This window comes from Aplidium turbinatum, chromosome 4, assembly GCF_918807975.1.
Source record: "Aplidium turbinatum chromosome 4, kaAplTurb1.1, whole genome shotgun sequence".
NCBI lineage: Eukaryota > Metazoa > Chordata > Ascidiacea > Aplousobranchia > Polyclinidae > Aplidium > Aplidium turbinatum.
This window is the reverse complement of record NC_137475.1, coordinates 29,607,189-29,679,277: the sequence shown is the minus strand read 5'-3', so window position 1 is coordinate 29,679,277 and position 72,089 is coordinate 29,607,189. Positions and strand designations below refer to the sequence as shown.

The window sequence follows — 72,089 nt, the reverse complement described above, 5'->3', positions numbered from 1 at the left end:
CACGTCTATTTTAACTTGAAAATTACTGTATTCGTGACTAGAATTACTCGCAACGCTTGTGAGTAGTCTAAGTCCTCACCAAACCGCATGTCTTGCCTATAAATGCCAATTGACGCAAACGCTTCTGTCAGAAACAATCACTGAGGCTCCAGGTAAGCAACTATCAAACTTGCTTTCCCAGATTCAAAAATGTCAAAAAACGCCTTCATTTTAACCAATCCTCACCCGTTTTGCAAAACGTCACCAGCTGCTTAGCCAATCAGATGTGTTATGGTTATGGTAGGTTAGTTGTGCTTTCCCAGTGACGTCAATGCGTACATTCGCTAGAGCGACTAGACTAACTCGTCAGAATGGTATCTCGTCACGGTAAACGCACAGCATCATAATGCCAAAAAGCTTGTTGCTGTTTTTTGATGTCTCTTCGCCATGTACTTTAGCCTACTGTACTAGCTTTCATAGTCATGCCTTTGCCCTTTTTACAGCGTTGATATAACGTTACTTCGCCAATGAACGTTCAGGTGCGGATGCAATATTTAGTTTGTTAAGCTTCTATACGCAGGAGGCAAACTTATCCAGCTTTTTGTACAAATTGCTTGCGGTTGTAATGTTTAGGCCTAAGTGTTAGTTTTTGTAGTGTAAGCTTAACAGCTTTAACTGAATATCTGAGAATGAACATTCATGACGAATTAAACATTTAGACAACTATTACTCCATGTCTAACACAGGATTTTGGTCCTGCAACGTTAAAATTAAGATTGTTCATGACTTCTAAACATTAAATGGATGTATGATCACGACATAGGCGAAGCACAATTTGACAGATTTTTATTTTTGATTTGTTTTGGAAATGCTCTCAGAGCGCACCAAATTGGAAGTGTTTTTCTAAAATTTCTGGGGGAGGCCCCCCAGACCCCCCGCTGGAAGAGCAATCTTCGTGCACCGACAACACCGCAGCAATTACAGCAACATATGATTTATTGTTCAGGCCTGCCAGCACTTCACTTAGGCCTGTGCCTTGAACACTGAACAGTTCAATAGCGTATAGCCTACTCGCGTCAACAAGTCAAGTGAATAAGTCAAGTGAATTCCTGAAAGTGGAACGGTTACACAAGTTATATGGTTTCAGAAATACGGATGTGGTGAACTAAATTCCGTGTGAGTGGCATTTGTTAACCGGAAGCGTGACGTGACCTATAAATTTCGTAAGAGCAGAATTTAGTTTTTGAATTTTCACAGTTGAAGTGCGTTTGCAAATTGTAATTCTCATAGGTCTGTGCCATATGTTCTCATAATTTAAGATTGTTAATTAGAAGCATGTGGCATACATGTTACAGACCTACTCTACTGTAGGTAGGCTACATATCTGTGGTACCGTACAAAGCGAACTCTAATAACTAATAACATCTATACTAAAGCTTTATTTGAATCTAGTCAAACAGGTAACGCAGCTGCTGGCAGTAAGGGATTCAGGGGGACGCACTTCATGTGACACTGACAGCTGACACAGAGGCAGGGTTTTTTTTAAGGTTTGGTTTGGGTGACCGCTAAGTAGTTTTAAGAAACCGCAAGTGTTTCATTTAAATACCAAAAAATAGCCATAACTACATACAATCAACGCAACATAAAATGAATTATTCGACAAGGCACAGCTTAAATGATTGTGACAGCGACCAAACAGCCTGCCCAACACGGCCGCCAAACAAGTTTGCTGCACAATCAAACAACGTGTGCTTGTTGGTAGGCACTTTAACAAGCAGATTTCTAATAATCCACGCGCGTATCCAATCCAACCACGAACCAATGAGATGCTACGTTATCTGCTATTGTGACCAGCATTCATTCCAGCATTCAGCCAGAGAATTAATAATTACTTTGAACTTTGTTTGGTAATTACAGAAGAAAAAAGAGCTATAGCAGAGGTGGGAATCAAACCCACGTCATTGTAATGACTACTACCGCCCTAACCCAATGCGCCAAGCCAACCGATGGCAAAGCGATGATTTAATTTAGCTAGAATTTGCGTTTTTCCTTTATTCTTCCTAAACGCAATCTTGATGACGTCATGAAAAGCGTAGCTTCTGATTGGTTCGTGCTGGATTGGATATCTGCATGTTAAAGTGCCTACCGTGCTTGTTGGCTTCTGCTTGTCATGTTTCCACACGTAAAAACTGATCATTATGCGCCATAAATCAGAAATAAACATTGACGAGTATCGAAGGTGCACTTCTTTTGTGAATAACTCTTTGATTCAGCTGTTAGCTGTACCTCCACTTATTATTTTTTCCGGACGTGAACTATTGATCGTAGGCTATATTCGTATTATCGACAAGACATAGCGAGAAACAACCATTACTTTTCTACTGTAGTTGCAAGTCCAAATTTTGGGAAACCGCTGGAGAAATTTGGGGGACCGTTTCGGTCCCCCAAAACACCTTAAAAAAAACACTGCACAGAGGTGTTTGATTTGTTTTTTAAGTTTTCAATTAAAATATATATCAAATAGGCTACTGCAGTGCTGGATTAAGGGGGGGCAGACTGGGCTGAAGCCCAGGGCCCCAACTTTTGGGGGCCCCCACCTCAAAGAAAAAATCTACTAATTGTTTTAGTTGCACAGCTGGAGATTACTGCTTTAATTCGTATCTCAAACAAGCAAGGGCGGCTCACCCATATGTGCTGCGGTGCTGCAGCACCCCTGCCCAACCCCAGTTATTCAATTTTTCTTCGTTTTTTTAACAAAAAACATATTTATTTGATACTTTCATATCCGAAAATGGTACGGATTACGGGTCAAAGTTATGATAATGCTGCCAATATGAGTGGCAAGTATAACGGTCTTCAAGCTCTTCTGCGCAAGAAATGTAGTGTAGCTCATTACGTCCCTTGCACAGCACATTCACTTAATTTAATCGTTAGCCTAAATGTTTTGTAGAAACATGCCGTTCTGCCGCTGAGCTTTTTGAATTGTTGCAAAGCCTTTATTCATGGCTCGTCTCGTCAACTCATCGTTGGCAAGTCCATCGAAAATTCCTAGATGGTTTGCCTGTTTTGAAGACATTATCTGATAAGCTTACAAGATGGTCAGTTAGATACAGAGGTGGGCAGTAACTAGTTACAAAAGTAACTAGTTACTGTAACTAGTTACTTTTTGAGTAACTGTAACGGTAACTTCGTTACTATTTTCCAAAAGTAACGAAACGCGGTAACTAGTTCCTATTTTAGCACTTTTTCAACAGTTACAGTTACAAGTTACTTTTGTATTGAAATTTCAATTTGTAATTGCCGTTTATTTCTCTGCACGTGTTTGTGTCTTGCTTAGTGCGTGTTTGCTGCGTTTTGCGCAACAATGCATTTTTCTCGCAAATGTATCGGCGCAGCACTGCGTATGCGCGGTTCTACTTTTGTTTTTTGGTCTGGTGGAGAAGAGTTGCCATATTGGCGAATTTATCGCCAAAGTCCAGAAATCTGGCGATATTTTAAGACGTTTAGCTTCATATTTATGATTTGGCTTTTTTTTGGCGATTTTTGATAACTGATTTGGCTAAATTAATTGTTTTTGGCGATTAATCAATATGTACCAAAGACAGGCAAGACACAACAATACAACAGGGTTGAGCATTATAATAATATATTTTACATATTTACAAATGAGTTTAACAGTCAAACGTTTTCGGTTTAACTTAAGCCCTCATCAGGAACCTGAAAATATTTATAAAAATACAGTAAATTTCAACTTCTTGAAGGTAACTAACTAACTGACTATAAGCATCAAGAAACACGCAGCGATTAAAAGCAATTTGTTGATGCTTATAGTCAGTTAGTTGGTTACCTTCAAGAAGTTGAAATTTATTGCATTTAGTGTAACGCTTGCAATGCCTCTAAAAAGATTGTCTGACATTAAAACCAGCAACAGCATTGCTGTTTGCTTGCCGTTGGTGAACGTTCTTGTGGAAGCAATACAAAACAGATTTAGTCATTGGTTCGAGGACAGCGACTTTCAGCTTGCGACTGCATTCCACCCACAATTTAGACTTATCTGTGTTTAATGCCTGATCATTAAGCGACACTGCTGAATTGAAGACCAAAATAACACAGAACATGCTTCAAGCAATTGAAGAAGCAAACTGCTCTGCTGAAGAGGGGAGTAGCAGCGACACTGAAGTGGATGGTGGTAGGTAGAGCCACGGAGGACTTTTTGCACCACTTTACGCAAAAACCAAGAAAAGAAAGCAATGCGCGTTGAATCTGTTACAGGAGTATTTGGAAGCGGACCCTGAGGAATGTTAAGCGGATCCAGATTCACAATTGGACCGATGAAAAAACTGTTTTAAAAACATAACACTCCCATTCCGTCAAGTGCTGCAGTAGAAATATTCTTTTCATTGCAGCACTTGTTCATCACCAGACTTTATTCGTTCATCCCCGACGCCGACACACGCTCCATCGACCTGACACTACCAAGACAGGCATGGATGCGCCTCAACGTCTCCATGCGGGCGTCGGGCTTTTCCGCTCAACCATGCACCAATGGGAAATGGCCTCTTCCTCCTCCTGTAAATGTGGTGCTGAGGAACAGACCGCAGACCACATCATTGATTGATTGATTGATTAAATCTTTATCCTCGGACTGGGAAAGCTTCTTGCAGAAGTTAATCCTGGCAGTTTCGCATACTTGTAGACTAAAGGCTTTAAATCACTGACGCAAGCCCGGTCACCGAGATTGACAAAGTGAAGTTTCCGATTGTTGAAGTCTCGTTGCCGGGAAATCATTCCATCTATTAGATGCCGCTAAATGGAGAGCAGTCCTTAACGTGCGTTGCTCAAGCGCATGCCCTGAGATTCGAATCAGTGCCGCTTGATCTTGAAGCTTCTTCGTTCCAGAAGTGAGGCGCTAACCAACTGAACTATCGGGGCGGACATCATCAATGACTGTAACATCTTCAAGCCACCTAACGGAGTGGAAGGTCTGAGTGTCATGAATGATGAAACCAAAGACTGGCTGCTCTCTAGTAGCCTTCCAGTGTAGTCCGGGAACATCGTGAATCTGGGGCGGTAAAAGAATAGACTCTCGGCCCCAGAGGCTCACACGACGACGACGATTGGGCAAGGACATTTTAAAGCCCAAAAGGGCAGGCCTGAGTGACGAGCACTTTGAAATGCTCGTATTTCTCAAAAGAAATAAACATATAAGCCACTGAGTATTTTTTTAAAATAAAACCTTGTTGGTTTTGTACTTGTGCTGTTATGTTAGCATGGATGGCTCTAACACTATATATCAAATATTGCGGTTAAACTGGACGTGCATGCAGAGCTGGCCAGGTGCAGAATTTTATGTTCAGAATTGTGAGTAACTGAAAGTAACTAGTAACTGTAACTAGTAACGGTAACTAGTTACTTTTTAAATTCGGTAACTGTAACGGTAACTCAGTTACTATTTTGGCCAAGTAACTGTAACTGTAACTCAGTTACTTTTGAAAGTAACTTTGCCCACCTATGGTTAGATATGATGCAGTTCTTCTTCTATCGATTCTTCTAAAGTTCGTTGATACACCACAGATTGACACATTCCTCCGCAACGGAGTTATACACTGACAGGTCCCACCTACTGCACCGGGTGGCAAGCCGAGGGCAAACAAGAAGGTGATCCGCTGCATAGGCGTAGCCAGGGGGGGCGAAAGGGGCAATGCCCCCCCCCTATTTTCCAAATTTGGATTCCAAAGTTGAGCCCTTTGTTGAAAATATAATAAAGTTTGTAGAAATTTATATCGTTTTCCAAGACATCTGGCTATTAACACCCCCAAGGACTTGTTTTAGACACACAGAAAGACACCAATAAATTTTGCAAATCGTAAATCGCGCAAAATTTACGCGATTTACGTTTCTTTGAACTAATTTATGGAAGCAATTTCAGAATGGCTTACTCTGTTGGGTTTTTGTGTAACTGAGTTTTTAGTGTTCTCTAATTTTAGCCGCAGTTTTTGCCCGTTTGTGTGTGCTATCTTTAATAAATTAATAGCTGTTTATCTGCTAACAAATTTCATACAAACATTATCCTAAAAGTGTTTTCAGAAAGCGCTATAATCCATTATTTGGGTGTAATTTTTCAAAAATTTTCCGGGGGAGCATGCTCCCGGACCCCCCTAGAATACGCGTGTTTTCAGCACGCTCTAACCCCACTACCACTTTTATTGCTTCAACCCACCAGGATACGCCACTGCACATCAAGTGGCGATGGCTTTAAATCAAACACTTTGTTGTTCTCTTCAATTCATCAAATATTTGGCCCCCAAAAATTTGTTTCTGGCTACGCCACTGGTCCGCTGTTTGGGGTTCAGTGCCACAGACAGGCCCGCAACCAGGGGGGGGCATTGGGGGCATTTGCCCCCCCCGAAATTTTTTGAAAAAACTTTAAGCGTTCTATGCAGTATGAAATGTACTATGAATAGACGTACGTCGTACACGTAAAGCCATACTATCGAAACCGAAAGTAGGCTACGCTGGTTAGAAGCCATGCTAACGATTTTGTTCGATAAACTAGGCTGGCATCCTCATTATCTGTTACTCAAATTCCAAGCGCGGAATTGGTGTTAAACGAACTTGCCAAATCAAGTAGAAAGTTAGACATTATGCTCTAAATTAAAATGTCATTTTGCATTTGCAAAATCAACTTCTTTGGGCCTACAAACATAAAAGCTTGTTGAGCCAACAAAATGTTTCAGGATTGTAATTTGTAATTATCGTGTTGAGTTTATTCATATGTATCTGTTTGTTTATGTTGATGTAAATATATGTTATTGATTAATTTATGACTCCAGTCGTGCCAATGCAGTTCGTAGCCTACAGATGTTGTGTTTTATTTGTAATCGACTGAACACATTACTGTAATATCGTAATTTTCTTCCTCGGGTAGTCATAGCTAAATGAGAAAAGGTTACAAAGGCTAGTTTCCTTTAATGCTGTACTAAACAAAAACGTGATTGACATAAGTTATGACCATTGAACCGTAACATGGTAGTGTCACACATAGGCGTAACCGGGGGGGGGGGGGGGCGAAAAGGGCCATGGTTGTTGAACCCTTTATTGAAAATATAATATAATTTGTAGAAATTTATATCGTTTTTCAAGACATCTGGCTATTAACACCCCCCAGGACTTGTTTTAGGCACACAGAAAGACACTAATAAATTTTGCAAATCGTAAATCGCGCAAAATTTACGCGATTTACGCTTCTTTTAACTGATCTGTTGAAGCAATTTCAGAATCGCTTAGCTACACAAAAACCCAACAGAGTAGCCTGAGTTTTTTGTGTGCTCTAATTTTAGCCGCAGTTTTTGCCCGTTCGTGTGTAATAGCTACCTTTAATAAATTAATAGCTGTTTATCTGCTAATAAATTTGATACAAATATTACCCTGAAAGTGTTTCCAGAAAGCGCTATAATCCATTATTTGAGTGTAATTTTGCAAAATTTGTCCGGGGGAGTATGCCCCCGGACCCCCTAGAATACGCGTGCCTTCGGCACGCTCTAAACTCCCACCAGCTTTATTGCTTCCCTTGCCCCACCAGGATACATCACTGCACATCAGGTGGCAATGTTTTAAATCAAACACTTTGTTGTTCTCTTCAATTCATCAAATATTTGGCCCCCCCAATTTTTGTTTGTGGCAACGCCACTGGTGTCACACACTCTTGTCCCTTATCAATCGGCGTGGACATTAACATAAAAATGTCACAATGCATCATTTTAATGTTTGTTCTTTGATAAAAATTAAATGCCCCCCCCGAAAATATTTGCTGGTTGCGGGCCTGGCCACAGATACATGCAACTGGGCCCGTGTCGTAGCCCCACTCCACCATTAATTTTTAGCGAAAAATGTTACTTGATCCTGAAAGGCCCCCCCCTTTCAGCTCAGCCCAGGGCCTCATAAACCCTTAAGCCGGCCCTGGGCTACTGTTTAAATTAGTCTATAAAACAACATTGTTACAGTGATTGCTTTGACAGAGCAATGCAAAACATATTAAATGCCTTAATCTACGTCGTTAACTACTAAACCATTTTTAAGGGGGGGGGGGCATGGCCCAATGGCCTCTCCTCCCCCCTGCGTACGCCACTGGCCACAGCCATATTTTACAACTTAATTAAGTTACCGTACATCAAACTATTCCAATTTGTAATCAAGAACATAACTGTGGTAAAAGAATGATAAACGTAAAATCAAGAAAATGAAATATCTTCTGATGTGAAATTATGTTTTGTCGATTTATTTTCTCTGGGTATATTACTTCCAAACACAAGCGTCGCATCGCAAGACGAGGTGGCCGAGTGGTTAAGGCGATGGACTGCTAATCCATTGTGCTCTGCACGCGTGGGTTCGAATCCCATCCTCGTCGTTGGGGATGTAGCTCAGTGGTAGAGCGCACGCTTCGCATGTGTGAGGCCCCGGGTTCAATCCCCGGCATCTCCAGCTTTTTTTTTCCATCAGCAAAGAAACAGAAAGTAAAAGTGAATCAGTAGAGACATTTTTATTTTAACCTAAAAAAACATTTTTGGACTTCATTTTTATCAAATTTTAACCTAACAAAATTGCTTATTTGAAGAGTGCACAGTTGTTCCTTGAATTGATAGGTGTCCTACTCCTACCAGTTACCCAAACATAATCTTTTGCCGATTTCAGACCCAAATGTAATATTTCAAAAACGCTTACTCAACATTCAATAGAATTCACAGGTGCGAAAACATGGAACGAATTTCCTTCTTCAATTAGAAAGACTGATACAAAGTCACTTTTTATTCACAAACTAAAACAACATTTAAGCAAAACGGACACGCAATAGAAAGACAACGTAGAAAGGCTTTCTTGCATTCTTGTGAAGATTTTAGTAGAAATCCGAAATTATTTACAAAAGATTAGGCTTACCTAACAATAATATCGATTGCTTGTGCTGTACTTTTATGTTTGTAGATATTAACAGCAAACGCAATACTCCATAATCAACACGACACGTCGCAAAAGGGGATGAGAGCTTCATCAACACCATCAGAACATCATCAATTCATCATCTACCAGCTCATCCATGCCATCACCCACCAGGACAAGAAACAATAACTTGAACTGGATATCAAACCTCAATCGTCTTAGGCTACTGTGTGATGTGCAGTCCAACCATAGAAAGAGCTTAACACCTGCTCTCCTGGGCCACATTGAAACGGGCTTTTGCCTGAGGATGGGTTTCTTTTATGTCCGGTTTTCTTTCTCCATTCTATTATTATTATTATGACTGTTCATCCACATCAATATTGGAACTGGCAAATTCAATCCACAACACTTTTCATTAGGCTGTCATTCATTACTACATGTGTGCTTCTCTCTGTTTTTGTTTTATTTTTTGCTATTTGTTTTTTTTTGGGGTTTTGTGGCCGTGCTAACTACTGATATATAGCCTACTACATATAATTTTTCGTTCAGGCACGTTTTAAACCTTTCAAGGTTTTGCCATCTTTTCCCGTTCGTTAACGTGCTGGTAGGTTTATATCGATTTTTGTAGTTAGTATCTTTTTCGTCCCGGACGCGTTAATGACGAAAAATAAAATGATTGATTGATTGAAGTTATTTTAATCTCGATTTTTTTCAGTAGCACCGGTATGCCGAAGCAACAATGTTTTATTAGAACAGTAGACGGAAGCAGCACATATTTGCAATAACATGATTTAGGCTACTTCCTTCGTTCATGGTGTCCAGCTAAAAAACTGCTTGTCACTTAGTCGGTTCTGGGAATTTACCACCTGGAGTCCTGGACATCATATTACCACTCTCATCTTTCCCACCCGGACTCTTAACCTATCCCTAACAACCAAAAATGTGCAGGTGGTAAATGTCCAGTAACGAATTATTCATCGATTAACTAATTCATTTATGTGTTTAGTTCATTTTTCCTTGATGCGCTAACTTGTTCAACTCTCTATATAGCCTAATATAGGCTGGGCTATCTTTTTTCCCCCCTGTCAGTAACGTCTTCACAGTCATTTGAGACTGATGAAAAACTTTAGGATACTAGGCTTATTTATGATACTGACTCAGTCTGACTGTGCACGCTATACATGTTGTATACACACTAAACAGCCTAGCTTGCTCTATTATTATGACACCATACCGTAATACCGGGTAGGTTAGCATAGGCTGTAACTAACTTTTCTAAACCGGTAGGATAGCCTACCATTAGCCTAAGCTTATCATACCTAACTGTACGTCGAAGCTCAGTGAACTTTGTCATTGCTACTCAAGTTCAACCGTAAATCAACGGATTACCTAATTTTAACTAAAAGAATTGAGAACTAACTCACTCACTGCACTCACGCCCAATTCCCAAAATGGCGAGAATAGAAATCAAGCGACGGAAAGGCGAGAATGAGAAAGAGAGTAAGAGGGGTTCCGGATGGCGAGTGGCGACGGAAACCAGCTGATCAACGTTGTTCGAGTCGTTTTTATAACTTTTCAAAGGGAATATTAATGAAATTTTCTTTAAAATTGCTAAAAATAACAATTCCCTTTTTAAGACCAAATTTCCTTGTAAAATTGTTAAAAATCCCTAAAAAATCCTTCCGATCTTCATTTCCTTTTTTTATCCTTTGCAGCGTTGAAAAATCCCGATTTCGGGATAAAATCCTTCAAAATGGAAGCACTGTCTTCGAAAAGACTTCGTGAGCCCCTATGCCAGTAGCGTAGCCAGGAATTTTGAAAGGGGGGGTTTTGACAACCCAGCGGCGGGGGATCTGGGGGGCCTCCCCCAGAAAATTTTGAAAAATTACTTTGAATTTGGTGCATTCTGAGAGCATTTTCAACAAAAGTGTGGTTACGAATATTCCTGTAAAATGGTGGTGTCTGGTGGCATAGCAAAAAGATAAGATCATGTTTTTTTCGGCATTTTTCGGAAATAAATCTAAGTCTCTATGTTTTCTTGTTGCTAATTCCTGGCTAAGGTGTTTGGTAGGCTATTGGCAAAACTTGCTCTTTTAATGCAATTTGTTTAAAATTAGGCAAGTTTTTTTAGACTAAAAGCATCATTCTCAATATCGTGACGTCACACGCGTGCCAAAGGGTGGTTGTAACCCCCAAACCCCCCCCCCCCCCCCTTGGCTACGCCACTGCCCTGTGCAGTGCTGTATTCGAGGGTATACGGCGGTAGGCATACGTAGTCAGTAACGGTGATGAACTGTTTTATTTTGGTCAACAACGCACGAGTACAAAATAATTGACACGGCGAGAAGAACACAATAAACATAGCCAGGTCAGAGACTTTAAAGAACCGGCCTGCCACGCCCCGCGGAAGCGGGGAGCGCAGAGGGGAGGATAAAGAGGGATGGCCCCCTTTAATGATCAGGTAAAAAAAAATACAAATTTTGCAAAAAAAAGTTACAACTGCTTCCAATGAGCGATGTTTCACATTTTAACAGTCGTCCAAATTGTTACGTAAAAACTACACAACATATTTCATGTTTTCTGAACTGAGCTGGTCTGAGCTCTCGCCAAATGCGAACAAACCATTTTATTGTCTGCTGCCTTTTTCTTATTTACCTCGAGAGCAGGTTGCATGGAAAATTACAGAATCTTTAGGAAATCATATGTAGGTTAAACTGGTTCACTATAGTTAAAGAAAGGAAAACTTATTTGACGCTATAGTGGATCGCTACAGAGCCCCCCAAATTTGGGCTAAATTGGAGTCAAGGTGTAGTCTGCGAAGTTTAGTTAAAATTTAAGGAGTTAAAAAAAAACGGTAAGGAATAGCCTACAATCGTAACACACAGGGGCGTTGACAGGGAGGTCTAGGTGGTACTTTTGGACCCGGGCCCGAAATATTTAAGGGGCCCGGATTTAAAAAATTCCCGCGACTTCAAACATTATCAAGATCTTAATATAATCAGATCTAAAGGAATTACCATCAAAGGTTAAAACAGCCCTTTCAGCCGTCAGATGGTAAATATAATGGGCCCACTTCTGGGTACCGGGCCAACTTCAGCTTTCTGGTGGTAAAATAGCCACTTCTGCCACCAAACAGTAAATAAGAATTTAGTCTAATACAGTGATTTCCCTAACCACGAATATTACCCGAAATACGAATTTCAAAATAAACAGGCTAATATTTCTTCAAACTCAAAAACTAAAATGGCACAGGTAAGAAGATTACTATCTCTATTTCTGCACTAAAAATTAGACCAAAACCGCTTTTCCGATTGCAGCAATCAGCAAATGTATGACCTGGGCCCAAACACCTTTCCGAAATCAAATTGCAAACTTTCTGACTGTCTGCAGCGCTTTAAATTCTCTTCTGGTGAGCCCAGAATTACCAGTGACACATCAATGGAATCAGGAAATAATACTATAGCGCCATGTGACAAATAAAAATTTAAAAAAGCAACCGCTAGGTAGAGATAGTAAGTTTTGTGGTTCAAGAAATTTTAAGATTGCACAAGATTAGTTAAATGACCATGCTTAAACGACATCAATAAAAGTTAGTACACATTAAACACAACCTATATATTCATAACTTTGGCGATGAAAGGGGCCCGAAAAAAAATTGGTACCGGGCCCGAGAAATCCTGTCAACGGCCCTGGTAACACATGTTGGATAAAATCGTTATGTTGAGTCACTTGAGTGTGATTATAATGTAGTGTTGTATTTGTGGCATCGTGTCGCGAAGTGATTCTGCGTAGTTTCACCTCCTTCCGAAAAGAAATCTCTGAGTTTGTGCCGTGTAGGGCTGTAGGCTATATGAGTCCGCTGCATGAAAAGGTTCATTGCTTTATGGGCGCCGTTGCAATCTCTAGGGGGCATTCATTGTTTGTCTGACTCGTTTCTTTAATGAACAGATTATGCCCAGTGGCCTGATCATGGTGTACCGTAGCTGTCATGCTTTTTCGCGCAAGGATTTGTCGAACGATGTTGTTTGGCGTCATCACAGCAAGGCAGTTTCTGTATTTGTTGTATGGCGCTAGAGAGACGGTGCAGCATTGACTCTGACAGTTATCGAACAACTCGGCATGCGACAACTCAGCAAGTAGCCTACCTTTCAAAATCAACTATAGGTAGGCCCATGGCCACCTAAAGATACGGCCTGATTTGTCACATTTTGCAGAAATTTCCAGGTTTTTCCAACTTTACGCGAACAATTAAATAATTTTTTCTAAAAATTAGATTTTTACGCTTTCTTTATTCTTTTCCCCAGATGACACAATAGGTTTTAACATCCTCACATGTTGAAAAACAAAGAAAATTGGATTTCGAAGATTTAGTCAGACTGTTAATTTTCAATAACAGTCTGATTTTGCGTTTTTCAACTTACTTTTTCTTATTTGCTACTGCTTCCCCAAGGCAACAAAAAAGTTTTATGTCATTACGAAACCGCAAAAAGTAAAAACATCTCAAAAAATATCAGTCAAGCACTAGCAATAGCTGTAATCAAAATCTGCAAAATGTGACAAATCAGGCCGCATCTCCAGGTGGCCATAGTAGGCCTACTGTCCAAGTTACTAGTTAGCAAATTAGATTTTCAGCTAGCATCGGGCGTGCTTGTTTAACTGGATTTGTTGACTTGTGATCATACCAAGTTTCGGCTTGCTCACCTATCATCATTTGCCAACTTTAGCCACTTGTTGAAATGTTGCTAACTCAGTTGTCACTTGCTCAACTGCCCATACAGCAAAATCTGCTGTTTTTATAATGTAACTGGGTGCCATTTGCTGTTGACTTGCAGGAGAATCTTTTTGGACAACTCTCCATTCAGCGGCGCCTAATGGATGGAATAATCTGAAAGCAGTTCAGTTGTTCAGTTCAGTTGTTTTTTTATTTCTGACCATCATATCAAAACAATACACATCAACATAGCAAAGGTCAAGAAAAAGGTAGAAGCGACAAAACGCGAACGTTAAAACGTGCTTGTGATCGAAGTAAGTTATTGAGTTGAAAAAAATTTGGCACGGCAAGCAATAGGCTACGTCGAGAGTATAGCTACTTGTAACAACTTTTGTAAAAGCTTGTAAAGCATGAACCAATCAGAGCATGTTCAATTGTACCGTATGTAAGTATGGCGAGGTAAGTATGCTCACACCGACTGGCGGACAGAGTATTACTATTAAGAAGGCTTGGCATCCACCAAGTAGAAGAGGTCGTACGGTGGAGGAGACTCCGTTGGTATGGCCACGTAAGGCAAACCGGGGCGTGTTGTCACAGGTTTGGGGTTTTTCGATTTGTGCTTTTGCTATATACAATGCAAGTGATTTGGTTATTATCATTCGTACACTGTCCACTTACACTTCCTTTTGCCACTAGTTAAACTTTTTAATCGCAAAAGGATTTCAGAAAAATAAAATTTTTGTAAAAAAAAATGGTGACAACACGCCCCTGCACGGGGCGTGTTGTCACAAAGCATGGGGCGTGTTGTCACAAGATTGCAACTGTTCTTTTGCATGTTTGCAGTAACTTAAAACCTGCTAACCAGTGCTGCATCAAGTCCATGTGGGGTCCCCGCCCAAATTCTAGTAAAAAGGGCCCTCTAAAAATTGTGTTAATAATATTTATAGTTTGAAATCCTAAGATGTACATTTTAGCACTTTGGCGTTACGTTTTCACTAAAGTTAATAGAAAAATCCGTAAATTAAACAAGGCTTGTGTTGATGGGGGTGAAGTCCCCAGTTTTTGAAATTGTTTGGAATGTTTCAATGAAATTTATTAATATTCTTGTATTAAACTTGTACGTCGGGGCGTGTTGTCTCAGCTGTGACAACTCGCCCCGACGTATGCAGTCAGACAAAAGTTTTAATGGTGGCTAGAAAAGGCACGCTATTAACTTCTAAAGTGTCAGCTAAACTCCTACCTTAATAAGCTATAAAACTGATTTCATACTTGCGGTCAGATTGCTCTTACGAAAACGTCACACAATTTTGAAAAGTTAGTGAAATTTACATCGATGACCAAATTTTTGATAATAATTTAATTTAAGCTAAACCTGCTGTCTTTTCTTGACTTTGCTAACCTCAAAATAACGAAGCTCGTGCTACAAATATAGACTCGAAGCAGTCAGTGCAAGTACAAAAAAATTGCTGTGACAACACGCCCCGGTTTGCCTTACAACGAAGAGGACTGCTGGTCTACGAAGGTTCAGTCGATGGGAGTAGGAGCGTAATCTACGTGAACGACCAAAGAAGAGGTGGTGCGATAACGTGCCGAGCGACCTCCGAAAGGGGAACCTTGTCACGGTCAATGCTTGAAATAGGAGTAAGCTACGTGTACAGCCGCTATAAAGCCGAAACGAAATTTACTGACGTCCAACCCTCGCAATAGAGAGAACAAAGGGCGTAAAACCGCGCACTAACTAACTAATTAACTTGCAGTAACAACGAAATATTAAAAAATCAAAACACAACATGAAAATGACAGCTTTAAACACCTTTTAATGAAAAAAAATTGTATATTAGATGCATGGTTCAAACAAGTAAAACACGCAAAAGCGCTGTTTTAAATAACACGTTTCGTATATTTATACAACGATAGTAGCAATAAATCCTTCAAACAATATAGCCTAATCACAATGAACTCATGGATGATAAGATACTGTAGTATATAACGATCTAAGGGGTAAACTATGAACGATAGATGCTTTGAGAGACCTGCTTTTGCGGTATTATCAAAAACGAATATTGAGACGACAGTGACAAATCTCAGATGAAAACATTTTGATAAATTTGACTTTGATTTGCACTCTGATTAATACGACACGTCGCAAAAGGGGATGAGAGCTTCACCAACACCATCAGGATATTATCACCTATCAGCTCATCCATTCCATCACCCACCAGGACAAGAAACAATAACTTAAACTGGATACCAAACCTCAATCTTCTTAGGCTACTGTGTGATGTGCAGTCTGACCATAGAAAGAGCTAACAGTCAACACCTGCTCTCCTGGGCCACACCGCAACGGGCTTTTGCCTGAGGAAGAGGATGAGTTTCTTTTATGTCCGGTTTTCTTTTTCCATCCTATTATTATTATGACTGCTCATTAGGGTTGTTCAAACAAAACACTTTTTTGTCAAATTTCAGTGGGGACCCCCTGGAATTGTTAGGTTGCGTCTAAAAACCCCACAAACCAAATCTGAGCACGTTTGGTTCAGTATTAACCGTGCAACGTCAATTTGAAAATTTAGATTTTGGTTAAAATTTCCGAAAATTTTTTTATCCCCCCCCCTTGAAAAAATATTTTTTTTAACTTTTTTTGCATTGCTTGCAATGGAATAGCTGTAAATAAACCTGTTCACAGTTTAAAAGCGAGTAGTCATGGTAGCCTATAAATGTCACATTTTAACAATAGTTGTGAGGTTGTTTTATGCGAAAAATGGCTTTTTTGCATGTTTTCATGAACTTCGGATAAGTTGTTGAATGTTGATACAATGTGTGAATCATAGGCGCCGACTTTTATTTTTGCACGGGGTGGCAGACAGTGCAGGATTAAGGTGGATGCTATTGATGCTGCAGCATTAGGCCCATTCCTGAAATAGGCCCAGACGAAAACAGACGTGAATTTTCCGGACGCTGAACAGTTTTCCTTTGCTTAATTAACCCACAAATAATTCTTATTATAAAATTTGTAGTCCGACTTTCGCACGCCTAGGCACAGTGTTACGCCTAGGCACGTAAGATAAAGCAAGATTTTGACATAGACTACTTATTTAAGATGAAAAATTATAACACTTTTCGAGCTGTTTCAGGGCCCTTCATTACTTCAGCCGCAGATAAGATGCACGGCTTTATTAACTCTTCCCCAATCGTGTATGCTTTTTTTGGTTTTAACTATTCGTAGAGAAACTAGATAGGATTCATGAAGAAAGGATTTTTCGGTAGTCGCCATCTTTTCATTTGCTTTTTTTAATCGTTCATATCAGAGAATATTCGTCCAAAATATTCAAGTGGCTTGCCTTCAAGATTGTTGTGCTTTGAATGAAAGTGACGAACAACTTTAGAAGGTTTCATAACGTCATTTGGCAGAATTTGGGAGCACACCAAACATTAGGGCCGTGACGATTGTTCACTACCCGGAACTATTGTAAAACCAAGCTCCAAGTATTTTTATTGTATTGCCTGACAAATTCCCCTTTTCGTTTCTTACTTCCCTCTGTGACACTCAACTTATCTGCATATGCCCTTTTCGTAGTTTACATTTGCACCTACTGATACTTGGTTCATTTCCATTTTGAGAATTATTTGTTTCAGAAGTCTTAGTTTTTTTCCTTCTTGTTAAAATACACTTGTTGGTTCGTTGATTCCATATTAATCCTTCTGTAGTTTAACAGGACAAGCTATTGCAGCATCTGAAAAGTGAAGAATGACCTTGTATTACAAAACTTTTTGAAAGCTAGACGCAGTTTATGACGAAACAATCATAAACGGCACAAAATCTAGGTCATCGGAAGGTTAACCTTTATTATTAAACAGTTCTGCTGTATCAACGAAGGAGAGATAAGCTATGCCAGTTTTAGCCTACTGCTGTGAATCGGCCAAGCGTAAAATGAGTTTTACAGGAAGTATCAACTTTGCAATGCTTATGATTCCAGATTAAAATTAGCTTGGCAGAAAGTAAGATACGGTACTTCGCGGACCGGCGGTTGAGAACCACTGAGTTAGGCTAAGCCTTAGGAATAGATTAGGTTAAGGCAGTAAGATTAGTACTCATTATGGTTGGGAAAAGAGTTAGCAATCATTATTGTTGAGTTCAATGTTGTTTCATTGCCGGTTCACAAGCTAACACCGTGCAAACAACTGCCGGTTCACAACAAAAAATGATGGAAACCAGTGTCAGTTTATAACAAAAAATGATGGAAAGCATTGGGGTTCACTTGGACGCTAGCGACTGCCTTAATTCTAAGACAATTGCTAATGTTTTTTTTTTTGCACTGTGACGTAGGCTAAATATCCGGCGTTGTGTTTATTGTAACAGAAGATTTCAAGTTAATGCGATAAATTTTACGGTTCCACAATTTACAAATTTAGCTGCGTTTTGTGCACGCTTGCTATGGCGTCTCAACTCAGTGGATTGGATAAAGCAAAAAAGAAAAGGAAAGAAGCAGCAGAACAAGAAAAGCTTCTGGCGAAAATTCCAAAACTGAGTTCATACTTTGGAATGCGAGCAGCTTCGTCTCAATTGCCTGCGTCGGATGCGATTGCAAATTCGAGCGCTCCTGAAGACCAGGCCAAGCAAGATGAACCTGATGAGGAAAGAGAGGATAAAGAGCGGGAAAGTTCAGCGGAGAGAGCAGAGGTGAAAGGAGACGCTATCACTGGCGAAGCACTGGCGCAAACGCTGGAGGATATCACCAATGATTTAGGACAGTGGGGTAAAATCAACGCTGACACTCGAGAATATTGGGCCAAGAAAGGTTCAAAACACTGCCAACACACTGAATCGATGTTTGAAGAGAGCGCCAGACAATACCTAGGTGAATCATTCCAACGTCGATGCACTAAGACCTTCTTCGTGCGTACGCATCCGCTCAATGGTGAAAAATCCTATACACAATGGTTGTGCTACTCGCCTTCGACCGGGAAGGTGTTCTGCTTTGCATGCAAGTTGTTCGGTGGTAATGCTGTTCAAGCAACCAAGTTCGTATCCGGCGGTTTCGACAATTGGAGGTCAGGCGAATCCAGAATAAAAATGCATGAAAGCAGCGATGGTCATCGCAAGGCTATGTTGTCTTTTGGGAGCCGACAGAGGGAGGCCGGTCGTGTTGACTACCTAGCCGCTAAACAGGTCGAGGAAGAGCGGTGTTACTGGCGCCAGATTGTAAAGCGGCTCATCGACGTTCTGATATTCCTAGCTAAGCGTGGCCTTGCTATAAGGGGCGCGGATGAGATCATAGGTTCCCCTCATAATGGTAACTACCTTGGCATCATTGAGTTGTTGGCGGAGTACGATACTCTGCTGGCTAGCCATATTAGAAAATATGCGAACCGCGGGAAAGGTCACATTTCTTATTTGTCATCCACAATTTGCGAGGAGCTGGTGCAGCTCATGGGACAAAAGGTGCAGGACACCATCCTGAAAGAAGCCAAGAAGGCGAAGTATTTCTCTGTCTCGATTGACTCTACACCTGACGTATCACACCTCGACCAGCTAACGATTGTTATTCGATATGTTCTGCCGTTGGGTCCAGTTGAACGGTTCCTGACATTCTTGCCTATGATGAGACACACCGCTACGCACATGGCTAGCATACTTCTGAACTTTCTGAAGGAAAATGGCTTGGATGTTACTAACTGCAGAGGCCAGTCGTATGACAATGCGTCAAACATGTCAGGACGGTACAACGGTGTCCAGGCAATTGTGAAGCGAGAATGTAAATATGCTGCTTTTATTCCATGCTGCAACCACAGTTTAAACCTGGTAGGAGACCAGGCTGTTAATAGCTGCGCTAGCTGTACCAGGTTTTTTCATTTTGTCAATGGACTATACGTTTTCCTGTCTGAATCGACATATCGCTGGCAGAAACTGAAGAATCGCTGCACATTAACGCTCAAAGATTTGTCTGGAACCCGATGGTGTGAACGTGCAGATGCTGTCAAAGCGCTAGTAGAAGGGTGGAAGAGCATTCAAGAAGTCCTGGATGAGCTTGCGGCAGATAAGGAGCAGAAGGCCGATACGAGAAACCAGGCCGACGGATTTTCGCGCAGGATGGACGAACTTGAGACAGCAGTTATGGCGACTGCCTGGAACGATATCCTATGCCGTCTCAACAGTACGAGCATTAGCCTCCAAGACCCTACAGTCAGTCTGAATACGGCAACTAGTTTATTGGCATCACTGGTCGACACGATTCAATTTGCACGGGACAGATTTGACGTGTATGAGCAGATGGCGATCGAAAAGGTTCCTCACGGCGAATACAAGGCTGAAGAACGTCGAGGCCGTAAGCGAAAGCGAATGCCTGATGAAGGAGCTGCAAACGAAGAAAACCTCACCCCTAGGGAAACATTCAAAACCCATATATATCTGGTCATGATCGACAGACTGTTAGCTGAACTGGAAAAGCGAATGAAGGCGTATGAGGATATATCTACAACATTCGGATTTCTTTCGGAGCTAACGTCATTGAGCATAAAGCAGATCGAGAATAAAGCTCAAAATCTCGTTTCCTCGTATCCAGATGACTTGGAAGACACGCTGGTGGCTGAGCTCATACAGTTTGCTGCATTTATGCGCACCCAGAAATCGGTGAGTGTGAACGAGTCAGCAGAGCTTACCATGTACAAGCTTTTGTCGTCGTTGAACCTTTCTCAAACATTTCCAAACGTCGAGATTGCTTTGCGCATCTATCTGTGCTTGATGGTGTCTAATGCCTCCGGCGAGCGGAGCTTCTCAAAACTGGGAATAGTCAAAGGAGAGCTGCGGTCCTCGATGAGGGAGGAAAGGCTAAACATGCTGGCGCTTATGAGCATTGAACATGAGGTGCTGAGCAGCCTTGACTGCACTGACATGATCGAAGATTTCGCGCTTGCTAAGGCTCGAAAAACAGTAGTATAAGTAAGCAGCACTAGCGCAGCATTGACAATATGCCAACGTTAAGTTGATCTGGATTAGCCTTTTCTTCATTAACTCCGCTTTTCAGGCAATATTGGTATTGAATTGTGTTGGTGTTACATAACCTGATGTTACTCTCGAGTTTTTACGATAACACGTCGTTATTATTGTTCATGTTCATTAAAATTTGGCTGACTGCGTCGAAAGCAATAAAGGCTCTTTGGTCGGTCTGATTACGCGTGTACGGTGGAGTCAGAGTGTCGAATGCATATGTACCAATGCCTAGAAAAAATAGGCCTGTTTTTGCGCTGCAGCATCAGGCCCAGTTTCGTCTTAATCCGGCCCTGGTGGCAGATAGCACAATATGGCAACCTATAAACTTTCAAACTGCATGTTTTTGTTTGATTTTTACTAAGCATTCGAAAATTGCATTTTTTTAATTTGAAAAAAGATATTCATTTAGGGAGTGGAGCTATCAATCATCGAGATAATTTTATTTCCGAGTATTTTATAGCTGTCATAATTTATAGCGATATTGAGCAGTTTAAAATTTTTCAAAAAAGATTTTTGGGAGAGGCAATGGAAAGGTCGTATTTTATTGATTAATAAATCCCATTGTAAACCTAACAAATGTAACAATGACTTATGAAAAGTAACAAATAAAACGATCGCAACAACAACAAGGAAAAAAATCGCAGCCACGTGTTGCGTAATCTTCACGTAGCTTGCTTGATGTTACGCGAGTATCATGCTTGTGACAAAAACAATCATTTTCTTCGCAATACTGTATTTGTTCACCTCTTGCTTTACTTGACTTGAAGCGAAAACCAATGATCAAAAAAAGATTTAAACGTCCGCTCAAATTACATTTATTTGCAGTAAGTAATGTAGGCTACCCTAAACGGGGTGGCTGCCATCATGCCATAGAGGTTATGGGGTGGCGTGGCTGGCCATCCCGTAAGTCGGCGCCAGTGGATGCATTAGAAAACCAAAATCTAAATTTTCAAATTGACGTTGCACGGTTAATACTGAACCAAACGTGCTCAGATTTGGTTTGTGGGGTTTTTAGACGCAACCTAACAATTCCAGGGGGTCCCCACTGAAATTTGACAAAAAAGTGTTTTGTTTGAACAACCCTACTGCTCATCCACATCAATATTGGAACTGGCAAATTCAATCCACAACACTTTTCATTAGGCTGTCATTCAACTACATGTGTGCTTCTCTCTGTTTTTGTTTTATTTTTTGCTATTTGTTTTTTGGGTTTTGTGGCCGAGCTAACTACTGATATATAGCCTACTACATAATTTTTCATTCAGACACGTTTTAACCCATTCAAGGTTTTGCCACCTTTTCCCGTTCATTAACGTGCTGATAGGTCTATATCGATTTTTGTAGTTAGTATCTTTTTCGTCCCGGACGCGTTAATGACGAAAAGTAAAATGATTGATTGATCTCGTTTGATTGAGTTTTTAGCTAGAAAAGTAACTCAGGAAGTTGTCATCAAAGGTTTAACCTAGCCTAGAAAAAAAAATCAAAGCTGTAGCACGCACGGCAATAAAAGTTATGGCAATACAGAAAACCATTCATTGGTATTTGCATGATATGTCACAAAATGTAACTTAACATTTTTATAGTGTATGCTTAGCGGGTTAGCCCATTTCATGCAGCATTTTGTCTTACAAAATAGCCTACTGTATCATAAAATGGACAGTAAGGGAGTAGCGTGCTACGTTTGTAGCGCTGCTACTTTTTTGGTATCGACAGCGGCGCTACATTTTTGTGAAAGCACGAGGCCACAGTAGCGACATGAATTTTCTACCAATTTAGCGGATAGGCGTTAGATTTGCATCGGTCGTACTTCCGTCTTCCGCTATTATCATTAAACGATCAAAAAGCCTGTTCTGTTCCAGAAGATTAAATTTCACAATTCTTTCCGACAAATCAGTCTCCTATGCTATGGCATACAAATTACTGCAAAGTTCAGCTTTACAACAACAACCCTCAGTTGATGTCAAGCTAAACATGGGTAACATTGTTGCTTTTATGTCTGAACAGTGAACAGGATGATTCAAAACGGTTCGTAATCTGTGGAAGATACAAATTCTGGAGTGAAGCTCTGCTGGAATGAAACATATACCATGCAATAAATTTTAGGGGAGGAACTGGTTTGTCTTATTCAACGCTTACTCTAAATATCCTTGCGTTCATTTTACAACCAAGTGCTCAAGCCACTACCCAACTTCTAAAAGAAGATTTTGCACACTTCGGGCATCCCCATAGGTAATGCGTCAATTCAAAGCCGATAATTCAAAGACAACAATTCAAAGCGGTCAATTCAAAGCCAATAATGCAAAGCAGGCAATTCAAAGTCGACGATAATTAATTAATCTTACTGTGATGTCAGAAGAGTACGAGCACGTATTGTACTCAAAATCTATCGTTTCGCAGTGCTGAAGTTTGTCAGAAGTCGAACAATGAGTGGTATGGATGTTGTTTCTTTCACGAAAACGAAAAGAGGAAAGAATAAAGCATGCCATGGCGGTTAATCACGACAGGGATAGTAAGCTTGATGAGGGGTTAAGCTTCTAGTTGTGTGAAGAGTATTGGAAGGAGAACAAGTGCAAAGCTAGAATGCATGTCTGCAATGAAAAGGCAGTGAAATTTGTTGGGAAAAAATAATCACGCTCCAAATGGACAGCGTAACCAGGTTCTGGACGTTTGTGCGCAGGTTAAGTTACAAGCAGCAACGTCTTATGCTATAACTCAGCAAATCGTCACGGAGGCAACAGAAGATTTGAATCCAAAAGCAGCAGCTGAAATTCCTGACGTTGAGAACGCATTCCCAGCCCTAGTGATAGATGAAGAATTTGATCATCGAGTTCAACATGTAGCTGAATTACTTTGAGGACACTTGGATTGGACGACCACTGGCATCAATGATTTGTACCATCTACAGGCAAAAATCCGCAAACATGAAAGTTCACCAAAACATGTGAATAATATTATCTTTCCTTGGACAAGTAAATATCGCCGACCAAATAAACACTGGATATCAAATTGCAACTGCCAGACACAATCAAACTGTTAATAAAACAGAGCAGTATTATCAAAGATTATAGATTGTCTTAAATTTTGTGGGAAATTTGAGCTGCCATAAAGAGGCCATGACGAGACTTCCACTTTGTTAAAACCAGGTGTTTCGTGGATTAGGTTATTTCTGAATTTGATTTAACTCTGAAAGCCCTTATTAAATAGAATAGTTTATTTAAAGGAGTTTCAAAAACAATCCAAAATGATATTTAGATGTAATTTTTGAGCTTTGCCGGAAACAAATAGAAATCAAAGCGTCTGAGTTTCTTTCAATGATGATTGACGAAACAACAGATGTGTTTGATAAATCCCAAATTGTTATTGTTTTTCGCTATAAGAAGGCAGAGCTGTTAAAAATTTTGGGGATTTTACAATCCAGAAAATTTGTCTGCAGCAACGCTATCTTCAATTTTATTGACGGAATTTGAGCCACTATTAGGAAGTTGTCCAGAGAGAGAAACTCATTGCTCAGACTTACGATGGAGCAGCTGCATTGAGTGGACGAAACAGTGGAGTACAAATTTGGGTAAAACAAGTTTACAGAAATGCTCATTCTATCCACTGCTATGCCCATCAACTCAACTTAATTTTGGAAAAAGCAGCTTCTCAGAATAAACAAGCTAGAGTTTTCTTCAATAGTCTATCTGGGACTGGGATTCCAGCCTTTTTTCAAAATCTTCTCAACGAATAGCTGCTTTGGAACAGGTAACTGCTGGCGGACGTGTTCCACGACCTTCAGCTACAAAATAGAATTTCAAATCGAGGACAGTAAATGCCGGACAAAAACTAAGAAAAGAAATTATAGAATACTGTATTGAACCATCATCAAGTCACTCAAAGGAGACAAAATACGCAGCTGATGGTATCAAAAGAATGCTTAATGATTGTGAGTTTATGTTTTGATTAGATTTTTCCAAAGATAATGCCCCATATTGAAATACTTTACAATCAGCTGCAAGCACGAAGCATCACTGCACTGGAAGCTTGTGGGCATTGAAGGCAAGCATTCAGGAAGTGAGAGATGCATTTGATGGGTTAGAAATGACTTGTTATGGGACTAACGCAAAAAGAAAAAAAGCACACAGTCAAAAATGAGTCCACTGCAGCAAAAAAAGTATGCGATGTTATACATTTCCAATGTGAGGAACAGTTTCGTTTTACGGGGCATTTGGAAGCAGGCAAACTCCTTGCATCAGATAGCTTCAAACTGTATTTTATTGATTTTCCTATCATAGCTTTCAATATACAGTTAAACAATTAAACATTACCCGATGTTGATCAAAAGTAAACTCAAATCTGAATTAGAAATTCTTTTTGAAAAACAAGATCTTGGTAGTTACAAACATCTGTCTAATGTTTGCAAATGCTAACATCTTTAAACCTCACATCTACATTTTGTGAGGTCACAAAGCTGATAAAAATCTTAATCACAACACCCATGACTTATGCATAAAGTGAAAGATGTCTCTCTAAATTGAAAAGAATCAAGACATTTTCGAGGAGCACAATGATTAATGAAAGATTGAATGCGTTGGCCATTATTTCAATTGAATAATCCATGATTGCTGAAATTAAAGACTTTAATGAGTTGGGCATAAATGGATTTGCAACAAGCAAGAACAGGGGGATGGATTTAATTTTCAAATAAAAGTAAAACCATATTTTTTACATTTACCCACTTCAGCACAGGCTTCAACACAAACACAGCACAGGTGATAAACTTCTGTTTATCACCAGCATGTTAAGCATTTGCACATTGCACAATTCTGCAGTCCTAAGCAAGTAACTTCATTTGACTATAATGACATATAGATATGAGACAGCAATATTAGCCTGCAGTTGTTTTCTGTGAGTGAAATTCTGGTTGAAACTGGTTAGCCTACTGTTAGGTTGGTTGGTTGAGTCAAATGTTGAAATTGACACGTCTGCTCAGAAGCAGTTGCTGTTGTTGATGATGCATCATCATCACCTTCCATTACATCATCACTAGATGTTAATTCTAGTAATGACGCAGTTTAAGGTGATGTTACATCAACATCCAGCGTCTCCTTATCAGCAGCTCACTCTCCTGATAATAATCGTTCTAGTCCCAATATTTCTTACGGTAATGATATTGGAAGTTGGCCTGAAATAATTACATCTGACATGAAAGAATACCGGTGTAGTGTTGGTATTAAAGACTGCCAACATTTACAACAACCTTTTCAAAATTTTGCACCACAGCATGACTTGAACAAGAAAAGGTACTGCAGTTCTTCATTATTTTACAGCAATTGCATAAATGGTGAAAAAACCGTTCGATCATGGTTGTGCTTTTCTCCTTCTACGGAAAAACTATATTGTTTTGTCTGCAAATTGTTTGGTCGGCAGACAGATAATAGTCTGTCATCAGGCGTCTTGTGTGATTTGAAAAATGCTGCACGGAACATAGTATGCATGAGGACTCCCACAGTCATAAAAATTCATTGCTTTCATACACTTCTTGGGCCAAAAAAATCAGCCAAGTTGATGAACAGTTGCTAAAACGAATTGATAGTAAGCGTGAATATTGGAAAAATGTTTTAAATCGTAGGCCTATTGTTTATGTGATTAGATTCCTGGCTGAAAGAGGTTTGACATTTTTTGGAGATAATGAAACTATTGGTTCCTCTATGAATGGAAACTTTTTAGACGTTATAGAGCTTTTAGCACAATACGATCCTTTTTAGGCTAATGACATCAAATTGCATGGAAACAATGGCAAAGGACACACATCTTACTTATCCTCGACCATTTGTACTGAACTTATTTCGCTCAAGAAGTTGTTGGATTCTATTCTTGAGAAAGTGCTATCTTCTAAATATTTTAGTCTTTTTGTGGATTCCAGACCAAATATAAGTCGCTGTGACCAGCTTACTGTAATCGTACGTTACGTTACAGAAAAAGGTCCGGTTGAAAGGTTTTTAACTTTCCTGGAAAACACAAATCATACTGGATGAGGCTTGGCTGAGTCTGTTTTAGGTTTCCTTATAGAGAATTGACAATGCTGCCAACATGAGTGGCGCATATAATGGGATGCAGGCTGCAATTGGAGAAATAAATCCTCTTACAGAATTTGTGCCATGTTTTGCACACTCACTGAATTTAGTTGGCCAATCTGCTGTGAACTGCTGTGTTGGTGCAGTCAAGTATTTCACATTCGTTCAAAAAGTGTACACCAGGCACGGCCAAATGGCGGATTGCGATCCGGTTCCGGATCTTTTCAGCTTTTTTTTGTGGATCTTTCAAGTTGGCTCTGAAAAAAATTTTAAAGTATTTATTTTAAAATTTGCTTAATTTTTTTTTTAGTAAATAAGGCCTATATATTTTTAAAAGGTAGAGACCATTTTGAGAGCGCCATCTTGTTTCCTGTACAGCACTATTAGAAAACTATCGACATGGCAAGTAACAGTAAAAAGCATAAAATTGATGCAGAGAACAGACAGTTCAACACTGACTGGACTGAGGAATACTTGTTTGTACACAACCCAAGCAACCATCCTAAGTGCTTATTGTGTGGTACGACGTTGAGTTTGATCAAAAGTCAAAACATCAAATGACATCTTCTTTCTTATCACAAAGAATTTAATGTGGATTATCCGCCTGGTTTTTGTGCCAGAAAACATAAAATTGCCTGGCTTGCCAACAGCTACAATTCACAGCAGAAATGCCTGTCAGAATTTGTGTCAGAGCAGACAAAATCCACTGAAGCAATTCTAAGCATTAGTCACATCTTGGCCAAACATATGATGACATACAGTCATGCTGAGGTTGTGAAGGAATGCCTCGTTGAAGCCGTCAAAGTCTTACATCCAAGCAAGAAAGAAGTGATTGCTAGCATGGAATCTTTGCCACCTTCCAGAAATACATGCATGCGGAGATGTACAGACATTGCCAAGGATTAATGGACCAAACAGTTGTTGAACTCAAAGATGCCGAGATTTATGCAATAGCTTTAGATGAGTCAAACAGACAAGACTGATTATGTTCAACTTTCTGTATTTGTTAGGTGAGTTCAGGGCTGCGATTTTTTCTTTCTTGTCGAACGACCAAAAATTCTGCGTTTGTTTGTCGAATAGTAATATGACGTCACAGGAGTCAGATTATAAGCGTTTGGCCGCAACTTACCGCACAAGTTGTGTGGTATCAGAGTCACTTACTTAAGCTTTTAATCGCACGCTGGTTGAGTGATTGCAAAGGAGTATCAAGCGCTAAGTTATGTACCTACCGGACATGTATACAGCCCTCGAAATTAGCTTGTATCTACGACGGCAAAAACATTGCCGTCGCCAAATCAACAAACCTTGGATTGCGGCGGCAATTGCCGTATGCTTTAATGTTTAATCAAACGAAATTTTATGCGTTTCTTCATCGCGTGTCACACGGCGGTAGCCCAGAGCATCACGCAAGCTATTTTATGCGCTGACAATGCTCTTGTGAACTGTAAAAAGTTTGCAACCTTATAAATACCGGCTTATTGTTATGTAAAAGTTATTTTTTCATCGAATGCTTATTGTTTACCGATGTCGTTGCGAATATAAATTATAGTGAAAAAAGATACAGTTAAAAAGTAGAATTTAACTGCTATAGATTATCAAACAGAAGGAAAAGTTAGTGTGGTATTTTGCAAAATTTGTAAAGAATTTTATGACGGAAACAAATTAGAATTAGAAAAGCTACCGGGTCAAGTTAAAAAAGTACTAGTACGAAATTCGATAAATGGTTCTTGGGCAGTAAAGTAATGCTTCCGATCATATGGCATCGCGCGTTCATGAACGGGCAGTTTTGCGTCTTAAGTATTCTAGTGACGAAGCGACAACCTCATCCTCCGATACAGTATCTGATAATTCCGATTCTGACAGCTAGTTCTTTATCAAACAGACTCGTGTTTGCTCGCAGTGTCCCAATTGTGCCGAAATTATGTTAGTGTAAACGTCAATCGAGGCAATCATCTCGCAGTGAGCTATTAATTTGTTACCGGTACCTGGTTGAACAATTAACGTTATTTATGATAATTCAATTCAACGTCGCTAGATGTCGAATTAATGTAAAACAAACGTAAATTTCTTCTTGGGCAGTGATACGCAGGCATCAAAATTCGTTATTTTTGCATTGACTTCACGTCTGTAGACGTTGAATCAATGTAAAATGATGATTTTTGCTGTCTGGGTAGCCTACGCAATATAACCCTCCAGGAAATTTAAATCGATTTGTGCTGTTAACTTACTTTAAAGGTAACCCAAAATTAACTTACTTTTCCTCCCTGAGTTATTCAGGTGAATTAACGTAACAGCGTGCGTATCGCTACTTTTGGTATTATTACATCACAACAAATCAAACAGTGCGGTCGTGATAGACTACTCTAGTATATTTTTCGTTTCTCGTTTTTTCGATTCAACGTCTACAGACGTTGAATCAATGTAAAAACGACGGGTTTTGCTAGCTAGGTTGTGTGCTTTTGTGAATGCAAGTGCAAAATCGCCCATTACGTAATCACAGAAACCCTTTTAGTGGAAGGAAGTCGAGTTGCAACCGTGTTTATCTGTCTACTATTCTTTATTCACATTGCAAAAAAATTCTCCATTCTTGGAACAACAAGTGCATAAGTCAGACATAAATACAAACTTGCATAGACGTTGACAAGTAAAAGTAGCCTACTTCGAAGAAAGTTAGAAACCCGTTGTGTTGAATAGCACGAAACGTGTGTTGCGAAATATTTGATGCCAGGCGTTAGAACTTCGATCAAAGCATTTTCCCGCAGTGTTCAAAATGTTCCTTTCCATAAAAATAGCGGCTTTTTTCATCTGTATTTCTGAACGTCTGGTCGGAAACTAGGCTGTTTTCTACATGTGAAAAACTTTCATAGCAAGTATCTAACAGTCATTTTACCAGAGCAATATTGTTAATTAGCTCAAACTGCGAAATACAAACTAGCATAGACGTTGACAACTCAACGTAGCCTAGGTTATTTCATCTATAAAAGAAACCCGTTGTGTCGAATAGCACGAAACGTGTGTTGCGAAATGTTTGATGCCAGGCGTTGGAACTTCGATCAAAGCATTCTCCCGCAGTGTTCAAAATGGCGGCGCTGACGTCTTGGGAGTTTCTCGTGTGAAGCGTCGCTTTTAGACCTTGCTTTGAAGTACCTGGCGAAGGAAAGTTTACGTAAGTCAGCACTCTTATGATTGGATCACGTGATGCCCCCCCGATTGTTTTTCGACCTGACGATGTTTAGTCCTCTCTCAGTTTTTTTTTTCTTTTTATTTTCCTTTTTTTTTTCTGTAAGGCACGGCGTTTGTCGAATAGTGATGGCGCGTGTCGAGTGACCTCGTCACCGAAAAAGGCAAAAATCGCAGCCCTGGGTGAGTTCATATTATTATGTATTAGTGCGATATTTGAATAGGTATATCCAGATTAAATAAATTAACTGTACCATGTATGATGTAAACTAAGTACACTGTACAGTGTGTACACCTTTCTTTGTGCTTCAACTTCTAGATGGCATAAACTTGTTTCTGTGTTAAAGGAAAACAAAATCAATGTTGTTAAACGCTCATCGGACACTCGTTAGTCTGCTCATTAAGATGCAACACATGCTTTATTATGTGGTTATAAGCATGTGTGGGAAACTTTAGATAGCATCGCAGCTGATGCATTGTGCACTGCTGAAACACGTACCATAGCTAAAGGGTTAGCTATTGAGTTTAGAGAATTAGAAACTGTAATAATGACAGCATTATGGGATGTCATTCTTTCTCGATTTCATGTAACAAGCAAGTCTTTGCAAGACGGTTGTGCTGACCTCAATACTTCTCTGTGCCAACTGAAATCTCTGAAAAATTTATAAGCATGCATGCATGCAAGAAGATTAAGGCTTGTGCCACCGTAACTCAGCGAGCAATAAGTTTCTAATTAGTGTTTGGTTACGCTGTTCATTACGTTACTTGTGTTGTCGCTATTACTGTAGGCCAGTGATGAGCAACCTTTTTGTGACCGTGGGCCATAAAATTTTTTTAGAAATCTCTGTGGACCATAGCCTTTTTTGTATATCAGATTTATAATTGTGGCTTAAGTTTAGAAAAACAACATATTTATAAGTAATAAATTTAACCAAATATTTATAAGTAACAATTGACCAAATATTATAAAATTTTACGTCAGTGACTGCCTTGTTCTTGATGTTTGTCACACATTAAGTCATAATTACAAGTATAAGTTTGATTCAATCTTAATCTTACTGTACCACGCTTGTTAATATCAAGTCAGTTTCTTTTTTTACAAAAACTGTCATTAATAACAGAAAATCCAGCCTCAACTAGCCATGTTGTTGGAAAGGATACGATGAAAGATTGTACAATTTCGTAAATCTGTGGATTGGAGTTCATTATTTCAGTATAACCAAAGACACCTTCCCTTTTTATTTTTGTAATAAGCTGAACATTTTCTTTCATGTCTAACAGCTCTTCACATATTTTTGGATCAATATTTTCATTTGGTTCAAAGTTTGAAAGATCAAGAACCCATTCTGGGATATCTTTTTCCTTATTTCGAGCGACTGATGGCAAGCATACCATGAATGCAAACTCTGTCTAAGGCCAAAAACTACTAACGAGTAATCCACACAAGTCCAGTGCACCACAATCTGGAAAACTTAAAGGCATACTAAATGAAAATTTCAAACCGGAATTAAGCATTAAAATGAGTAAACTGAACATTCAAGAATACATTTCAAAAACAATTACCCAAAAAAAATTGTTTTTAATGGCGCTGGCAATGCCCAAAGTCCAGTGTTTCATTTATTTTCATTTTTTTCAAAATGACCAAAAGGTGCAAACACTGCTCGAGAATACGTAATAAAAGACAGCAATAACAAAAGCCACGTTACCACATCTGATGTTTTGATGTTGAAATGCGCTGTTTTGATGTACATTAGAGTGGTTCAAAAAAATACAATTTTCTAGGAATCTTCCTCCACAAGGCTTAAAATGTGCCATTTCCCCATAAAAGTGCCCTTGCAAAAAATTAGACTGATTGGAGGTCGTTTAAAGGTCAATCAGATTTTCACTTTTTTACCACATTCTGCCTATGTCAAACCCTATAGTACACAGGCCGACATTGTGTGCAAGACTTACAGAAGGGAAAATGCCCCCTATTATCTTGAAAACCACACAAGAGAATGAGCTAGACTTTTGTATGATGCAGGATTGAACTTAGTGTGTATGTAATCAATATTTATTAACTTAACAGCCAACAAAGCAAAAATCACATTTCCATACTAAAATATCAGCATTATTATTGGCAATTCGGCATTTACCATTATTATTGAAAAATATTCACTCGAAACAGGCGGTAGTTTCATCAGTCATCACTTCAATCATTTTCGTAGGTTAAATAAGTTTAAACACAAGTGATACAACTTTCCTTTCATCACAAAGAGACATGAATGTCACAATAAATGAATTAAATTACAATGTTAGCGTCAAAGATTGTGGTGTTAAATCAGATACGACATTCGGCCACTGTTTTCGTCTCAGTCTCATTTCAGGCTTTGTTGAGATTGAGGGTTACTTTGGTTGGCACCGTAAATCTTTTCCTGTGGGTGCTTACGAACTGCAGTAGGTACTGTTCTGAGTCTCATCTTTGGTTAGAGCTGAATTGTAGGACTGAAGTGAATTAGTGCAATTCCTCGCTCGGCTGTGTCATTAACAACTTTTAGGAGACTAACACTGGCTTTAAATTTATTGTATGCAGGATCTGATGCCCAGAGGCTGGGGGGTTTGGCAAGGAAGGCTCCTGCTTCTTTGTTACCATTTGTGCACAGCAGATCAAATAACTTTAGTGATTTGAACACGCTTGTGGTTAACTTTCAATTCCATGCATTTTTTGTGAATTTTTCGAAGTTTCCGTATACCTGAGTCCACACGTTGAGTCGGGATATTTGCATTTTCCAAACAGTCATTGCAGCATCTATGGTTTGTCTTGCACTGTCAACAATTGTCAATCCTCCATCCCGGTGGTGAAACATAAACTTGCGTAGTATAGCACCATTCGTGGGGAGACCAGAACCCAAAAGTTCCCGCGTAGGCTTTCCAAGTAGCCAAACTTCTGGTGAGCTTCTTGTGGTTGGCATTTTCAAAACAGTGAGCCTAGTTTTATGCAGGTGACTATCCTGTCAAATATGTTACTGCAAGCACAACTATTACTCTGGAATGCAAAATATTCTGAATACGAAATTTTTGCCTTTGAATATCTTTGAACAAAAGAACATTGAAAAACATGCTGTTTTCATGCATCCTGTGGTAAAAAAGTGAAAATCTGATTGACCTTTAAACGACCTCCAATCAGTCTAATTTTTTGCAAGGGCACTTTTATGGGGAAATGGCACATTTTAAGCCTTGTGGAGGAAGATTCCTAGAAAATTGTATTTTTTTGAACCACTCTAATGTACATACATACATAGCCTACAGTCAAATCGCCCGCAGTAACAATTATTGCGTGATCGGTTGATTGCTAGTCTTTTGTTACGTAGACTGTACAGTCGCACGCTTTGTTGCTCAGGCCCAATCTCATTTTGAAAGCTCTGACAAAAGCACGCGCACAATGGTGGTCAGACCGCAATGGGGCAAAATTTTATTGAAAATCGTTTTATGGTAGCATGTTAAACACAAAGAACGTGGAAAATCGCCAAGTCAGGTTTTTCCTTTAGTACCCCTTTAAGGTATCTTCATTTAGCACTAAATTTGTGCAAAACCCAAAACCTCCTCCAATCAAGCATAGCAAACGGCAGGAGGATTAGAAATGTGCATACTGTTGATGCCATTCACAGTGTGTTTCACTGTAAAAAAATCAGAGCTCTGTCTTATTGCCAATGATTAAACTTTGTCGAAGATAAAGGCTTATGTAAAAAGAGCCTAAGCCCAAGCCTTGTAAGGTCAGCGTGTACCTCAAAGTTTTCGTGCCAGATAGACCGTTGCGGGAACAGACAACACAACACCCTCATACATTCATCTAATCCTTCAGAACAAGGTATGTCAAGACCTGCAATAAGGACAAAAGATGATACCTTCCGTCGCATTAACCGCCACAGGAATTCTAAAATTATGAGCGACCAATGGCCCCGTACTTCTCGCAGCCGCCATGACAACACAATTGCAAAAGCGCCTAACTTCGCTGTGCACTCAGAACCGGAAGAGCTAGCTAGCTAAACCTCATACCTGGACATCGTTCCCATAAAAGTAACTTGTGGTAAAAAAAACGTCAAAACCTATGCGCTGCTAGACTCTAGTTCTGACCGTACGTTCTACGAAGACTGAAGAAAAATTGATGAAACTTATGGATACAAAAACAGTGTGTGAGAGTAGTTTTGCTCTCCAGACGCTATCGTCGGAAATTCTTCAACGTTTGGAAGCTCCCGTCGTCTCCTTTATAGTGCCTTCATTATATGAAAAACAAGACTTCCAGCTACAAGAAGTCGTCGTAGTCCACAAAATCCCTGTTTATCCGTAATTGAGTCCAAAGCCGAAAACTCTGCAAGCACATCAATATTTCCAAGGTATTGATCTGCCTGTAGTCGAAAACTGCTCAGTAATGTTATTGATTGGCAATAACTATGCAGTTGCCCACCGATGTCTTGAAAGCAGATTTTCGTCATGTCCGAACGAAAGTTCAGATGCCATGCAAACGAAAGTCCAGATGCCTTGCTGCACTCCACTGGGTTGGCTTCTCCGTAGCTCACACTTCAAAGATGCCCTTGTTAGAGACGCTAAGTGGTCCGTAGATACTGAAGACATCCAGGACTTAATCATAATCGACAAAGGAGAAACAATTTCACCTTCAGTCGACACAGACTATTTGACATGGAAGGTCTTATGAAATTATTGCAATCTCATAGAGAACTACTCGAATTTGGTTTTAAATTCTCTGCGTGAGGACCCAACTGCCTGTGACATGATGTGCAGACGGTTAACCCGCTCTGATGGTCACTATCAGCTGCCACATTTATGCCGCAATGACTGCGACAGCCGCAAAAACACCTGAAAAGCGTTAAGAAATGTCTGCTTGCAGACAATTCTCTTTTAGAGAAGGGCTACACTAGAGAAGAATCTGGGTAAGGGCTACACGGAAGAAATACCTGAAGACGTCATCAACCACACTAACCGACAATGGTACATACCGCATCACCCCGTTATCAACCTGAAAAAGCCAGATAAGGTATGTGTGGTGTACGACTGTGCTGCTTTCTCTTCAAAGACCATTGATTGAACTGCATTTTGTGTGGGATCAGCGGTTAAGGCAAGGGTTCCCAAACTGGGGTACATGTACCCCCAGGGGTACATTTCGACTTTTTAAGGGGTACATTAGATTAAGTATAAGGATATTCTTTCCATAATTTCTAATCTGCCTTAAAATATTTTTTATCTTATGAAGTTGGAAAAGGAAATTGACGACTATTTTCCAAGTCTTGGTGAAGTCGAAGTTGCATATCTTAGGAATCCTTTCACCGCGAACGCTCAGACACTGCAGGCTGGGACAGGGATGCAAGAGGAACTGATTGAACTCCAACATGATGGCTTTGCACGCGATGTGTGATTTTTGGTTTACGATGTGCAAGTCGTACAAAAAGATTGCGGAACCTGCTATTCATGCATTGTTGTTGTTTCCATCAACATGGTTGTGTGAGTCAACATTTTCAGTGCTGCTTGGAATCAAATCAAAAAATAGATCACAGCTCAAAACACCTGAACATGATCTTCGTTGTGGCTGTTGCTTATGTTTCACCTCGTATTAATGAGCTTGTTGCTAAAAAGCAGGCTCATCCATCACATTAGCTACGGTAGGATTGCTGGGCTTATTCAGCCGATATATTGTTTGTTTGATTGTAGTGTTTGTTTAACCTTGGATTACATTGTTATGAATAACTTTGTGTGCTTTGATTGGTACAAAATATCATGTATGCAGTCTTCTAATGCAGCTCTACTGTTAATTGGTTGCAATATCTAAACTTTCTAAAGCCTAAAACATAAGAAAATTTTGGGGGTACACAAGCGAATCTATAAATTGACCAAAGGGTACCGATGAACAGAAAGTTTGGGAACCCCTGGGTTAAGGGATAGTGGTCGCTACCAAATTGAAAATGTTGATCCAACTGGAACTACAGCACTAAGAGAGCAAGTACGAAAACAAGCAAATAAAGGATTTAGATCCACAGCTGCACATTGCAGTACATTTGCCAGTGACATTCAGGGAGACTCTACTAATACTGATGATACCGATGACTCGTCGTCAATTGTTTCCTTTGTTACATCCTCATTCGGGGATGTTGTTGCTGATGTGCCAGAACTGTCAATGCCAAAAACGTATCAAGTTCTCGATTGGCTTGGACAAAAGAAGATTTTTGAAAATACTGTACGTGAAAGTGAAAGATATGGTGTGTCCATTCAAGTAACAGCAGCGATATGTACCGCTCTCTCAATAGTTGATCTCGGCATCGTTACAGAAGATGATACTTCACAAATAATTGATAAGAATAAAATCCAAAGAGACAAGGAATATCTTAAAAATGAAAATGTGAATTGCAATTCTATCCCAGTGTGGCCGACTTTGATTATTCTGTAGTGAAACAGCCTGGTGGCAGGTATCTAACTCACTTCACCCCTCAAAGCGGACAGAGTAAGGACATCCAGCAATCCTTATCGGATGCCCTAAAAGAAAAAATTTGGCTGACCAGTTTGAAGTTCATCTGATGTGACTCAAAAAATGTTAACGTTGGAATGCATGGCGAGGTTATCGCATTATGAGAAAAGCATTTGGACCATTGATTAAAAGCATTTGTAAACAAAAAAAAGTGCCTTCTAATTGGAAAAAGAAATAAGCAGCAGGCGAACAGTGGCTGAATGGGTTTCGAAATAGGCACAAAGGCTTAAGTTTACAACAACCAGAGGCAACCAGCATCGCTCGAGTAACAGCATTAAACCAGCTTAATGTTGGATTTTTTTTTTAATTTGGAAAGTGTCTTATTTGTGTTTGCATCTGCTGGCACAGAACAAGTGGGAAGAATTACTTCAGCTGAACGAGGAGAGAATGCAACTATGTGTGCATGTGTTAATGCAATTGGGAATTCCTTGCCACCTGTTTTTATTTTCCCTTGAGTGTATTTCAAGGAAGACCTGATGATGCGTGGAGCACCGAGTGGAAGCAAAGGTTTCAGTAATCCATCTGGATGGATGAATAATGACATATTTCCAAAAGTCCCTGCACACTTTATTTCACTCATGAATATTTCAGATAAAAATCCAGGGCTTCTTCTGTTGGACAATTATCGCAGTCACTTATCTTTAGAGGTTATTACGTTAGCAGGAGAAAGTGGTCTGCATATTCTGATTTCCTCCTAATTGTAGTCAAAAGCTGCAGCCATTAGATGTCTGTGTCTTTGGACAATTCAAGAGATTTTATAACAGAGTCTGTGATGCTTGGTTGACATCGAACCCAGGTTGGCCAATGACTACACATTTATTGCTGATTTGGCTGGGTGAGCTTATTCTAAAGCTTTTAATCCAAACAATATCTTGTCTTCGTTTAAGACTACTGGAATTAATCCATTCAATCCAGACATATTTACTGAAGATATGTTTTTCCAGCTTCAGTCACTGACAATACCATTTCTGACAGCGCACCAAAACAGCCGAGTTGTTCATCATTTGAAGATGCTGACATTTTAGCTTCAGTTTCTCCCTTTCCAAAGACAACTACCCAAACTGCTCGCCGCAAGACCTGTCAGCAGAAGTCTTCAATAATCACTGATTCTTCGAGTCAACTCAAACGCCTTTCGAAAACTACAGACATTTATGAGGAAAAGAAGTTGCTTCAGCAGAACAGCATGGTGGATACCAGGAGAATCATGCTTCAACCAACCGCACACCAACTACACTTGAAGCAGGCACTTTTATTGTGGTGAAAGTGTATTCAACTCCACAAAAATTCAAAGAATTGATAGGTAAAATTATTGAAGCATCCAGCAGCGATAATGACAATGAAATAACATTCATGAAAAGATCAGTAAACGTTAAAGATGCTTTTATCTTTCCTGAAATAGAGGAGCTTGTCTTTGTTTCATAGGAAGACATTTTTAGTGTTTTGCCAGAGCCACAGCAAATGGCTGACACAGCCAGGTTGTCTGGAATGCTCAAATTTTCTTTCGATGGCACTTCCTGTATTGCGTCAACATGATAACAATCTTCTTTTGGTAGTTGAAGTATAGATAAACATGAATTGTTTATATTTCATATCTTTCTGTGCTTGTTTTTGCAATAAAAAGATAAAAACAAGCTCTGTTTTTCAATGTTTATTTGTGTATAATTGGCCTTCCGGCATAGGGCCTATTATACACTTTTCAAGATATTTATACAATCAATAAACAATGAAAATTTTGTGTAAGTTATATGTAAACTGAAGATAAGAGCAAAAACAAAAAGATTGCATAATACGTCCTGCATCTCACCCTATGGAGAAGCTGTCATGACATGCACCGACTGACACTCCCACTGAATATTACCGCAGAAGTGCATACTATCCTTACTTACACGCTTGTCGTATTCAATTGCGAGAATGATTCAGCTCAACCAACCATTGTATTTTTGATTGAATCTCTGCAGCGAAAATGTTGTTTAAAAAGCCATGCAAGTCAATTTTCAAATGCAAACAGAGAGTTAAGATGCATAAACTGGGTATTCAAGAACACGTTTTACTTGTTTTCATAAAAAAAAACTTATTTGTTCAAACATAATCTTGAAACAAACTGTCGGTTTTTCAATTCAAACATATGAAGCGTTGGCAAAATAATTTTTTTCCTTGAGTGACGTCATAAGCATGTTGGTGGGCAATTATTTTGCTTGTTTGTGGTGCGCCATGCGTTTGCAGCAGTAGATAAGATTATCCCAAGTTACAATTTAAGTTCAGATTTAGTTTATTGTAGCCTTGATGCTAGCTTACATCATTTTACAGACTACACTAAACTTTTTATTGGACGTTTAACCTAAACATTTTGGGCTAGACCTTGCACTGTTTGCAGGAAACAAACAAATGCAATTATTTTCCTTTAGTGCCACAGTATAGTATTGGTACCCGGTCAATTGGTCGACAGACATTTGGTCGACAGGACATTTGGTCGACAGAACGATTCATTTTAGGGTTAGGTTAGGATTAACTAACCCTAACCTAACCCTAACCCAAATGTCCTGTCGACCAAATGTCTTGTCGACCAAATGTCTGTCGACCAAATGTCTGTCGACCAATTGACCGGGTACCAATACTATACTGTGTATTTCGTTTACCGCGAAATCCTGATGAGAAATCAAGATGGCTGACTGCTATTCCTCGGGATAACATGCCATATACCAAAAATACTGTTGTATGTGAAAGACATTAGCCTGTAGGCTATGACATTGTAATATGTCATGGAAAAAGTCGACCCCGCAATACACCATCTGTATTTCAAAGTGTCATGGCGAGTTTGATACCAACTCTGGCTCCTCTTCTAAGAACAGCAGAAAAAGCTTTGTCTAATCAACGAAATTTGCCTGTCAATGCATTGGCTTTGTTTAATAAAAACGACACTGTGAAGAGTTTTGAAGAACTTCAACAACTCATTAAACTGTATAATTGTGGGGGGGGCACAACCACTAATTAGTTTATCACAGTCAAGTATATTCATTCAACCAATACAATAGAGCCTTTAGAAGGAACTGGAATGTTCAAGTTTTTGCTTTGTATCCAAAAAGACCTTTCATATAAAGCCTTTCATTGCTGAGTCAAATATATTATAGCTACACTTTCCTGCCACAGGATAGTGGCTTTAAACCGATGGTCACACATCAGTGAGGCTGTTCGATATTTAGTTAATCATGAGAGTAGTGCAAAGAATGATGTTCTTCAGCAACAGCATACAGCCATGGGAACAAAGGTCATAGGACAAAATAAATACTCTGTACAAACTTTCTCACTCAACTTAACAAAGTTACGTCGTGACTTTGAACTACCTGGAGTTGCAACCCTCACTCGATTGATTAGATGACAACTCCTTTTACAAAGGTATTTTTTCAAGTTTAAAAGATGGCCGACAGGTATGTTGTGTTCTAATATTGAATGAAGTTTATGTTAAAGCAATGCTTCAATTCCATGGTGGCGCAGTTTTGGCAAAGCTGTGAATAAACCAGATGAGATGGCCAACACTGTATTAAGTTTCATGGTAGTGTGTCTGTTTGGCGGCCCAAAATTTTTATGCAAAATGCTCCCAATTAAAAAATTAACATCAGATTTTCGGTTTGATCAAACCTGTATGCTTTTGAATGGATTAGAAAATGTTGGAGCTGACGTTGTCAGTATAGTACGTGATGGTAACCGTGTCAACTAGCCATTTTTCAAAAAAATTGACACTTTTGGCACACAACCATAGCGCACCAAAAACAATTTATTTCCTTTGTATTTCCTATGTCCATCTCCTAAAAGGCATTAGAAATAATTGGATAACTGAAGGTGTGTAAGAACTTAAGTATATTGTAGATGGTGAAGAAAAAGTAGCGGAACTTAACAAGTACATGTATAGATACTCTTATTTTGACTCTGAATAACCTTCATCTAAAAAAAAATTGACCATGATTTTATTTGTCTTAACAGGTTTATGCTATAATAATTTACACTTTAATTGAAACATTTTGCAATTTATATACAATGGAAAATTCTGTAGTGTCATTGAAAAAAATTAGGTTTTTAAAGGAAAACTCACTCAAAACCTTGACTTTTCCCAATCATTCACCAGTAGAGGTGCCTTTATGCAAGGAAGTTTAACAGAAATGTGTAGGATGTTCACGACTGGTTGTGTGGCTGCAACAGTAAAAATGCTTTCTTTTGCTTTCCCTGTACAGTGTACATTTACATAGGCATTTACTGTTTGGTGGAAATCAAGAACATTCCTGGACCAAAGGAGGTGTGAAAGACCTGAAACATCTAAGCAGAAAGACAGAGAAGCATAGTAGATCAAATTCCCACATGAGCAGTGCTTTGAGCCTTTCAGTGCTTGACAAGAGTTAATATTGCTAGTTGCTATATTCATAAATTCTGGATATCAACTCTCCATTACTAAGCATAATGAAGAAGTAGTGAAAAACACAACAGTTATGTCAAAGATCATAGATTGTAAAACAAATTGTGGCAAACTTGAGTTGCTATTAAGGGGACATGATGAAAGTCAAAGCTCAAAAAATCCTGGTGTGTTTATGGGGTTACTTAATTTTGCTTCCAATCTTGACTCACGCTTCCAAAATCGTTTTAATTCTGCAAAGGTACATCCAAAACTATTCAAAATGATTTTTAGAAACGATTCTTGAGCTTTGCAAAAGCAAAATCAAAAAAGAAATATCACAGTCTGAATTTGTAGCAATCATGTGTGATGAAACTACTGACTTCTCAGATAAGCCATAGATAGTAATTGTACCACAGTATGAAATTCATGTTAAAAGATTTTTTTTTAATCCTGCTAACCAGACAGCAGAAGCTCTGTCTTCAATCTTATTTCAAAAACTTAAAGTTTTGCTTGGAAGCAATACATCCAAACTTGTAGCACAAACTTATGATGATGCTGCTGCTATGAGTGGTGCAAAAAATGGTGTGCACTCAAGAATCAAACAAGCATATAGTAATGCACACTTTATCCATTGTTACACACACCAGCTAAACTTGGTTATACAAAAAGCGACTTCGCAGAATACCAGTGTTAGAGTCTTTGTAACAATCTTTTGGGAATCTCAAGTTTTTCTCCAAACCTCCTCAAAGAATGGCTGCTTTGGACCAAGTTGCTCAAAGGCGTACTCCTCCCCCATCAGCAACACGATGGAATTATAAAAGCAGGACAATGAATGCCGTAATCTGAGGCAAAAGATGCACTTATAGAATGCTGCTCAATTTTGAAACAAAGCAACTCTTCGGTGACTGGCTTTGCTGCTGCTGGTATAAAACGAATGCTCATAGATCCAAAATTTGTGTTTTGGCTAGATTTGTATTCAAAAATCACGCCTCATGTTGACATGCTGTTTGCTCAGCTGCAGTCTGTGGAGGTTGAGTCATTCAAAGTGCAGTGCTCACTAGATAATTTTTTGTCAGCAATGCAAAAAGGAAGGGAAGGCATTGCTGCAGAGAATGAGTCACCTTAACCCACACAGAGAATGCCTGAATCCCAAATCATTGATGCTAAAGAATTATGTGATGTTGGCGTAATGCAGTGTCAAGAAAGGTTCAAGTTCACCAATCATCTTGAGGCAAGCAATTTATTTAATTTGAAAACTGCTTCACAATACGCAAGACAGTTTCCAGAAAAAGCTTTAGAAAAATGTTGTGAAGCATACCCTATGCTAATCAAAGACAAGCTCAAACCGGGCTGTCTGTTCTCTATTCTAAAAATGACATTCAGTGAGTGGACTTGTGCAGATGCTTTCGTTGCTAAAGCTGGAAGAAAAGTAATCAACTTTTTCTGAAGTAATAAAGCTAGCTAAAATTCTACTTACCACTCCAATGTCAACAACAGAACCAGAAGATTGCTTTTCATCATTGAGAAGGAATAAAATCTCTTCTCGCAGCACCATGTGTACTGAAAGCCTTTCTGCATTAGCCATGGTGTCAATAGAAAAGTGCTTGATAACTACAACCAAAGATTTCAATGAGAGGGTAATTTACCATAATTGACCATGGCAAAAAGTCGCTGAATGGAATTTATCTATAAATAAAGGTCAGCTGTCCTTTGTATGTGATGCTCAGTAATGTGTAGCAAAGGGGAAATGTGGGACCTATGGCTTGAGATCAATGGTTATATGCCCTATACTTGCCATCCAGTGGGCATTTATACTTGGGATAGAATTGAGATTTTGTCTTTGTCCTTCTGCTTTGTGATACATTCAAGGTTGCTAGCTAGCTTCAGCTGGCAAAAGATAATTTTGTAGGAAAGAATAAAAATGTTTGACTTTCAAGCATTTTTAGTTTTGGAGCAGTGGGTATATACAGCATGCTCCAAAAAAGATGTAGCTGCGGTTAGCTATACTGTGTGTGTGTGAAGATTATGCACTTTGTAATGAGATCGTTTTTAACTGCAAAAGTCGTTTGCTATGTATTTTCCAACTAATCACTGTTAATCACGGTGTATTTCTTGTTAGAAGATGTGAATCATTATCAAACTCTGTTGTTGCTTCCCTAACAAGGTCTGACCACTATCGTAACTCAAACTACCTCCTTCATTATAATACAGTATGTATGCCGTTACCTTGCCTTGATGGCTGCTGTGGCAAAGCAGTGATATCAATATTCATCGATTGATAAAGTCTAAATTTCTTTTTATAGTTGGGTGTTTGAACAGATTAAGTATGATATTTCATTTTAAATTGATTTTTGTTTCGCATGTTTAATTTGTGAGATATAGATCGCAGGATCTAAAATGGACGATTGATTAATTGCTTACTTCGCGTCATTGCTGTGAATGTACTTCTGTTTGTCTTTTGTTTTTGTGTATTTTTTCGTGGATCATATAGGGACATTCTTGTCCGTTGCAAATAAATAAATAAATTAAAAAGCAAACATAGTCAACGAAGTTGGATTTGTTTACATATCTTTGTTCTTCAGATTTATATAAGTACAGTATAACAGTATTGCATGCAAAATGTACACGTTAGAGCAAAAGTGGAAAATTGTCCAAATCTGGTACGAAATTAAGTCGCCTGCAGAAGTCCGCCGTCTGTTCAACACACACCAGGGTTACACGTCTAAGTATACAGCACTTACCAATTTGAAAATGCAGAGAATTGTGCAGCATTTTTAAAAGGAAAAAACCCTGCATCATGTCCAGGCGGGAAGTGGTCAGCGATCGACAATAAACTAAGCAAGTTATTGAGAAAACGACGAAGTGCATAGAAGATAGTTTCCTTTGTATTTAGCACTTATTTTGAATATAATAATTTGAAATATTAGTACTTTTCACGCTCTACAGCAGCATTTTTGACTGTTATTCCACTCTCAAATTTTTTTAAAGTGTTCTCAAAATGCACCAAATTAAATGTAATGGTAAAAAAATTTCAGGGGGTGGCTTGTTCCAAGGAATGTTTGCAACTGTATTGAGTGAAAGCTACGGTGAAAAAAATAGACTTTGGTTTCTGCTTTTACCCTACCAGTGCGGTACCTTGTTCTAAAATAACTGGAATCGTGAGTTTACTAACATGCCAAGCAGCATTGCTCCTTCTAAAATGCAAAATTTGCAACATTTTTAGGCACCAAGCAAGAAGTTATATTCGACTTCAACTGGGGTTGGCACTGGGCAATGGGCATACTGGGCATAATTTAAAACACATTTGACATCTTTTCAGGTGGTGTTGAAGACTTAAAGAGCCACTCCCAATCATTTTTTATCCAAATTATACCAATTAATTATTTTTTTAAACAGAATTTTGTAATTTCTTTGTGCGAACACTGCGAAGCAGTTGTAGAAATTTGCTGATAAATACATTGCTTTTGTTGGCACATGAAAACTTTTGATTGCAATAAGAAGTCATTCACATGCCATCAAATGCATTATGTTCATCAGACAAAAAGCATGAACGATGGCCAATTAGCCAAGTTTATTTTTGTGCATTGTAATCGTACCGTACTGTTACGGTATATTCTGGTTCCGTTCTTTTCAGTCGACTATGAAGCCGCGTTTTTAGCTCGAATTCTGAAAAACTGTCTGTCAGATTTTTCTTACCTGCATGGTTGTAAAGTATAGTGAAGAGAAATCTGCCAGACAGTGTTCAGTATTCATGCTATTGAACACGCGGCTCTTAAATTATGATGCTTTGTGGGCAATGTATCCCTGTAGTGAAGTGGGCAAGTTTCTTAATTATTTGCGATTAGTATAATTGGTTCAAAGTTGCCTGTTGCTGGGAAAGATTGGCCCACCGACCTTTTTAAAAAATGACTGTAAAATCTTACTTCAATATATATATACATTTTTTTTATTGTGAGAAAGACTAGGTACAGTAGTCCCTACACAAACACTAACATCAATTTAAATGCCTGTGGTATTTTCAGCAGGAACTAAATAATCACAAAACTGGGGCAAAGTATCCCCGATTTACGGTATGTCATTTTACTTTGTTAGTTCATTGTATTGTTTTTTGAATAATGCTATTCAATCCGATTCAGTTGTTGTCTGTCATCTGTCTATGGTATTCTAGAATTACTTCTTTCCCAAAGCTATAAAATTTAAAAATATGTTGAAAATCAAAGCCAATTAAAAAAAAGTTTTATTTTTGGATTCGGCGGCTCAAATATACTTCAAAATCGATAAAACATCTCAGAAAGGATTGTGTTGATTAGTGTAGTTGGTCACTTTCTGTCAAACTTTAAGAGGTTGCTTCAGGATTTAATGTCTGTGGACAAACAAATCGTTCGTTTTAGAAGTAAATCAAGTCTGAAGCAATATTTTCCGAAATAAACCTTACAAGTAGGGCTACAGGATTTTTGTTTGTAACACAAAAGACACAATTCCAGCCCCTATAAGTTGTTTTCAGTTGTAAAACAGAGTCTATAAAAAAAAATGTGATGCTAAACAGTTATCAAAAAGTCTTCTACCACATAATTGCCAGTTTTAATTTGTAAACATTTATGACAATTTCTTTTGCATGGTACTCTCTCTACTGTACTTCTTGACATACACATGGTGAGATAATACTGAACTTATCCACAACAAAAAGTTGTGCACTTATCACTGGAAAGTGGCGTCCCACAAAAATGTGAGTTTAATCTGATTGTGAGGTGATCTTGATTGACTTCGTTCAAGTCAGCTTTCACAATTTTTTTTATTAAGATAAAGTTATCTAATAATTTGGCAGTTACCCCTCGAACAGATCATTATATACTACTGTACTTACGTCATAGAGATCAGTGATCAACATTCAAACAACATTGCTTTTTGATGCAATTGAACAATTGCTGGTAATGTTGGTTCAAAAGACATGAAAAAAAGGTTCTTCGCTTGTGACCCTGTTTTAATACCAAGAGAACTGAACTTCATGACTTCGGGTCATCAGCAACTGAGTTTCTTTCCATGTTCGTAATTTTGCATTCAACGCTCATCAAAATCCCAACCAGAAGTTTGTACCTTCATGCCGTCCAATTGTCTTGTTAAACCCATCAGCTCGTTGTCTCCTGAACCTGAAGCAACAACAATTCAAAAGCTTTGTAATAACAAACCTTGATAAGCATTTATCAATTGCATGCTACAAATTGTTTAACACGTGTTTGAAGAAAAAGCAATAGGCTAAAAGCTAACTATCAAAGCGCTAATACCCTAAACATTGCTACAAGCAGACATTTCTCAACAAAAGTAAACATGGCATGCGCATTGCAAAAACTTATGAACTCACCAGAAGCAATTTGCATATCAGGAGTTACAGGAACGAGGGGATGTAGAAGTTCTTGAACGTTCGGTTGCGATGACGTAACTCGAGATATTAAAGGATGAGATAATAATTGAAGAGCTGTTGGCCTTTCGGATGACTCACGTGTGAGACAACGTGCAACAAACTGTAACCAATATCACCATTAGAAGCAAAGACAACTATTTTTAATTGTATATACAATCTAAAAACAAAATCTAAATTCGAATTAAATTCCTGGGATCGAAATTAAGAAACTACAAGAGTATAAATATGTAGTATGCAACAAACACATGGCATATTTCCAGTAAGCCAAAGCATAAAAAATGAGTGAATCTAAATGGTTTTATTCAATGATCTTTGACGCAAACGTACTTACATCATGAAAGTCTTCAGAGAAGCTTTTTGACCGAGCTATCTCATGCTGCACGTGCGTCTCTTCATTTCCACAACAGTCAGTATCTGAAATTCACAAAATCTTGGAAAAAGTTGCTTTCTTTTTGTCGTAACAGTTGAACTATCGCCTAGCCCCTGTTGTTTATAAAGTTGCAAGATACGAATCAAAAGCGGGAAGGCAGACCATTGACTGAGTCGGACGTCATTCGAGTAACCACTAACCAGTCGTCACGCCACGGCGTCATTCGAACCGCGTCATAGGGACTTCTGTCGTGCTTACTCTGTTGAATCGTCAAAGTAAGTGCAACGCTCTTTTACAAAATGAAAGCTCACCGTTAGTATCTGGCAAGGTCGACCGGTCAAGCAAACACGGCTTCGTTCCGTTTAACTTCTCTAGCAGCATCTAAAAAAACAATAACATAGTAAACTGCATTCCAGCTACATCAGCATGTGGTCTATAAATGGATGTTAAAATTTGCTATCTCAAATCAAAACCACTGCTTGATACGCTGTTGGGTCATACCAGAAGCCTCATAAAAATGGTAAAGGTGTACCGGTATATAGTATAAAAATCTTGTTCCTGGTTCACATCCACTATAAAGAGTCCACTTCTTTTAGTTGCCTGCCAAATACGTGCGCGCACTGTGGCATCAGGATATTTAGGTGCGGCGCCCGGTCATTTAGATCAGTGGTTCCCAACCGGGGTGCTATTTATAATACTTTGGGGTGCCGCAAACTATTTCTCAAATTCATTTTTATCTATCTTTGTCACGACTTCTTTTTATCTCTTACCAGGAAGAAGACTTGGAAAGGATTAATGACATAGTTTAATGAGATATCACTGAAAAGCAGTCAATTCACTCACAGCTTCTCATACAATTCTAATTTCAATCAAAAATTATATTAGCATCAACTTTTGTTTACTCGTATTCAATAACTTCAACTCTCGATCAACAATAACCTTTGCGTCTATTACCAACTACAGTACCACAATAATAATCATTTGCAAATCACGACACCACTGTATTTATAGCAGGTTTAATGGTCTAGTACAGGGATGGCCAAATAATTTTGGCCATGATCCACTATCGCCAAATCTGACAACTTAGAGATCCACAATGAGCTGAAGATGTGCATTTTTCCTTTTGTATCATACAAAAAACATGCAATTATTTGTGTACATCTAAAACAAAGCGTGTGCAGTAATAAACAGGTCTGGTATTAGTGAGAAAAATGATGAGTGGGCTTTGATTTCACAATACTACCGAAACGGGTTTTCCAACTGCCATTAACATCAGTGGACAGTGGATGTGACACAAGGTCTAGGACTGAACTGATTGCATAAAATTCCTTGAACATACTTAAAAACTTTTTTCAGAGCCAACTTGAAAGGTCCACAAAAAGTTGAAAAGATCCGGAACCGGATCGCGATCCGCCGTTTGGCCATGCCTGGTCTAGTAACTTCGAGAAGGGATGTTATGTTAAACAACATCTGGTAATTGTGCAAAACAAAAGAATATTCCAGGCTTGCACGTATACTGAATGTTCTGGAAATACGTTACATAATAAAGATTTCGCAATCAAAGATCTACTGGTAAACATCCTTATGACGTCACGACAAACAACATTTGGCAATTGTGAAAAACAAAAGAATATTCCAGGCTTGCACGTTGATTGTGACAATCTTCAATATTTCAAAAACAAATGACAAAGAAATCCTTCCATTAATTACACAGCATTTCGAATCTTTGTAGAAAACGTTGAAAATTATTTTCCGAAGATGTAAACAGAAAATCATGCATGGGTGTACTCCAAGACGATCTCTATAACAGGCCTGGACACCGCGCGCCTCCAGTCGAAAACTGGAGGCGGATGGTTCAAGCGAGGTTTTTAGTTATCACACAAAGAGCTTTTGATTTTTGCGAGTGCATTGTTATTCAGGGAGCTAAATATGCTTAATAACAATAAATTTAAACTAGGCACTGCAGTTTTTTTAGAGAACTTGAGGTTTTTATGTGTGAAACTAGATTAGCTTGGCCTGGCAGTAAAGCTGCAGAAGCCACCAGCCAGCAGGCTAGTGTGTTAGATATGTTTAGTAGCCTACATGAGTTAAAATTGAATCCAAGCTAATTAGTCTAAATTGTGTGCTTTTGAAAGTAACATATATATTTTTGTAGTTTAGAGACACCGCTAGCCCTAATGTGATAAGTGATAATGGGCAGAAAGTGTTGTGTTACTGGATACAGATCTGGTTACGATGGAAATAAACAAACTTTAATGTATCATTTACCCAAGGATAGTGAAGAGAGAGAGAGCGCTCTTACTAGAATTGCATCAAAAGTTAATAATATGCAAGGTTTTAACTTCAAAACTATTTTAGATACATTGCAGAATCGCCAGAAACAAGTACAGTATTTCTTTTGATAAACGAAATATAGGCCTATGTCAAGCTTAGTATGTCTTACCACGGAAGAAAGATTTTTTGGAAAGCTCAATTCTAAACAATTAGCAACCACTGTTCTAGCTGTTATGGTTAAGTATTTTTTGGCGGTCCCAAATTCTTATTAAATAATGATACCGGTTCATCATTTAACCGCAGACTTTCAATATGATCAATCATCATTATTATCGATAAACTTGAGCAGTGCTGTTCACATATTGGTGATACAATCTGTGATTGAAACCAAGTCAATAGGTATTTTTTCAAACATTATGAAACAATTTCAAACAAACCTTGGTTGACAAAACACAAAAATAAGTTCATAAAAATGTTTCTTCGGTTTTGCAAGATTGTCAATGCGAAAGGATTTGGAGGCTAGGAGCTAATTTGTGCTTTAAGGATCCAGTCAGAGATGTTGTAAGATCGAACAATGACATTCAGCTGAAGATTTTAACACAGTTGGCTAATTCAGTTGAATGTATGGGTAGAGTACAAAGAAAACAAGTACAACAGTTGTCCAGTTTAACAAGCTCAGCTTTTAATCATACCTGCTTAGGTTTAGTTGATCTTGTCGAAGCCTTTTATCAGCAGATCGTAAGTTTGTTATGTTCAGTGAGTTTTCAACAGATCCTCTTGAGAAATTATTTGATAAGGTTTCGGGGGAACATATTTTATAAATGTTCAACAGGTCTCTGAAAAACTGTCAATAAGCAAGACCAAGCTTGCTTTGCGTCAGGGAATTGACATTTCTTCTGTATATATGTGCACCAGCGGGGCATGTTTGCAATCTGTGCTCATGGGCTAAATCATTTGTTACACTACGGGACAAATGACAAATTTTTTTTTTATTTGACTTCATCATTATGATTCTTTATTAATAAATTCTAATGTAAAATCATTTTTGAAATCTGCTGGTGATGAACTTTGCTTTAATAAACGTTTTTCCACAAAAAGATTAATTTTAGTAATTGTTTTAACTAAAATTGTGACGTTACACTACGGGACACCTGAAACAACCATCAATTTACCCATTTTTCTGCGATCAGCATTTCTTCCTCAATTAGCCTTTAACATTAATTATTTAATCAGTAGTTTGATGATTTGTTGGCGAAAGATAATTTAGAATTGGTTCTTGCTGTTCCAATGTTATTTGATGGGCTTTTCTAATTCCATCCAAGGCAAGTTCTGCATCAAATTTTCCCTTCCGCTCCTCTTTCTTTATTGTTTCTGTAATTTCATCTTTATAGTACTTAGTAGTTTTTATGATTTTGATTTTAGAATCTCTATTGACCTGGGCAGCAATCACAAAAGAATCTGGATATGACAAGATCATAAACCGCCCGCTTCACACTACCACCAAGTTCTCGTAATTTTATTTTTCTCGGTGATTGTGGAAGTGCTTTTCTCGTTTTTGAAATAGCCTTATTCCTTGCAGAATCTGTCTTATATTGCGATGTTGGTGTTATTGGCATTGCCGTGTTTTCTGCATTATGCTCATTTGAATTTTTTGCTTTCCTCTGTTTTGCTTTCCTTATCCTTTCATACTCTCTCCTATGTTCTCTCAGTTTATGCTGTTCATCCGTATCAAGTGTTGATTCCTTTATTTTTCTCTTGTTCCTGTATTTCTAGACTTTCAATTTCTAGTCTTTTTTAAACTATTCTAGGTCTGCAGCTTTCTTCTTTTCACGACATTTTTTTTATCCTATCTGCCCCTGAAGTAGGCATTGTTGTCTAAAACATGGTTAATATGGTTAATTTACTGATTCTGATTTGAGGTATTGAGGTACGAAGTTTGTTGTTGAGGTACCGGTACGTGTTTGAGGTACGAAGTTTGTTGCATTAATTAATAGGTGCTTGTGTACTTAAAAATTTGGTTGTTCCTGTTCTATGTGGAATGCAATAAGCGGAGTTACAGTAGTTTCAAGGTTTTGTGTTATTCTCTGTTTTTCTTGTGCTGCCAACAAGCAAGGCACATTTATTTACAAAGTATATATTACATAAATGCATCAATTAAACAAAATATTATAATCTTCTATTATATAATATCATTATGATGTCACAAACAACCTGCATCACCCAAAATTGTTGCTATTGACCCATGCTTAGCAGAAAAGATCTTGACTCTAAAAATTTGTAGTCTTAATGAAAAAATGTGTATTTATACCATCCGCCTCCAGTTTTTGACTGGAGGCGCGTGGTGTCCAGGCTTGTTATAGAGATTGCCTTGGTGTACTCTCATGTTATTTTGAGCCTCAAAGAGAGAGAAAAACTAACAGATGTGCGTAATGACGAAAATATAACGCTGATACACAGGAAGGTGCTTCATGAGTTCTGAATAAAACTTCGAAAATATCCTTGCATTGGAGAAAAGGCATTGGTGATTTTACTACAGTTTTCCACACCATACCTGTATGAGATTTGATTTTCCGTTTTGACGAACCAAAACAGAAAAATTAAAAGGCTACTTATAGTCAAGTAAGAAATGAGAGTAGCTTCATCGAATGTGTACCCAGGTGTCACAGGCTAAAAGGTATACTAACGCAAAACTAAGAACAAACTTTACACTAACTTTGAAATAATTAAACTATAGCCTACTTTGCTTTCTTTTCAAAATGTCGTTTTAGGGTGGCACATGGCCACCTAAAGATACGGCCTGATTTGTCACATTTTGCAGAAATTTCCAGGTTTTTGTAACTTTTGGCAAATGTTTAAATAAATTTTTGTGAAAATTATATTTTTATGCTTTCTTTATTCTTTTCCCCAGATGACACAATAGGTTTTAACATCCTCACATGTTGAAAAACAAAGAAAATTTGATTTCGAAGATTTTAGTCAGACTGTTAATTTTCAATAACAGGGGCATTCTTAGTGTACTGTACCAGGAAAATGGCAAAAGTTAACCCAACCTCTCAGATTTTCCTGAAATTTGGTACAGTTGTAGAACTTTTTATGCTGATTCCAAAAATGTAATTTTTTTGAAAATTGGTCTATGGAGTACGAAGTTACGGGTCGTTGAAATTTCCCACTTTTTGCAGGTAATTGGCAACGAAAAACACATAAAAATCATTATGAATATAACTTTGAAAAATATATTACCATTATATTAGTTACAGAAGCATTTTTCTTTCTAAAAGTGATTTAGTATAGTGTTGTGTCATAATATTATCATACAAAACTGATCTTACTTTTTGCTTTTCACAATTTCAAAGGGGTTAGTTAAAACCAATTTTTGTAATCAGTCATGCGTAACGCAAAATTCAAACCCCTGTATATTCTGGTGCATAGCAGCTATCTTGTCACATGATACCTCATTTGATTTGCCTTGATGAGAAGAATACAATGTTAAAATATCTCCATGACTTATTTTTCCTTATTCAAAAAAATGGGTGAAATGTCGGAGCTGGTGTACAAGTCCCCCCATATAGGGTGAAACTACTAAACATAACAACCAAACATATAGGGTGAAACTACTTTCATACCTTTGCTTTACTGTTCACACACTTCAACCCACATGTTTTGGTCAATTCCTCTTTGTCATGAGTTGCCAAGGGGGGGGGGGGGGGGGACTTGTATACCAGCTCCGAAATGTCCATTACATAACAAAAGTGTTTTACAGACTCAATATCTCACTCCTTTTATCAACCGTGCAAAAAATTCATATTTCTGTACATTTGATGTGATAGCATAATCCCCTAAGATCTTTAAAAGGAAGAATGTTATCTAATAATTCAACATGCATCCGTATATCCTACCTAGCACTAAACGGTCAGCGTAAATACAGCAAGCACACAAAATTGTACACTTTCATCAAAGGAAAAAGAGTTTCTGCTCACACTCAGCACTGTTTCAAATTGTGCTTTATATAAACTACACAGCTACATTGTCATTTGTACTTACAGAAAAGTAATGTTAATTAAGCCTTGACATCATGATTTATTTTGGAAAGACAACCATTTTGTGTGTAATTTTTCTTTGCATCCAGCTGAAAGGTGATATTGCCCTCGAGTGGTAGCAAGCGTGGGAACATCAATCATGCACAGAACATGCTGGAAGGGAACCCAGCAAACATCTTCATGTTGTGGCCAATGAAATGATCGAGAAGGACCATTTGGGTGCATGCACTCAACTAAGGCGTCATCGTTTATTCCATCAACTTTTTTCACAACACCAATGTACCATTTTTGGTCATACACAATGCAAACAAATTGACCTTCCGCTATTTGCAGTGGTGAAGATATAGTTGAATCTGATTGTGATGTTGTCACCAAAGCAAATTGTGCATCACTGCTTACTCTTTTCATCCCTAATCTCCCAGAGTTGAGTGGCTTGAAGTAGTGGAAACCACGAGTTCCTTTGATGGTCGTAGCGTGAATAAATCGATCATTAAGTTGTATTTTAAAATTATCTAATTCTTGTTTAGAAAGTTGAAAAAATGAGATATTTGGCAATTTTTCTGTGCAATGTGTGATCATAGCAGTAATATTAGTGATCTGATCGCTTAATGGTCTTCTAAGACTCTCCATTGCAGTACTACGTTTAACGGTGCCACCAATGCCATCACAAGGTGATTTACCATGGCTGGTGGCAAAAAAAGACCAAGCTGCTTTAACACCAAAATCATTTTCATGTTGGCAGAGGTTAGAAAAAGATTTTTTGTTTTTATATTGTGCTGCACACCCATCAGTAAAGTATTCTACACTTTGGAGATTTTGGATCTTTATTCTCAGAAATTCAATCGTTTTCTTCTGAATTAGGTAAACCATCACAACATCATGTTGTAATTCTTCAGAAAGAAAGCAGATACTCGTATGTTTCAATTCATTATCATCAGTCTTGTAGTAACATACGACAGGGTGCACAGTGCATGTTTGATGAGTCCAGTGGAAACCCTGGGCTTCATCTTGGACATGAAATGCATAGTTTTCAGCGAAGTCCATTAAAACAATAGCTGTGCTTCTATCAAGTGATTCTTTTTTCTGTTTTAAATAGGAAGACTGTGCATGAGAAATGAAGTGGTGTGGTATTAGTTTCAAAATTTTAGAAATAAGTAATTCAATAAATTCTGTAACTGGTAACTGTTGTGATGTTAGTTCAGTTCGATCGACAGTAGTCCATTGTTTAAAAGAAATTTCTTCATGTGTGTCTTCAAATTTGTTGCTGACAAGTTGTCGAATTACTTCCACACCAGGGCATTGGTCACATCGTTGTAGCATACATTCTTTATTCTTCACGTTACAAACTGCAAGTCCAATTAGCTCTTTGTATGTTTCTTCGATTTGAGCAGAATGCAACAAAAGGGCAACGTTCTGGTGTATAGTACATACACAGACAGAATGTGTCCCTGATGCTCCAGCACCGACACACCATTTTGGCCTCAGAGTACAAAATGTTGAAAATCCAATATTCGTTTCTGGGTTTTGGTCTTTAAATGCTACATAAAGCTCTTTTAACGTGCACAGTAGTAACCTCTTTTGTTCGTATTGGTTCTTTCTTATGCTAATGCGATCCTTCATCCCATGCATCACTCTGGTATTTTCATTATTCTGATAAAACTGCTTTACTTTTTCAACAATATCTTCTGAAAGAGATTTTCCTTTGCGAGGCAATGGCAATGAACAAATACCGCTGGATTTTTCAAGCGAACAAGCTATCCTAACCATTCGTTCGCTAACAGAAAACTCTTCTGCAATCTTCTTTTTAGACCAGTTACTAGGTGCCATTGTTAGAACTTGAATTTTTTGAGCTCTAGTGCAATCACTGTTAATTTTTTGTTTCATTTTAAAAATCATATCTTCAAATGATTTATTTTTGTTTTCATTATCGTTGTTCTTGGTGCTGTCACATTCCTCCTGCAGTTTTGCATCATCAAAATTTAGCGCATTAGATATTTTTGCACGAAATGAATGATTAATTAGGTCTAGTTTTCTCTTGCCATATTTTACTTTACTAGCTGAAGGAATACTGTGTAATTTGATTGGTGACTCTCCAATTTGTTGCAAAGTTTCATTGATATTGTTAAATGATTCATTAGAATTTACGCTGCATTTGATTTCATCGATTTCGCTATCAGTGGAACTGGAAACTTCATTGAATGTGTTCTCGGCAGTTTGCTCTATGGCTTCTAGAATCTTTGCTTTGCAATTGATGCATATTTTATTTCCTGGAGCAACATTCAAATGACTGAGTCGAGATTTGATGGCATAATAAAATTCCAAAGATATAGGACGCAAACTTTTATTCTTGATAGGTTTTCTGTGGATGTGAAATGGATCACAACATTTTGTTTTTAGAGCTGAATAACGGTCAAGATAGCTGTACTTGTGGAAAATACAAATACAACGCAGAAAACATTCCGATCCTGTTTCTGCTGCAACACGAATATTCAGTAGCTGTCTCTCATCGATAGGCAAATCGTCCATAGCTAATATACCCTGCTTTTGTGTAGCATATGACTTCTTGTGACATTCTGTGTTTAGTAGGGCACCAACACTACAAGTCTCCATCTTCAGTGTATAGTTTAAGTTATTTTACAGCTAGAGTACTCTTACAATCAATAGGTTACATACACTTTTTGAGAAAAATCTGCAAAAATATTTTTTTATTTCAATTCATCATAGCTTGAAAACAAAGAAATAAGTCATGGCAACATTTAAAACAAAGCAACTCCTTAACAAAACCTTTCATTTGAGCCATTACTCAACTTTCTAGCTGCTATGCACTGGATGCTATATGCTTTCGAAGTTAGTGTTACGCATGAATGCACACACTCTCACCCCTGGACTGAGACCCCCGTAATTAACCCATTCGAAGATTAAATATGTCAAAACGGCTGAAAACCTCTTAAACATAACTTGGAGCATTATTATGCCAAGTTTCATGACAACACCACTTAATACAAGAAAGATATTCCATATTTTGCATTAATGTTCATAAAAAATAATGTACGTTCCGCTTCAGTAGTTACAAAACCACTAAATTTTGAAAGTCCGTAACTTCGTCATTTATTGACTAATTTAAAAAAAAAAAATTGTGTTGGAATCAGCGTTGTTTACTCTACAAGCACACAAAATTTCAGGAACATCTGAGAGATTGGGTTAAATGGCCTGGATCACTTGACAGAGAATGACCCAACAGTCTGATTTTGCGTTTTTTAACTTACTTTTTCTTATTTGCTACTGCTTCCACAAGGCAACAAAAAGTTTTATGTCATTAGGAAACCGCAAAAAGTAAAAACATCTCAAAAAATATCAGTCACGCACTAGCAATAGCTGTAATCAAAATCTGCAAAATGTGACAAATCAGGCCGCATCTCCAGGTGGCCATGGTAGGCCTACTGTCCAAGTTACTAGTTAGCAAATTAGATTTTCAGCTAGCATCGGGCGTGCTTGTTTAACTGGATTTGTTGACTTGTGATCATACCAAGTTTCGGCTTGCTCACCTATCATCATTTGCCAACTTTAGCCACTTGTTGAAATGTTGCTAACTCAGTTGTCACTTGCTCAACTGCCCATACAGCAAAATCTGCTGTTTTTATAATGTAACTGGGTGCCATTTGCTGTTGACTTGCAGGAGAATCTTTTTGGACAACTCTCCATTCAGCGGCGCCTAATGGATGGAATAATCTGAAAGCAATAGGCTACGTCGAGAGTATAGCTACTTGTAACAACTTTTGTAAAAGCTTGTAAAGCATGAACCAATCAGAGCAGTGACGTTCGGTGGCTTAAACCGTTGGGAAAGCAACTTGGAAATATGCTGCAGCAAGGTAGTAGGCACAAAGGGCGTAACCGTCGGGCGAAGCCCGAAGGCGTGTTGCTTCCCTTCTTCTACTGCTTCCCTAAGGCAACAAAAAAGTTTTATGTCATTACGAAACCGCAAAAAGTAAAAACATCTCAAAAAATGTCAGTCAAGCACTAGCAGTAGCTGTAATCAAAATCTGCAAAATGTGACAAATCAGGCCGCATCTCCAGGTGGCCATGGGTGGCATTTAATCTCCAAGTAAAACTGCTGTGTTACTTTATTTATGTTAATTTCTGAAGATGTTATTATTACCGGTAATTGGTTTTCCAAAAGGCACAACAAGCGAACGTGTCCACTTTTCTCCACAATGCATTAGAACTAAAAGTCAAGCAGAGAAGCTACGATTATGAATACCATGATTCAAGTCTTTGGTATGAAACGATTAAGGTTTGTTCCAACAAACCGCTGCAGGGGTGCCACAAAACATTTTTCCCTCCTGTAGGGTGTCGTAAGCCCAAAAAGGTTGGGAACCACTGATTTAGATGCTATTCGGTGTGTCAACAGTCAAACTACACTCATAATCATTTATCAGAAATGCGTGATTAATCTGATTATGCAACAGTTTTCCCCGTTGTGTTAACAGTAATACTACAGACAGTGGTCTACACAGGATTTTCTCAATGGGGGGAGGGGACACAACAAAATGCGTAATAAAAATCTTCATCTTTATACTTATACACTTCTTCAAACAAAAGAGCTTACTAAGTGGGTTCGTGGCTGTACTTGCAAAGTCAGACACTGTACACTGATATATTTCAAAGTGAAACTCACTTTGTTAAGAACTAATAATAGACTTTACTGGAAACAATACCTAAACAACCGAGCACCACAGTGTACTGCACCTACATATCCTGACACCACAGTGTGCACATGAGACAGGCACCTAACTGTCTGCACCTAAAAGCCGTGCTTTGGCAATTAATGTACCGTACTCAATTGTGGCTTTGCATATGTGCTCAAACTGTCTGTGCTATAACGCACAGAAAGCAATGCATAATTGTGATGCAAATTGGGCCCATTAAACAACACAAGTTAACATAACGCCTGAACATACTTGTGTACTTGGCATATCAGTGAATGGAGCATGACCATTGGCTAGCTCGCAGGCTGTAATCCCCATGCTGTAGATGTCAGATAAAGTGTCGTAGCCTTCCATATTCTATTAAAAGTAATTCAGCATTTTCACTCAAATCGACCATATCTTTTATCAAGCAGGCTGATACAGAAAGTAAGACGCATGTCACTGCCAAATAATTGTATGTTGGCATACGATTTTTTGATGCAACATGCAAAATGTCATCTGTAATATTTAACAGTAAAAAATGTCATAATAATTGTGTTTTGCGCTGTATATATCTTAAAAAAACGCCTTTTCATAAAACATATTATACCTGTTCCAAAATTTCTGGGCTAAGCCATGGCAATAAGCGAGTGTCATGCTTTGGATAATCATGAACGTTTTTCAATCGCTGTTCATTGTTGAGCATTGAAATGATGTTACGATTGCCAGATAGTTTCACCTTTCCATCACCAGATACTAAAATGTGAGATGCTTTGATTCCTCTGTAAGATTTAAATTCAATTCATTTATGATTACGTAACCAAAAAGACAACCTTTCCAAGATGATCAAACGGAAATTAATCAGATTAAAACCAAGACTAAATTCACACTACCTGCGTAACTTTTTTACATATTTGGGACACAGCTTTTTGTTGACACTTTACTTTGTTGTATGATCTGTCTGACGTTAAGCCAAAGTTGTTTTAAACGAAGTATGCTTTATTGTATCAGCACACTGCATTTTAGAGAGCAAGTCTTTTAGGCGCCGGTCAAATAGGCGCACACACTGTGGTGTCAGGATATTTAGGTGCGGAGCACTGTGGCGCCCGTTCATTTAGGTGTTATTTCTAGTAAAGTCGGCAGATTGTATCAGCTTGGCGGGTAGGGCAATGTTTTTCACACAAAATGTTGTATTGAACAGAAAAATATGTCATGGCTTCCGTGAGTGAAGCTGCTTAAACCGGCAATGCTTTTCACACAAAACTTGTTACATTGAACAGAAAAATATATTGTATTTTAATGCGCGTGTTCGGCATTTATTTGTTGTTAGTCCAGGTTTGCGTCAGCGGAAGCTTTATCAATAAATTATTCAAGTTTCCGAACATGACTGAGTTCACTTTTAGTGAGTCAAATAATAACTACACTGAACATCAGTAAAAAATATACCGTAGCTTATATTCAAGCGAGTGGTAGGCTTGAGTGAAGAGTAACTTAGATTTCCATCAAAACCACGACTAGGTTTAATAACGAGCAAAGTTGCACCATTAAGTAAGGTTCCATCTGGCTGCAACCTGTGTTCAGGATGCATAGCAAATGTCCTGTGGAGATGTGCTAATATCAAGAGTAGTAGAACGTTGTCTCGCACCTCATCTCCACACGCGCATTAACAAAACAACATATTTTTCTGTTCAATATAACATTTTGTGTGAAAAGCATTGCCCTACCTGCCAAGCTGACACAATCTGCAGACTTTACTAGAAATAGCACCTAAATGAACGAGCGCCACAGTCACTGGCGCCGACTTATGGGGTTACGGGGTGGCCGCCACCCCGTTTAGGTTACATTACTTACTGCAAATAAATGTCATTTGAACGGATGTTTAAATCTTTTTTTGATTATTGGTTTTCGCTTCAAGTCAACGTAAAGCAAGAGGTGAACCAATACAGTATTGCGAAGAAAATGATTGTTTTTGTCACAAGCATGATACTCGCATAACATCAAGCAAGCTACGTGAAGATTACCGTACGCAAAATGTGGCTACGAGTTTTTTCCTTGTTGTTGCGATCGTTTTATTTGTTACTTGGCATAAGTCATTGTTACATTTGTTAGGTTTACAATAGGATTTAATCAATAAAATATGATCTTTCCATTGTCTCCCTCAAAAATCTTTTTTGAAAAATTTTAAACTGCTCATAATATTGCTATAAATTATGACAGCTACAAAATACTTGGAAATAAAATTATCTCGATGATTGATAGCTCCACCCCCTAAATGAATATCTATTTTCAAATTTCATTAAAAAAATGCAATTTTTGAAACTTTTTGAGTTTTATTTAAAAAGTGCACTTAGTAAAGTAGCAGTTTTAACGTTCTGCAAATTTACACGTTTACATGATTCTATTCGAGGAAAGCTACACCCCCTGCCAATGCCCAATAATAACAGCAATAACAGCAACCTTTTTCAATTATATGTACTCAAGATTTTGCATTTTGAATTATTTTTTAATTTCAATTGGAGTGTACTGTCATCTACGTCATGCTTTAATTTCTACTTTGTTATCTACTGTACTTCATGCAGTAATATTGCGTGTCAATGCGTGACAAACTGTGAGGCGGAAATTTATTGGTCTGACATAGGAGTTGCTCGTTACATCATAGAAAAAATTACGAAAAGTTGTCCAGTAAAAGTTTTCGCCGACATTCCAGTTTTATTCAGCCTAAAGATGCCACCGAAAAAGTGTTCAAAATTGCAGCCCTCCATTGAGTCATTTTTTGTTGCGTCTAGTCAAGATTTCAGCCAGCATGAAAGTGACCAAACGCATGAACGAAACGAAAGTGTGCCACTGCCAAAAGGTGTTAGCATGATCAGGGAGGTGGAAGAACCGAGCACGAGCAGGATAATCGCTGTTGAAGGGAGAAGATATCAAAAATCGTGGGAGAGCGAATTCTCGTCGCTAGAATACGATAGATGCAAAGATAGAGCATTCTATCCGATTTGCAAATGGGCAATTTCGCACAACAAAATAAATGTGGCGTCGTTAACTCCATTAAATCAGAACTTTGTAAAAGTTTGTACAGAAACCAGGTATTTGTTTCAACTATGTCGCAACTGCTTGATCTATTGCAAGCAATGAAACAATTGCATTAATGCTTCCAAACGTGGTCTGCATTGTGAAAATATACTTATCGTTGCCTTCCACCACCTGCGAGGTGGAGCGATCGTTCAGTGCACTCAGGCACATAAAAACCTACTTGCAATCTATCACGACGCAACAGCGATTGAACCACGTCCTAATTTTAAATGTTTATCAAGCTGAAGCTTCACGGTTACAACTTCAACAGTTGATTAACAGTTGGATTGACAGAGCTGCTGTTCGCAAAAATACTTTTACCAAAAGGTTAAGTGTCAGAGCAGCAACGTAACAAAAAAATTTATGACATACCTCCTGTGCTTTGTTTTAAAGTTACTTTGTAAATTATCAAGCTACAAATCAGGTGTGAAAAGACAATTGCATCTACAAAACACGTTTAGTAAAAATCAAACAAAAACATGCAGTTTGAAAGTTTTTAGGTTGCCATATTGTGCTATCCGTCACCCCGTGCAAAAACAAAAGTCGGCGGCTATGGCCACAGTGCTTCGCACCTAAATATCCTGACGCCACAGTGTGCGGCGCCTAACTGTCTGCGCCTAAAAGACGTGGACCCTAGGGTGGCCAAAAAAATTGAAATTTTTTATTTTTGTTTGCACACCCTCTCATTTGAGGAGGATTCATGAAAAAATGACACTGTGAAAATTTGAAGTGAATCCGACAAGAGGAAGTGCTCTCCACCGACCTCTAAATTTGCTTTCTTTGGCATAATTCGTCAAAATTCCTTGAACATGTGACGTAACTCTTTTTTGACTTATCTACATTGCAGTTGCAGCATTTTTGTGTTAACCATTGTTTTACTCTGAATTTATGATACAATAAGTGTTTCCACATGCAGAAAAACATAAATAATGCACAAAATAGATCACATTAACAAGCATTTGATATGAAATTAAATGCACTAAACTTTAGCGAAAACCGCATAAAAGTATGTTCACCAGTCACGATCGCAACGCTTCAGGTGACAACACATTGCCCAGAAAAAGCAAAAGAAATGTTTGTAAAGAGTCAAGCCATTGATTTTATTTAATGGAGCTGTTGGCATGTTGGCTTTTACTTGCACTTGTTGGAAGCAGCTTTCTGTGGTGCTCGACCACCTGATAGAAAAGCTGGCGCTGTTGTTCATTTTCCGTAAGGACTTCATTGAAGTCAGTAGCTAATTTGACTGCCCAGTGCTCGCTCTGCACAATCATTGACGACTTTGAGATCATGGCATGCAAGAAATAGCAGCCTTCGATTAAATGCCTGCTGCACGACAGTGATAGCTCCAGCGTGGATTCCAGTATTGCGTGATGTCGTGTCAAAAAAAAGTGCAGCTAAATGCTTTGCTACAACTCGTGTATGAATTCCACTACTTTTTGGCCCATTAGTAATTCCGTTCCAACAGGCAGCTTCGGAATGCCAAGCAGTATCTCAACATGCATACCAGAAACTACAATGGCTAAAGAGTCGCACTTTGTGCCATTGGCATTAGTCAAATGTTTACCATGAAAATGAGCTACAAGTGGAACTGTTGGTTTAAATTTTTGCCGCACTGCAGCTGCCAGGCTTTCACGTGAGGTGTTTCGAGCATTCATGACAGAGGAATGTGACATTGTCAATTCATTTATATCAATTCCAGCTGCAGCAAGAGCAGGAGTGACGATCATCATTGCTTGACGACATCTTGACTTGACAATGTTATAGTTCTGTTCAGTGCTGCATTAAACAGTGGAATATCGATAATGCAGTGTTTTGGTAATGGCTGCTCCTACTGGGTTTTCTTTTGTTTTGGTGTTATTTGGATTTACGGTGCAAACAGTGGGTCACTGGAAGAATCTTCATCATCTGCTGATCATTTTCAGATGAGAAAGCAGCAGCATTTGATGGTACTGGATCAATGCGATTTCTGTTGCGTCTCTGTTCATCATCTTTGCGCTTTCTATACTTTGCAGCAGCTTGCCGATGCATTGGGTCCTCTGTTGTCATCAGTATCGGTCATGCACCACATTGGTCTATCAAAAACTGGCAGTCTTCTGGTATTGTTGTGCGGCATTCCCAGTTAGCATGTGCAATATCAAATAATGCACTTAAGCTCTGGGTGAAGTCAGCTTCTGAGGTCATCTGGCAAGCTGGATTTCGCCTCCCTTTGTGCTTTGATTCTCCTATATGCTCTTCATGGATGCGTTTTAGTTTGGTAACAACGTGAGTCTTTGCAGTGGTAGCGGTATTAGCTTTCATTCACAAGAACTGTGCTGTAAGCAAGTGGCAGTGTAACCTTATTGATCTTCATCTCGTAGTAGAGGTGGTGAAGAACCACGCCCCATACAGGCAGCTGACATGGCCCCTCAAGAGTCAACACTAGAGAGTGGGTGTCCATTTGTTGACTCTCTTGAGGGCCATGTCAGCTGCCTGTATGGGGTGTGGTTCTTCGCCGTCTCTGCTACGAGATGAAGGTCAATAAGATTACACTGCCACTTGCGTGCAGTGCAGTTGCAGATGAAGTAATATTAACTACTACCATCTATACCACTTTTTAGTTTGCAGCACCTTTATCAATATCTGCCCCTACAAATGACCTAGCAATGTTTCAGCTCACAGAGGATTATAAAGAGGTTGACAATGCAATTTCTCAAGTGGCAGAAAAAAGTTGAGGTTGCGCTTGTGGTACATCAGTGAGGATCTTGCTGCACTGCCTTTATTCAGTGATAATAACACAGATGATGAAAAAAAGGCAATCGTTAATGCTCTTAAGAAAGACCCATTTCCCGAAGATGTTCGTCGTGTTGCCCCAAACAAAATTGTCAAGTTTCAACGTCTCTCTTTGGCACAGTTTGTAACACAGCGTTCACTTAACCTTTTCGAGTCACTGCTTCTGTCGACACATGGCATGATCGTGATGATTATAAAGAAGCATGCAAAGTTCGGCGTCATCTCATAGTCGTCAATGATTGTGCAGAGCGGGCACTGGGCAGTCAAATTAGCTACTGACTTCAATAAAGTCCTTACAAAAAATGAACAACAGCGCCACTGCGCCAGCTTCTCTATTAAGTGGTCGAGCACCACAGAAAGCTGCTTCCAACAAGTGCAATAAAGTCAACCAATGGCTTGACTCTTTACAAACATTTCTCTTGCAATTTCTGGGATTTCTGGGCAATGTGTTGTCACCTGAAGCGTTGCGATCGTGACTGGAACGTAGTTTTATGCGGTTTTCGCTAAAGTTTAGTGCATTTAATTTCATACCAAACGCTTGTTAATGTGATCTATTTTGTGTATTATTTATGTTTTACTGCATGTGGAAACACTTATTGTATCATAAATTCAGAGTAAAACAATGGTTAACACAAAAATGCTGCAACTGCAATATATAGATAAGTTAAAAAAGAATTAAGTCACATATTCAAAGAATTTTGACGAATTATGTCAAAGAAAGCAAATTTAGAGGTCGGTGGGAGAGCACTTCCTCTTGTCGGATTCACTTTAAATTTTCACAGTGTCATTTTTTCATGAATCCTCCTCAAATGAGAGGTGTGCAAACAAAAACAAAAAATTTCACGTTTTTTTGGCCACCCTAGTGGACCCGCATTTTATGCACAATTGCACATGTAACACATACTTAACAAGTTGGACGAATAAAAACACCACACCTTTCTATTGTTATATTATTATATTAGTGTAATGTTTTTTTTCTCGAATCGTGTTTGAAAGGCAAATAAAACAGATATCTCGATATCTTAACAGTCACGAAACAGTAAGGAAAAAAAGCTTTTTTCTTGCTCATTGTCATGGAGCACTAACCAATTTACTTTAGTTGTACTATTGAATAGAAAAGTTTAGCACTCAACATATACGAACTTCAGCTTTACAAGAACAAATCAAAAGTTTTTCTGGCAGTTCATTCAGAATATAATTTTCAAACTGGGGTTAGCGTAAAAAAAAAAAGATAAGTCGTGGGGTATGTACATTGTACATGCAAGCAAGTTATTCGTAATAGCATTTTACTGATTTCTTGTGTCAGTCTACGAGTTGACCATGACTTCTACAAAGGTTTTTCAAAAACACTTTCTATAATTGATTTAATAGTGGAATACGGCCAACCGCATCCATCACAATAAATATCGTGTGTGAAGGGATGTTTAAACCAGCTGATACTTCTTGCGTTATGTATGTTCTATCACATGCAAACGGCACTAAACGTTTTTGAAGCCACACATCTAGTATTTGGGCTTATCCAACACGAAACCAGCCACATTGACGCATGCCAAGATCTATCTTCTATAACTACACTTATGAGCAGAAAAGTTTGAAACGGAAAGCCATTTGTCTGCACTCTGCAGTAGTTGTTGTCTCACATTTCAAATTACAGCATTTGTTTAAAAGCTAGGTACTGATTTTACATTTTTCACTTGTTAACTTAAGGGTATAGTAGTTCCCTTTTAATATATTGCGAAGTAATCAGTGCCTATATATAATTGCTTTGAAAATAATATGATGACCGACAATTCCTTGTTCAATCATGATTGCCAGTGGTTCTTAACCAGAGTTTGATGGAGCTATTTCATGAGTTTGGCGCAAAAGTACTCTAAAAAATCGATAGGGGCCTATTTAATAGACGGTCAGATAAAGGTTGGCACAAGCCTTAAAGCAGCCGGCGGCCATGGCCGCTAAGTAGTGCTTGCATGACCGCCAGTGCTACCTCCTCAGTCGGCCAATTTGGCCGCCGGTTTTTTCTAGCTAATTATTTAATTTTGCGATAGAATGATCGTGAATTAACTGTCGAAAATATCTAGTATCAAAGAGTGACGCAGAATTAGGTCAGCGCGTCATAATCACCACTGTTGTATTATATTGTGCGGAAACATTTGCTATTGTATGGAAAATATCACGCTGCCATCACCAGCTATAAGTCTTGTTTGTAATTCCCGACGTTTATTTTAACAGTGTTAATCCGAAGTGCTAATTTACATCGGCTGGCAATATTGTCGTTTTTATGTCGATTCAATGTTGTCGGAAATTGAATTGTTGTTAAAAAGGAGAACTGTCCAGACAACAAAATTTGTCATTTTTACCCTGATTTAACGACTGCAAACGTAGAATCAATGTAAAAATGACGGATTTTGTTGTCTGGCTAAGTTAGTTGACATCCGAGGGGAAAACACGTGTCTTCAGAGTTGAGAAATGTTTCCGCTGTGGGTTAGTGACTTCACACACTCAATGGTGACATCATAACGGTATAAATGGTCAGGTTTTATGAAAGGCGATATTCGGTAATGCACTAATGCAGTTGAAACAATTTACTGAGCAGCGAGCAGTTGAAACAATTTAGCGTCGTTAGATGGTCCCGCAATACCGGATTACAATAAAGCAGTTATTGCGTGGTCATAGGCGTAGAGTTTTAGAAATTACTGGGGGTGCAGTTATATCAGAATATCACATGCATAAACATCAAACACCGTATATACTCGAGTATAGGTCAAGATTTTTCGCTAGTGATTTTCACCTTAAAAAAGCAGGTTCGACATAAACGGGACAAGCTGTTGTCTCCAGCTTTTTTGCTGCGACAAAATCATTGCCAACAGAGATTACGGATTGTGAAATGGCGTCGGCAGAAGTAAAAGTTTTGAATAGGTTTATTTGCTGTGATTCAAACTTAATTTTCAAATTTAATGATGTCTTGTCAATTCTAAACTTTATACACTTGTTAACCGATAATTTTTTTTATTTTTGGGTGTAGGATGTAATCGTTCTTATTACGTAACATTCCATGACCGTTGAAGTCGATGTTAAACCTTAGCGGCCGCTTAAAACAATGATGTCAGGTTGGCTAGGTGTTAATGGCGGTAAGAGACGTCGTTAATGCAGGCAATATCTGCGACCAAGACTATTAATCACCTTTTCTTTGATCGGTTTTCGATTTAATTCTCACACATTGCGAACTATCTTTGCTTCAAGAACATCGTGGGGAGTCATAATAGCACATTTTGCTGGCCTAGTTTTGTTTGAGTTCAACCACTCAGGTCAGAAGTTACAGTTTTTCCTTTGAACTACTGAATAAGCTTTTTTGCCCGAGATAAAACATTGCTGGCGCTGGCGGACATTAGCTCATTTTCTACATTGATTCAATGTCAGCCAGTGTTGAATGTTCATGTGTTAAGTTCAGAGCGGATTTCGATTTTTATGCGTCTGATAACAAAACAATGCGTTCTGTTGAATCATAATGATCTCACAGCGGGAAGACCTTGTTGAAAACAGCGTCTAATTTAACTGGTTTACTTTTTTTGCTATGAATTGTTACGTGACTATTCCAGCAGCGTAAGTTACTCTTCGCTCTACTTTGAAATTTAGTCACCGTATGTCAATACCGTTAAGAGCAGGGGTGCGCCGCACCCCTGCACCCCCTTACTCTACGCCAGTGTGCGTGGTACGATTCTATAGCAGGACATCACCCAGACTTCAACAACACTACGTGATCATTTTGGCCTTGTTGCAAGTTTAATTCTATTTACTTGTGCTATCGTTATTTGTATTTTGGCCTCCAAGCACGCAGATTTGGCCGCCGAGAAGGAGCTCTCGGTAGGCCACGATGGCTGCCGGAAAAAAACACGAGTTTTAAGGCCTGTTGGCAGTTTATTATCGTTTACAAAAGGCCATTGACCTCATTGTCTTTACAATGGGCAATTTGTTTAAACATGGCTGCTTTGAAAGGTACCGGTAGCAAAACTGAAGAAATAGCCATTTTTCTAATTGAAGATTCAGCAGCAAAAATTATCTAACAGTGGAAATAGAAAAATATAGCGTAGCAATGAAGAAAACAGTTTGGAAATGCACGTCATAAACGTCATCACTTTCCAAGATAAGTTGCTTTGCAACAGTTGGAGCTGAATTAGATCAGAAAAAGCATTTGAAATAGTCTAACAACTAGTAGGCTACTGCTTATTAGACATATAAGTTAATGACAGATGCTGCTGAGTGGTGACGTAGTAAGTTTAATTTTCCATCATCATTCAAAATGAGAAAATTACCATTCAAAAAGTTATCCCTTTGATCTTATTGCTAAAGTTGTCCTTGAGGTTCTCACGACATTCGTAATCACTTCTGTGTGAGAATGCACTTTCTTTTTCGTGAAGGTTAAACCAAAAAAAAAAAACAGGCTTGCATGCGAAAACGACATGAGAATTGCTATTTCCGAAACAAAGTCCTGAGTCTCCTAGTTGGCCACCGAAAAACAAAAGTCACATTGATACACAAATGTATAATGATTAATGTGGCGGATTTTTGTTCATATGACTGGAGCACAAATTCGGGGTAATTCAGGTATATATAACAAACAAAACCTTGCAGAATAACCTAGGGACTCAGTTGTTGGAGAGGTTAAGATTAAGAACCACTGGCTTGGACAATGAATTCGTTGATAGCTCATTTCAATTAACTGCCATGAGTAAAGCAAGGAAATACAGCATAAATTATATGACTTAAACTTTTCATCTACCTGTGAATGTATCCTAGCCGATGAATGTACATTAATGCTTTTAAGACCTCTGATAAAATGAATGCAATGAATCGTTCACACAGTCCAAACCGAAAATAGGATTCTAACAAATCTGAACAAGCACCTGCAAAAGTTTAATGAAAAAAATTCAATTTATATAAAAATTTAATCATTTATGGTATAACTGGTATATTAATCCACGGAATGGCCCGTTTCGGTGAGTCCGATTCGGTGAGTCCAATTCGGTGAGTCCGATTCCCTATTCGGTAATTTTTTGAATTTTTTTTTTAAATTATCGAGTACCGTAGCCTAATTATCATTGCCGTTTAAGGGTTAGGGGTTAGAGGTTATGGTTAGGGGTCAGGAGTTACAAACTCACCGAATCGGACTCACCGAATAGTAGCAGACCCATTAATCCAAGCCATATCCCGATTTTGAAGTGTCAAGTTTGAGTTATGGATTGCTTTTTACTGTTTTGTGTTTGTTTTATGATTGCATCTAAAGGTCTTTCCAAACTCGTTCTCTCTTGCATAGATGGCTAACATTTGCCTGTAAACAAACAGTGTAAATGGTAACTTGTCTTGTTTGAATACAAAAATTCACAAGATTGCATAAATGCATAACTCAACATTTCGCGTAACTTGATGTTTATTTTTGCATTCTCATTCAGGTGTTGAGTTAGACTCCAGTAACAGTAAAAGCATCCAAGTTTAACATTCAAAGAGGAATGGAAAAAAAATCAAGTTACCGTATTTTACGGACCATAAGGCGCACCGGACTATAAGGCGCACTGTCAATAAATTGCTTTGATTAGTTTTTTGTTCATACATAAGGCGCACCGGACTATAAGGCGCACCGGACCATAAGGCGCACCGGACCATATATAATAGTATATCGGTACTGGTTTTGAGTGTAGGCAATAAAGCACTACCTCACTTGATCCATACATAAGGCGCATCGGACCATAAGGCGCACGATCAATTTATGAGGAAAAAAAAGAATTTAAAGTGCGCCTTATGGTCCGTAAAATACGGTAGGCAGATTCTAACGTTTTTCAATCAAAGTCAGCATGCAAAATTTAGTGTCTTTGAAAAAGCTCTTTAAAAATTGTTTTACCAAGCACAAACATTAAACGTCAGCAAAATATTTTTTGAACTGCATATTAGAAAACAAAAATATCTCACCATAACTCATAAATTCAGTGATGACAAATAGTCTTTTCTTTTCAATAAAAGCAGTATCATGAATGAGAATATTGGTGTGATTCAAAGAACGTGATGCCAACAATTCTTTCTGTAAAGTCATATCACTTAGCAGTGTGTCTTTAAAGATTTGTCTGAGTAACTTAATTTTAGCAAATTATAATATCAGAACAGACATGACACATATATTAATATAACATTGGCTTTAAACCTTCACAAGTAAGGACAGCATGGCCCAATTACTGGGATTTCGTTGGTCTGAGGGTAATGTGAATAATATGTATATAATGTAAATTTATTGCATTTCAATTCTTGTAGTTGTAAAAAGTAAAAAAAATACTGCTCCATACATTTCATTAAGACAGCAAAAATTTAAATGTGCAAAGAATAGGCGATAGTTTTTATACAACTGTTCACAAAAAATGTCATCATCATGTTCTTTAATCTTCTCCCAACACACTGTGAAACTTTCAAAGGCTTACCAATGGTTAACTCACTGCATATAGGCTGGGTTTTTTTTTTCGGTCATTTATCGGTCATTGACCGATTTTTTAGCAAAATGTCCGAAAAAAATATAGTCAATTCGGTCAAAATGTGCGAAAAAATATATAGTCAATTGACTATATATGACCAAAAATGACTAAAAATGAACAAAATAAATAAAAAATAACCGAATTTTTCCAAGTCATTTCGGACAAATGACCGAAATGTCTCAGCGAAAAAAAAAACCCAGCATATAGGTGAAGCGATGTAATTTCAATGCATTGCATCAAAGCAATTCGAATCAAAAATTATATGACCAGAGTAATGCGCCTCATTAAATAAAAATCCATGTTTTTGTAATTGACTACTTCTGCATAAGGCATAATACCTATTTTTGGTATACATATGGTCTATGTTGGCATACAGATGGGGTCATTACAGTCATTCAATTAGCGTCACCAAGCTGTAGACCGTTGCAAATTTGCTGAAGTTACTCTGAAAAATCGTCTTCAAATGTCTGGCAAACAGGGTATACGATTAACCAATTTTGTTCGTACACATTACATAGTATTCAAAATGACAACTTATGTAGACACAAAAATGTTTTTTAGCATAAAATGTGTTCATGCTTACTTGAAGATAAGCGATAGTTTCCAAACTACATTTTTCCAAGTCTGTTATTCTAATGGCTTTGCACTGCGATGATTGATGGTGCTGGGCTAAATGTACTGCGGTATTGGAAAAGCCACTGTTTCCTAGTAAACAAAAAATAATAAACTGTGCAGTTGTGACAAGCCAGATTATCAGGATCACTTTGTATCAGTTGTCTAAAAATACAAGTTTTCATCTGCACTTTATTGTAGTTTCATAACCAAGAAATTGTATACAGCACCACATATGTTAGGTAGGCTACAGCATTGGCTATTGCTAAATGGAATTGAAAAAATGAGAGTCACTAACTCAAGCATGAAATTTGTGCTCAAAAGTGCTTTCAGTTAGAAGTTTTGAGATAGGGCTCATGTCATGTATGTGGGATAACTAGCACAAACTATCATCAGCATGATTGTTAAGGGAGCATTTAATAATAAGTTTAAGACACTTTCTTCAAGTGCCTTTCATTTTAAAATAAAGTTATCGTTTGTTTTAAATGCTTAAACCAGTGGTTCCCAACCGGGAAGCCATCTATATTTTGCATGCTGACTTTTATTCACTTTCAACTAACATTTCTAGACAAAATTACAAAGAAAAAAATCTCACTTATTTTGTGGTGGCCCATACAAATTCAATGATTAATTCAAGAGGAAATTTTAAAATGTTTGCGGAATCTCCGTTTAGTGACTTTGACTTTTTTCTATTTTGTCTTTCTATCTTTTCAGAGTACGAAATAGGGGTACAAAATGTTTTGTATCTTTTTGACGGAAAATTCTTGTTTGATTTCAAGATTGCAGCAATTTGAGCAGGCTTTTTTACTGATTACTGAGTACGGTAAGTAAACAAAAGAAAGAAATGGCCTTTGAGATGATGAAAGGAATTTTAACACTTTAGTACAACTTCAAAGATATATCTTGTGGGAATTTCTATGCATTTTTAAAGTCAAAGAAAAGCTAGTTGAAAAACATCAGACCTTCGGAAAAATATAGCCTAAGCAATAGATTTTGCCACCTTTTCCTGTTCATTAACGTGCTGGCAGGTTTATATCGATTTTTGTAGTTAGTATCTTTTTCGTCCCGGACGCGTTAATGACAAAAAATAAAAAATGAAATGAAAATAGGATATGATAACCCTATTGTAGCCCTAATCATCAGCACAATGACAAGTGTATGTTTATAGCGACCTGTCATAGGCCCACTTTCGTTTCAGCCGTGAATTAAATATTGGGTACGATTAGATTGGTCTTACAATTTTTTTCAAAATTCTTGCGCACACCACTGCAATCACATATGGTAACATTCCATGCAGTTTCACTTACCAATTAAGCGTATCAGCTTGAAGTCATCACAGGTAGCCATTTATATCAAATAAAACAAGCACACTGAACTATGTTTTAACTAAACTAGTCAGACAAGCAAAATACTTCAATTAACCCCTATGAAATTAGTAATCGAAAAACAAGGCGAGGCTCAGGGGCGCCGGAACGATTTTTGACTGGGGGGGGCAAGATTACGAAAAAAGGGCACTTTTGTTTAGTAAAAGGCCAATTTTTTTTTCAAGTTTCAAGATAAAATATAGCGATAATGATAATCCGGTATACAAAG

The 72,089-nt window shown here is 38.3% G+C and overlaps 2 protein-coding genes and 2 non-coding genes across 4 annotated transcripts; 2 read left to right on the top strand and 2 right to left on the bottom strand.

The window, feature by feature from the left end:
- The first annotated feature begins 8,304 nt into the window (after positions 1-8,304).
- On the top strand, positions 8,305-8,386 carry Trnas-gcu (transfer RNA serine (anticodon GCU)). Its single transcript has one exon. It is a non-coding gene; the product is annotated as a tRNA-Ser (tRNA).
- A 2-nt stretch (positions 8,387-8,388) lies between these two features.
- Positions 8,389-8,460, top strand: Trnaa-cgc (transfer RNA alanine (anticodon CGC)). The gene has a single exon. It is a non-coding gene; the product is annotated as a tRNA-Ala (tRNA).
- Positions 8,461-45,804: 37,344 nt separating this feature from the next.
- LOC145769049 (STE20-related kinase adapter protein alpha-like) lies at positions 45,805-71,843 on the bottom strand. The gene is made up of 10 exons (XM_082580646.1): positions 71,804-71,843; positions 70,468-70,646; positions 69,334-69,442; positions 68,150-68,273; positions 58,142-58,313; positions 57,805-57,909; positions 46,847-46,916; positions 46,497-46,579; positions 46,106-46,265; positions 45,805-45,893 (listed from the first exon to the last, which is right to left on the bottom strand). Exons 1-10 carry the CDS (start codon positions 71,841-71,843, stop codon positions 45,805-45,807), a joined length of 1,131 nt encoding a protein of 376 aa, XP_082436772.1.
- Positions 52,826-55,372, bottom strand: LOC145768257 (uncharacterized). Its single transcript, XM_082579739.1, has one exon. It carries the CDS (start codon positions 55,370-55,372, stop codon positions 52,880-52,882), a length of 2,493 nt encoding a protein of 830 aa, XP_082435865.1. The 3' UTR covers positions 52,826-52,879.
- Positions 71,844-72,089: the final 246 nt, after the last annotated feature.

Coding starts and splice junctions, on each gene's coding strand:
- LOC145768257 (XM_082579739.1), bottom strand. CDS start 55,372: ATGGACGATTTGCCTATCGATGAGAGACAGCTACTGAATATTCGTGTT.
- LOC145769049 (XM_082580646.1), bottom strand. CDS start 71,843: ATGGCTACCTGTGATGACTTCAAGCTGATACGCTTAATTG. Junction 70,647..71,803: donor CAAGCTGATACGCTTAATTG/GTAAGTGAAACT, acceptor ACTGATACAAAG/TGATCCTGATAATCTGGCTT. Junction 68,274..69,333: donor CACTGAATTTATGAGTTATG/GTGAGATATTTT, acceptor AAACTTTTGCAG/GTGCTTGTTCAGATTTGTTA.